Genomic DNA, 63,065 nt, shown 5'->3' with positions numbered 1-63,065 from the left:
TTCGATGATCAATTGATTTTGCATCGTTAAGTTTTTAACACTGAATAGAAGGAGCCATGGATAATTATGAATGCGAACAGCTCGACGTGGAATTGCATTGCCTTACTCACCGGCACACACAATAAATCACTATCTATCATCGATATTGGCGCACAATCATTGATGCGTCTCTGAGAACGATTCAAGAAAGTATTGGGCCTCATCAATATTGCGGTTACGGCCAGGCGACCGCCGTTCATTTTTAGGAAACGGACGAGCAACTCCCAAGTAGTCAGGCAATACGGCTTTGTAATAAAACTCTGCCGAGCTGGGCTTGTGATAACTAATTGAGATGATTTTTGCCCACACCCCTAAACCCATCACACACAATTGTAGCACGATATCCCGACCATGAAGCGCCCAGAAATCGAAGCAAATCATATCAAAACTTTGATCCAACTCGTAACAAGACAGATCCGAATTCAACAACAGTTATGTATGCAGAGTATTTGTCATTTATGATCTGTACATCATTATAATGATGCCCGCAAGACTGTCACCTCTAAATGAGTAGAATGAGTTTAAAACCAAAATATGTAACAGCGTGACGGAACTCAACAGGTTACACCCAAAAGGACTATTTGATTGATCCACACAGGTATAATGTCCAATCTGATAAATGTACTTTTCCATACATTATGTAAATCATAAGCTCTCGCGCTATTCTGCGTTATAAACATAGTACCTTGGACAAATAGCTCCAATTGATGCCTTAGTCAAGCCCAATTCTTATTGAAAGAGTTAAAGCAGTTGTCTATGGCTGATGCAAAACAAAAATAGAAGAAACGTAATGCGAATTATAGTTATGTATCTAATGTCCATTACTTACGCCTACGCTCTGTCACTGCAAATTGACTTTGACCGCTCTCCGGCTTTTACTGCCTAGTGAAAGCATTGCAAGCATGGTGAGACGCAGCGGCTCGTCAAGATCATTGGAGATGAGTCGTTAGGTGTTGCAGTTTCGGCAAGCTTATTACTTATTATGCTGATTTAAACATTTTAATATCCAAAAGAATAGATAGCCACTCCCAGATTGGTGATTTTTGCTCCATAGGTTTTTGCGCTTTGTCCCCAATTGGTTTCGTGCAGCCAGACCGAGAAGCGAAGAATTTTCTGTAGAAATCGGTTAGATGACTTCGTCTGTAGAATGCGCTGCACATTGATCTGCGTGTAGGCGCCCTCTGTTAGCGCAACGCTCGTAATTTCGCCTAACGCCACTTTTCCGAACATGCAGAATTTTTCAGCAGATCGGTAGATAAATCGTCTTTGTAGAAGAAATGACTTTTGCATTGAGCTCTGGTGTACCGCCCTACTTACTTGTCTTTGGCGCGAATCGTATTTCCCTAACGCCACTTTTCGAACATGTGGCAATTTTGTGATCATTTGCTTTATTTGTGAGTGTTTCCAGGAAAGTGATTTTTTCTGGCCGCGTCTTTATAAACAATAAGAGGTTATAGTTTTGTAATATTATTAAACTACTGATTGCTAAATCTGATTCTAAAGTTAAAAAATATATTGTATTATATTTATATTTAACGTTTTGAGGACCACGAAAGAAGCTACGTTGGATGATAAAAATAGGAAACTACAATGGCATTTGCTTCAGGCGAAGAATATTCACGTAAAATTAATTCCGCGCCTATATTATTAGTTATAAGTAAAGTAATAAATTATATATAAATTTAAGCTCATTTGTATTATTTATTAATAAATTTAATTCAAGTAATATAAACATGTTATATTACTGCATAATATTTTTGAGCGTATTTTATTGCATATCCGAACTACGCACTAGATCTAGCACAGATTTTCGCAAGAGCTGCACCGCATATTTTCTACACAGAAACGTCGAGTACAAATCTGCCAGCGCAGCCGAGGGAATATTTAATTTCCTTGGCAAGAATTATTATCGACGAGTCTGTAGATAATCAGTCCGCATATACGCAAACGAAGTAGAAAGTCTTTTCGCATCTTGTGTCTACACATGACGGACTGGAGAAAATTGTATATTGCTACGAGATAAAAACACAATCGGGTATCTCATATTTTTCTCCAAGCAAGAACAGTACGTTAATCTCTGCCCTTCTACATGTAAGCGTTTTATTTGCTCCGCCAGCAGTATCAAACAGATATTATCTTTTTCTTCTGTATTTCTGGCATTAAATTCAACGTCCTAAATTATCAGATGACATATACATTTTTGCAGTTCGTTGTGATATCCCTTTTTCTTGGATTTAAATTACCACTGCTTCCATCAGTATTTTGCCTTTTGTCCGTTCAGCCTGGCTCTTTTGATTTTTATCTCGTGCCATCCCGGTGATTTTCCGCTGAAAGGTTAATAAATTAATAAAGGTGAATATAAAACCTTTCGATTTTTTCTGCACTGCATGTTACATGTTGTACCATGCAGCAATGCACTTTACTAACATCGAAAACCAGTTAGGTTAAAGCGCTCCACAACATATACACCATAACATAGTAGTTGCTAGTATTTTAACGATTATATTTGAAAAATAAAATACTTAATGAAATAATAAATTATTGGAATTACTTTTGCATTCAAAAGCAGAGACTACATTGACAGAATCCTCCACTGTAACAAGTAGAAGAATGAGGAACATCAATCTCTAGATTTTATTGTCATTTTATCTTTAGGCTATACTAAGTGTAAATATCAAATGGTAAAATAATTCTGCTAGAGGATTTGTCTACGTCATTTACTCCACGTTGTAATCACATTTGTTATTCTGTCGTTGCGTGGTTTCTAGCCTCTTAGTACCTCACTATTACCCAAAGACGCCGCATTCATAACATTTTGACAGCTGTTATTAACAGCGATAAGTTCTCCATTTACAAATAGTTTCAAAGTTTAACAAATAGTATTTTCAGTAGCAGAAGCGTATACACCATTTTTTATACGCTTAATCCGTCAACATTTAAATTAATGTTTAAAGATATAATTTAATTTTAATAGAAATAAAAAAAGATTTAGATATTGGAGCGAAAAAAATCGATAGTTATTAGACAGCTAGTCCGTTTACTGACGAATATTTTAGTCTGTCGTCCAATGGGTAAACCTGTCTAACTAATGAATATATCGAGATTTTGAGTGCTTTCATTTACCGCCTAACCGCCTCTGTGTGCATACTAGTTTATCTTTGAAGTTACACGCTGAAACTAATTCAGCATGGACTCCGATATAATGGACTTTTTCGATTTTTAAAAGGAATTCCAGCGAGGAACCGCTTACAAGGTGTAAACTGGCGATCCCAAAATCTAGCCGTGGAGATAAAGACTCCAATACGATCAAACGCAAAATGTTGGCACGGATTATGTAGAAAGAAATCGTTCGAGAAAGAAAAAGAACTCAGAGAGTAAGAAAAAAGTCTATACACGATGTGTTGTATGTAGTTGTATGTTAAAATTGACGATGAGTGTGGGTAGACGAAAGCAGTAAATGAATGGGAATTGAACAGTCTTTCAAGAATATATGTTAATTTATATATGTATGTTGACTTTACAGATGGATGATGACAAAAACACTATTAGTGCGCAATAAAACACTTAATGATTTGGATAAGTGACGACGATGACGGCGAAATGGCAGAGCAGCCTCGCGTGCGCTCTGATGAAGTCCTACTATGAGAAAATATCACTTCGAGTTTAAATCGGACAAAGAATTGCCCATATATGCACATTGTGGAGAAAATATGCGCCGCCATTAAGTTAATCCGTGGTGTATATTAAAAGAGAGACGGGCTGTGTAAAACTACACAGGTATGCTTTTAATTTATATTATGGATTAAATCTATCAAGACCTCTGACTTTTACGAAAATATTCTGAATATCAATAAAGATCTTTTGTGGCGCAGATGAAGTGCGTGTATGCCGTATCATATGCTGTTGTAAGATTCCTCAAGTCGGCAGAGTTTGCTTATAAATCGCTAGGCAGTAAGCTCTTTCGTGTAGATTGGACCTCTCTTGGCTTCAATTGATGTTATTGGAGTCCATTGCTTTTGCTGTCTCAGGGGTTTTCCAAATTTCACAAGCACCAAGAAGATGCATTCGTCTTGTACGAATTGTAAAAGGTAAAAGCTTCTTTGAGTTTGTGCTACTCAAAGGGTGCGTGAATATACATGTCTTCTTGACAAAACAGACAAGCGATGTCCCAAGTTTGAGATGATGGAATAAATTATATGCATGCAATTCGTTGAGTTCTTTCATCCGTTAGCTCGCCTCAGCAGGCAACTCTCTTCCGTAAGACTGCAACACGCCAAGGTTGTCTCAATCAACTCGATGTGTTGGTCTCATCTGAGTACATGTGTTCTTGATTGTATTCTTTACAGCATCGATGAGAACAGCTTCAACTTGTCATTCGGACCTGTCCAAGACGTTGCAACTTGCATAAATCTGAATTAATTTCATTAATTTTATTTTAACATTTCTAGATATTTTTCACAACATACGATACTGTTAAGAGTCATCTTCGTTCTTATACAGAAATGTGTCGAACCGTATTAGCTATATATTTGATCATAGTTCATTTATGTAATATATGAGTTGCCGTGTTTTGTTTTATAATAATAGGTGGCGGGAAGTTTCAATTTGGTTTTTTTCCAACAAGGCGCACATACTATTGGATGAAGCTTCAAGAAGGCGAATTACTGTAAAATTGCTTGTAACACACCACGACGGATCGCTGCCATATCGATTGCAATCGTGTTTGTCAGGAACGGGCAATGGCAACCAGGAACGTGTGTGGATATCAAGTCTGGCCTACACCGTCCCGCTAATATGGAGGACACTCGCTTATTGTATTGTACCACAGGTTGTATGTTGAATAATCTCATTAATCAAAAGGACACTCACACACTACACTCACATTATCTGGATGAGGTACATGAGCGGATGAGGACATGGACTTTTTTGTTGATTGTTGTACGCCGACTGCTGCATGAATTCACGTCATGTCAAATCATGCCTGATGTCTGCCACTATTGATGCTAACGAGGTTCTGCAAGTATTTTGCTAGCACTTCGTGGATACCACCCGTGGTTACTGCTAGTCATGGCCCGCAAAATATCCGCTAGTTAAATCTCTATAGAGATCAAGTTCAAGAATATTCATTGCAAGGAATGAGCCCCAACAGCGGGAACCAGGTATATCACCAGATCGCTATGGCGATGCCATTAAAATACTTTTGGGTGATTGACAACATGGAACGCAAGGCGGTTGGGACATCCGACAAACCTATGAGGAGTCGAAGCGCACAGGAGCAGTGCTCATTTTTTTTGCCAGGCATCCATGAGATTGATACTATGGCCGAGCATATTAAACAAGTAAGGGAGAAAAGTAAATAAATTCAACTTAATATTTTATTATCCGTTAACTGATTCATTTCACATTTCACAGTCCCAGTACTGAAATACAATTGTGCGATGGCCATTCGTTGTTGTCGCCCGAGGCTCAAGCAGAAGTCTTTCAACACCTCCCGTTGGCCATCGCAAGGTGATACTGACTACAAATATTTCGGATCAGCTCTATAACCGTGCCAGATGTATCCTATGTCATTGACTTTTGCCTAACCAAAGTGCTACATACCAACTCTGCATCGAAATTTTAAAAGCCTTCGCTTGGAGTGGGCCTCCAAACTGAATTGTCGCCAACGAGCTGACGTGTTGGACGTTTACGAAGTGGTCGTGTTTATTCGTATGGTCACAAAGGACTTTATTTAAATGAAATGAAAGAGTTGGAGTCCCCGAGATTGCTTCGATCGCCACTTGAGAATTCGATACTAAAACCAAGGAACTTGACATGGGTAGCCCAACTGAAATTCTGGCCTAGCGATGCGCCACCAAATCTATTCGACATACACAACACGCGTCCTCTTGCTGAAGGAAGTTGCGAGCCCTTTTTACAACGGTTTGATGGAGTTTACGAGGATCTCGACGGCGATATCACCATTGGGGTCGCATATACACGTCTCCCCCTAGACGTGCGTTTGAGCCGCCTTTATTATAATTGTTACGTATTTAATTGCCTCGACGAGGCTATTATCATGGGTAAGTCACGAAAGTCACGACTTTTATTGAAGATTTGAGAAACAAGGTCGTGTCCGAATTTGTCATCATAGCTGCTGGCATGTCTGTTCGTGGATGTTTCTCACTGAAAGACGAGGACAAAATGAAGCTTTTTTGGATGCGCTACGCTTTCTCCGATGGTTCTGGGTCGGACATGATGCTGTATATCATATCGCATGTACAAAGTTAGTAAAGTCTCTTAATATACACGCAAAGTATTTTGACCTGTAAATTTATGAATTTGGATCTTTTTAGATGTATCTGACACTATGTCAGACAGAATGCAAAAGGATCGGAACACCAATGGGCTCGGCGGTTTTGTGTTTGTTTGCGTTCTCTTCGAGAGATGCATTTGATGGTACAAGACCTGCAGCAACGTTTGTACTTCTATGTATCTACAAAACATGCCATCTAGTGCTTGCAAGTCTTGGAATGATCGTCAAAAATCCATAGTTTTGAAAGTAATCATTGCCGGCGCATTTTATCCCAATTATTTTCATGCGCGCGCCGATAAAGCAAAACGAGGACTACGATAGCCAACATATACCGAGTATTAAATGGCAACGATCCTTGTCGCACTGTCTACTTTACTAAATTTGAGCCACGGTATATGGGTGAATATATACTCGACGGATTAAGAATTATTTTTAGAGGCAAAAATTCCGTCCAAAAAAATGGATGTTACATTTTTCGCATGAGTTCTGAAAAGATATTTGTAACATTTAAAGAGGTGACGATGAATATAATTACATGAATCCCATTCATGTGCCGGGACGCGTCGCGACCGAGGTTTACAAGGCTGTTAGAATGCGTCTAAATAATGCATATCGCCCTCTTCACGTTATAGAGTAGATACACAGTACAATCGCTTTAATTGATAATATTTTCTAAATGAAATGTCCATTTTTCATGAAAATGTTAGCTATATTTCTAAGGTTTTCGATTCTTTAATCATTAAATTTTTGATGATTTTTTTCAGAAAAACCAGTGCTCTTAAGTTATGTTGAACAACACGGATTGGAGTTGTCATTGACAGCCACCTGGGTGCCACCATGCAAGAAATGGAATGTTGAGCTACCATCTGTTTTTGACAAGATTGTGGCAGGCAAAATATCGCATGTAAGTGCAAAATCCCGATATATAAATAAACGACACAGTTTTTAACTAATAAATACGAATCATTTTTGTTTTTGTAGATTGTAAATTGTAGCAAGTTTTACTTTCAACCAAAGGAATTGTTGGATCGCATCGACAGCATGACTGAACTAATTTAATTCACCACAGCACCTTAGCTGTCATGTGAAGATCCAAGCATTATTACAACGGGCCTGGAGCTTCTGGCAATGCATAAGCAACACTTTCAGCGCGCAACTGTCATCAGGGTCGAACTCAAGCAAATGGGAATCCAAAGTTTAGTGTGCGCTTCATTGATTACGGTAATACAGCATTATTGGCTATAGATCAGCTGCGAGTGATGCCATATGAGCTGAAATATAAATTAGATCAACTGCCACCGCGTATGCTTGAATGCCGGCTGGCTTTGATACAGCCATCGTCATTGGTTAGCAACTATAACCGTTGGATAATGAGGCAGTCGAAATGTTGACTACAGTATCAAAGTGCGGAACTATTGAATTGGAGATATACTCATTGGTCAACAACGTCGCTGCTGGTATTACTGCATATGCCTGATGGACTACTCAATGACAAACTTGTGGAACGACATTGGGTCGTCGAGCAGATGAAGATTATATGTCGCGTAAGGGATCATGACTTTCGCATACGCAAGCAAGAGGGTTGAGTGCCATGTAAGCCATGAGGAAAAACATCACATCAACGAGGATTATTTACGTTCTGCTCAGAACCCAACTGACCAAAACTTGAAGCCACCGCCTCTGAATAAATGCAATCAAACTATAATGCTTAAAGGGCCATACAGTCCACTTGAAACATCTATGTGTTCAATGCTACGCGTCGGCTTATTTAAGACTGTGGTTATTGAGCGAGAATCAGTTAATGGTGTTCTTCTAGATTCCGACCCACAAGATCGTCATAATCAAATGGTGGTGGCAGCGTCTGTTAGTGAAACCGATGGTGATAAGTTGACTGCTCGAGGCACTACTTTTATGCCAAATATTCACGGCTTTTCTGCATTGATGACTATGCTCTTTTTGTCCCTCCATGCAAATCAAAAGCAATAAGGAACGTACGAAATACGTGTGTATTTTAGCTGGACTTGGCTTTAATCCAAAAACTATGCAATCTCATTTTGAAGAGCACGACATGGTCGTTAATTTGGATGTCGCAGTTCTGAGGACGATATTCGTATTGTAAATATTATTTTGCAATATAATTGATTTAATTTAAAATTTTGAAACTTATATTTTAGATCAATCAAATGCGTTACAATATCGACATGTTGTTCTTCCACAGCGACCCTAATCAACTGCCCCACCGCTAGAGATGAGGGTCGTGCTACTATTTTTTAATCAACTGCAATCTTTGCTTACACGGTCTTTATAAATAACTATCAATTGTTGCGATTCTTTTTAATTTCTTTATTTTGTAGGCTTCTGAACAAAGATCGGAGTTTTATTGAACGTAACCTGTCAAATTCTGATTATGTTTGGGAGGACATGTCTGATTTGGAACCTGCCGCCGAACCGTTGGCAAGCGAGCCATATTGCCCATACATTGCTATTACGAACTCGAAATCGAGAATATGAGTAACTTGTTGGCCTTACAAGCGAATTGCAAACAACTTTACGAGTGGCGCAACTTGTAAGTATTTATACGCCTTGAGTATTACCTTACAAATAATTAACATATTCAATTATTTTGTAGTCGAAGAGATATGTCAATGCTGCAATGCAAATTGTGTAACGTAATGTTAGAAAGCGTCACCCAATTGCGCTTGCACTTGCTTACCCAACTACATCGCGATCGGGAAAAGCAGATCGGATGGAAACCTCTGTAAAATGCAGTTTATTTAAATTTAATTTGAGGTTCATCCATTATGGACCTTTGTATAATTTAAATTACGATCTGATCTAAAAATGTGCCTTCTAGAATTAAAGCAGTTTTATTGCAAAATATGTGCTTTAATTATATAAGTTATCATTATTTTATTTGCATATGTAGCCTATGATAAGGTCATTTGAGTTTTACAAAAATTCTTTAGTGAGTAAAACAACTACAATTAATAAACACATTTTGAGTATGCAAGAAAAATCTGAATCTTAAACTTTCATTGGGACCCCAAGAGTTCTATAGTACTAGTACTAGCCAGCGTTGATTTAATATTCATATGTGTTAGTTAATGTTATTGTGTTTTTCTCAACTTCACCAAATTCTTAAAACTAACATTTAATGATATGTCTCCCGCTGCAAAAAAAATCAGCAATGGCTTAGCAATATATCTCCGCTGGCTAAAATTTTCGAGCGGAGTTATGTCGTTTTTTTGCGGAGATATGTCGTTTTTTTTGTTCGGCGGAGATATGTCGTTTTAAAAAGCGCCATAACTCCGCCGTGAGAGATATGACGTTTTGTAAACGACATATCTACGCGATGAGATATGACGTTTCAAGGCGACATATCTCAGCGCGGAGTTATGTATGTCTCTATGAAAAGTTACATCTCCGCCGATCTTCCACCTTTTAATAGAATAAATTTAATGTGTTTTTAAATTAATTTCATACTGAAAGTTGAATGGAAAATCTTAAATAACTTAACGATAATATAATCAATTCCTTAAAAACGCTGTTTCCCACAAGTCTTTTATTTAGTATATGGGTAATTCCATGACGGAATTTGTCCCGTGCGAGACTATTTACAGTGCACTGCAGTGAAAATATATATAGTTGAAATAATTTTAAAAATAAGTGAATGTTATTCTTAAAGTATTAGATAAGCACTATATTTAGAGCTAAGATTGATTTGAGGTACTTGTTCTGTCTTACGATAAAATATACAAATTCGTTATGCAATTATCAGAAAAGAAAACAAAAACAGAAAGAAAATTCAAAAACCATTCTTAGCTCTAATTAAAGTACTAATCTAGAGCTATAAGAGTAACCTTTTCTTATTTTTAAAATTGTTTCAGTTTATGTTATTTTCAATGTAAAGAGTCTCGCACGGACAATAATTTCGTCATGGAATTATGTATTATTATGTTATATATATTATGTATTATTATTTTTCTTAATTTTTATATAAATCAATTCAACTTATATTATATTATACATATGGACAATTCTCTGACAGAATTATTCTTACTAATCTAACGGTTCATGATATTTTCATCATTAAAAGCATCGCGCACATCCTCTGGAGTAATTGGTGATTTTGGAAGAAAGGGTTGTGTTTTTCTTTGTAGAGTGCGTTTCACCGTTTGTTTTTCTAAATTATTATAAAACGAAACAAAAAATATTAAATTGAAATATGTATATCAATTCCTGAATAAAACATACACACACACCCGTCATGTTTTTGAATAAATGTACATACATACATAAAAACATACCACATATATATGTACATATGAATACTAATTCTTGTATGTATGCGTACGTGTATGTGTACTTACCTCGCGAGAAACATCATCAAATATTTTTTTGGTGTCGTCGGAATTAGTTTTAACAATTTTATTTTTTATTTCCGACAGCACATCGATTTTTCCATTTCATGGCCTTGTGGTCCATGAATATGCTTTATTTTCTCAGGATTGGAAAAAAACGCGAGCCTTATCTGCACTTAAATAAACCCGTGCTTTACAATCCTTTAAACGGCACACATATGCAATATCATTCATTCATCATTTTAATTTGTTTATTTTTTTATCTAAATTTGTGGGTCACTTGGAGTAAATAACAATATTTTCTTTAAATTAATATATTTCTTAAAATGGGACGCGGAGAACAATTATCGAATATGAAAGAGGCCAAATCGAAGCCTCTCATGAAAGTGGTACTTCGTCCAATTTGTTGAGCGATTTTGCGAGCCATCGCAAATTGGACGAAGCCAAAATGTTGTGAGTAATTTTTTGAGAAACAAATTAGAATATGGGCAAAAACATGAAAGGCGGAGTCAAACACGCCTCTGCGGCAGACAGGAGGCATATTGTGCGAGCTGCGACCAACTCGCATCTCTTAGCACCCAAAATTAAAGCTAGTGTGTCAACAGTTAAAAGAATGATTTTGTCGGCTGATCATCTAAAACGAGTGAAACTTAAAAAAAAAACCACCGTTAAATGATGCACATAAAGCTTCACGACTGCTCTTTGCGCGTGAGCACATGAGCTAGACGAGCGAATGCAGAAAGTTTTTTTTTTCCGACGAAAAAAAAATTTAATTTGGACGGCACCGATGGATACAATTATTACTATCACGATCTTCGAAAGGGAAGAGCATTTCCTGAACCGTCGCCTTAGCTGTGAAGGAGGCGTAATGGTTTGGGGGTCGGTATCAGTCTTTAGCACTTGTGACCTGCAATTTGTTACTTCCAAAATGAGGGCAGAAACCTACAAATCTATAATACAGATAGCGTTTCCTTATTACTCCAATATTTTTCAAGTTATTTAATGGACTTACCAGCAAGATAACGCTCCTATTCATAAACTAAGGTGGTAAAAGAATGGATTAAGGATCAAAATGTGGACTTGCTCGAATGGCCCCCATATTCACCTGACCTTAATATTATATAATGGAAAACGTATGGGGGTTGCTATCGCGCAAGGTATATGAAGGAGGCAGGCAATTTGATAGCAAAACAACTTTAGTTGCGGCAATTCAAACGGCCTGGACAACAATTTCGCTGCAAATACTGCAAAATTTGTATAGATCGTTTATATGAAGTTATATCGAAAAACGGCGGTTTCACTCATTATTAAAACTTATTAAAAAATTACATTAGAAATGTACTTAAGCATAAAGCCAAGTGCCAAAAATATGAAAAATATAATTTGAATTTTTTCAGGTTGAACCCATTCAGATGAACGAAAATAAATCATTGATTTTGTTAAGCTTTAAAAAAAAAATAAATCATTGATTTTGTTAAGCTTTAAAAAAAAAATAAGGAATAAATAATATGTTTTTGAAAAAAACCTTTTTCAAATGATTTAAGAATTAAAGAAAAAAAAATTTATGTAAATCGGAAAACTGGATTAGGAATTATAGATACATTTCTACCACACACATGATGAACCTATTCAGTTCAGCGGCAATATATTTATAGAAATTTATTCAATGTACTAGAAATAACGGAATTGGCGTGTGCGAAAAATTTTCGCTGATCTTCACTTTGCAAATGCATATACACTAAGCAAAAAAAGTCTGCGTACAAACTTAACGCCCAACTTTGATGTTAAATAAAAATAGTTGTATTGAAGATATTGGCTTCATTTTTTTTTAAATTAACAACATATCTATTATGAAAAAATATAACCAGTCTCCAATTATTTCCATCAGCAACTTTTTTAATTAAAATCAAAAAACCAAAAATACACCTGTTTTCGAATCAGAAAAAGTCTGCGTACAAACTTAAATTAGTTTAAAAAAAAGCCATTTATTAATAAAACATTACAAAAATTAGTACGAGGTAGGATAAATAGGAAGGTTTATTGTGCCAATCAAGTGTTTTGGCATTTATTAAACCAATTTTTGGTGAATTCTGGTGGTATTTCGATCCACTCATCCAAAATTGCTCCCGAGGGAGGAAACCGTTCGTCAAACTGGACCAAAAAGGGAAATCTCAGCGGGAAATTGTCGAATTTGTTTTAAAACGCATTTCTATGATTAAAAAAGTCCAAAAAAAATTGGAATCAAACCGGCACAGTTCAATCAAAGCCACATTCTGGTAGGCCTCCAAAACTGACCGATCGAGAAGAGCGGGAGATTTTGATGTCGGTGAGGCGTAATCCTGGGTCAACTGCCGCAAAAATTGGTCAGGACATAAATGAGAACTATAAGAAGGATTTACATGATAAAACAATCCGAAAAATTTCCAAAAAGTAGGACTTTCATGCCTGTGTTGCTCACGCTGCCACCGCCGTACTTAACTGTTGGCGCAAGGTTACGCACATCAAGGGCTGTGCCAGGTTCGCGCCACTCAAATTTTCGCCCTTTTATGTCAAATTGCTCCAATAATTGAAAAGAACTTTGTTCCAAAAGGCTAAAGGCTCTTGGATGCATTTCAAAGCGCTTCGCTTTACTGACGGGTGATATGAGAATCTTCTTCAGCGCAACACAGGTGTATACAATAATTACTATAGTAGTTATGATTCCTGAAAATTTGGGTTACGATCAGATAAAAATTGTGGAAGTTATTAAAGAAATACTTTTGTATGGGCAAAAGCGCCTACTACTAGGGTCTGAGTTGCTTTGGCCGACAATCTGGTACACTGTGCCGTCTATGGTATATTTTGAATGGTGTACTATATCGATATACCAAATATACCATTTGGTATATTTTAGTATTTTTGCAATATATTCGGTATATTTTGAAAATGATATCGCAATATTTTGCCTTTATTAAAAATGGGTAGCGGGTATCTCACAGTCGAGCACACTCGACTGTAGCTTTCTTACTTGTTTTCATAATAGATATGTTGTTAATTTAAAAAAAAAATGAAGCCAATATCTTCAATACAACTATTTTTATTTTAACATCAAAGTTGCGCGTTGAGTTTGTACGCAGACTTTTTTTGCTTTGTGTATATGCATTGGCAAAGCGAATCAGCGAAAATTTTTCACACACGCCAATTCCGTTTTTTCTATTACATTGAAAAATTTTCTATAAATATACTGCCGCTCAACTGAATAGGTTCATCATCTCAGCGGTAGAAATTTATCTATAATTCCTACACCAGTTTTCCGATTTACATATTTTTTTTCTTTAATTCTTAAATCATATTAAAATTTAAATCTGAAAAAGTTTTTTCAAAAACATATTATTTATTCCTTACTTATTTTTTCTTCTGAAAGCTTAACAAAATCAATGATTTTTTTCGTTCATCTGAATAGGTTCAACCTAAAAAAATTCATATTATATAAGTAACTTATAAGCACTTGGCTTATACTTAAGTACATTTCTAATGTAATTTTTAATAAGTTTAATAATGAGTGAATCCGCCGTTTTTCGATATAACTTCATATAAACGATCGGGAAGCGAGCTATACAAATTTTGGAGTGTTTGCAGCGAAATTGTTGTCCAGTCCGTTTGAATTGCCGCAACTAAAGTTGTTTTGCTATCAAATTGGCTGCCTCTTTCATATACCTTGCGCGATAGCAACCCCCATACGTTTTTCATTATACGGTCAGGTGAATATGGGGGCCATTCGAGCAAGTCCACATTTTGATCCTTAATCCATTCGTGCGAGACTCTTTACATTGAAAATAACATAAACTGAAACAATTTTAAAAATAAGAAAAGGTTACTCTTATAGCTCTAGATTAGTACTTTAATTAGAGCTAAGAATGGTTTTTGAATTTTCTTTTCTGTTTTGTTTTCTTTTCTGATAATTGCATAACGAATTTATATATTTTATCGTAAGACAGAATAAGTACCTCAAATCAATCTTAGCTCTAAATATAGTGCTTATCTAATACTTTAAGAATAACATTCACTTATTTTTAAAATTGTTTCAACTTATGTTATTTTCACTGCAGTGCACTGTAAAGGAATTATCCATATACATACTAAATAAAGACTTGTGGGAAACTGCGTTTTTAAGGAATTGATTATATTATCGTTAAGTTATTAAGATTTTCCATTCAACTTTCAGTATGAAATTAATTTAAAACAAGTAAGAAAGTTACAGTCGAGTGTGCTCGACTGTGAGATACCCGCTACCCATTTTTAATAAAGGCAAAATATTGCGGTATCATTTTGAAAATATACCGAAAATACTTTAAAAAATACTAAAAATATACCGAATGGTATATTTGGTATATCAATATAGTACCGCATTCAAAATATACCATAGACGGCTCAATATACCAGATTGTCAGCCAAAGTAACTAAGACCCTTCTAAGTAGGCGTTTTTGCCCATACAAAGTATTTCTTTTTATAACTTCGACAAATTTTATCTGATCGCAACCAAATTCAAATCAAATCCAAATCAGGAATCATAACTACTATAGTTATTATTATATATACCAAAATTTGCAACTCTAGCTTTAAAATTACGCTTGTTATTCGATTTTTTTGATTTGCGGGGGCGGAAGTGGGCGTGGCAAAAATTTGAAACAAACTTGATCTGCGTGCAAACATAACAAATGCTGTCGAAAAAAAAATTATAGCTCTATCTCTCGTAGTCTCTGAGATCTAGGTGTTCATACGGACAGACGGACGGACATACAGACACACAGACGGACAGACGGACATGGCTAGATCGTCTCGGCTGTTGACGCTGATCATGAATATATATACTTTATAGGGTCGGAGATGCCTCCTTTTACCTGTTACATACATTTCCTGTCGGCACAAAGTTATAATACCCTTCTACCCTATGGGTAGCGGGTATAAACACATTAAATTTATTCTATTGGAAGGTGGAAGATCGGCGGAGATATAACTTTTCATAGAGACATACATAACTCCGCGCTGAGATATGTCGCCTTGAAACGTCATATCTCATCGCGTAGATATGTCGTTTACAAAAACGTCATATCTCACGGCGGAGTTATGGCGCTTTTAAAACGACATATCTCCGCCGAACAAAAAAAACAAAATATCTCCGCAAAAAAAAACGACATAACTCCGCTCGAAAATTTTTAGCCAGCGGAGATATATTGCTATGCCATTGCTGATCTTTTTGCAGCGGGAGACATATCATTAAATGTTAGTTTTAAGAATTTGGTGAAGTTGAGAAAACACAATAACATTAACTAACACATATGAATATTAAATCAACGCTGGCTAGTACTAGTACTATAGAACTCTTGGGGTCCAATGAAAGTTTAAGATTCAGATTTTCTTGCATACTCAAAATGTGTTTATTAATTGTAGTTGTTTTACATCACTAAAGAATTTTTGTAAAACTCAAATGACCTTATCATAGGCTACATATGCAAATAAAAATAATGATTATATAATTAAAGCACATATTTTGCAATATAAAACTGCTTTAATTCTAGAAGGCACATTTTTAGATCAGATCGTAATTTAAATTATACAAAGGTCCATAATGGATGAACCTCAAATTAAATTTAATAAACTGCATTTTTACAGAGGTTTCATCCGATCTGCTTTTCCCGATCGCGATGTAGTTGGGTAAGCAAGTGCAAGCGCAATTGGGTGACGCTTTCTAACATTACGTTACACAATTTGCATTGCAGCATTGACATATCTCTTCGACTACAAAATGATTGAATATGTTAATTATTTGTAAGGTAAATACTCAAGGCGTATAAATACTTACAAGTTGCGCCACTCGTAAAGTTGTTTGCAATTCGCTTGTAAGGCCAACAAGTTACTCATATTCTCGATTTCGAGTTCGTAATAGCAATGTATGGGCAATATGGCTCGCTTGCCAAACGGTTCGGCGGCAGGTTCCAAATCAGACATGTCCTCCCAAACATAATCAGAATTTGACAGGTTACGTTCAATAAAACTCCGATCTTTGTTCAGAAGCCTACAAAATAAAGAAATTAAAAAAGAATCGCAACAATTGATAGTTATTTATAAAGACCGTGTAAGCAAAGATTGCAGTTGATTAAAAATAGTAGCACGACCCTCATCTCTAGCGGTGGGCAGTTGATTAGGGTCGCTGTGGAAGAACAACATGTCGATATTGTAACGCATTTGATTGATCTAAAATATAAGTTTCAAAATTTTAAAATTAAATCAATTATATTGCAAAATAATATTTACAATACGAATATCGTCCTCAAGAACTGCGACATCCAAATTAACGACCATGTCGTGCTCTTCAAAATGAGATTGCATAGTTTTTGGATTAAAGCCAAGTCCAGCTAAAATACACACGTATTTCGTACGTTCCTTATTGCATTTGATTTGCATGGAGGGACAAAAGAGCATAGTCATCAATGCAGAAAAGCCGTGAATATTTGGCATAAGAGTAGTGCCTCGAGCAGTCAACTTATCACCATCGGTTTCACTAACAGACGCTGCCACCACCATTTGATTATGACGATCTTGTGGGTCGGAATCTAGAAGAACACCATTAACTGATTCTCGCTCAATAACCACAGTCTTAAATAAGCCGACGCGTAGCATTGAACACATAGATGTTTCAAGTGGACTGTATGGCCCTTTAAGCATTATAGTTTGATTGCATTTATTCAGAGGCGGTGGCTTCAAGTTTTGGTCAGTTGGGTTCTGAGCAGAACGTAAATAATCCTCGTTGATGTGATGTTTTTCCTCATGGCTTACATGGCACTCAACCTCTTGCTTGCGTATGCGAAAGTCATGATCCTTACGCGACATATAATCTTCATCTGCTCGACGAGCCAATTGTCGTTCCACAAGTTTGTCATTGAGTAGTCCATCAGGCATATGCAGTAATACAGCAGCGACGTTGTTGACCAATGAGTATATCTCCAATTCAATAGTTCCGCACTTTGATACTGTAGTCAACATTTTTCGACTGCCTCATTATCCCAACGGTTATAGTTGCTAACAATGACGATGGCTGTATCAAAGCCAGCCGGCATTCAAGCATATGCGGTGGCAGTTGATCTAATTTATATTTCAGCTCATATGGCATCACTCGCAGCTGATCTATAGCCAATAATGCTGTATTACCGTAATCAATGAAGCGCACACTAAAACTTTGGATTCCCATTTGCTTGAGTTTCGACCCTGATGACAGTTGCGCGCTGAAAGTGTTGCTTATGCATTGCAGAAGCTCCAGGCCCGTTGTAATAATGCTTGGATTCTTCACATGACAGCTAAGGTGCTGTGGTGAATTAATTAGTTCAGTCATGCTGTCGATGCGATCCAACAATTCATTTGGTTGAAAGTAAAACTTGCTACAATTTACAATCTACAAAAACAAAAATGATTCGTATTTATTAGTTAAAAACTGTGTCGTTTATTTATATATCGGGATTTTGCACTTACATGCGATATTTTGCCTGCCACAATCTTGTCAAAAACAGATGGTAGCTCAACATTCCATTTCTTGCATGGTGGCACCCAGGTGCTGTCAATGACAACTCCAATCCGTGTTGTTCAACATACTTAAGAGCACTGGTTTTTCTGAAAAAAAAATCATCAAAATTTAATGATTAAAGAATCGAAACCTTAGAAATATAGCTAACATTTTCATGAAAAATGGACATTTCATTTAGAAAATATTATCAATTAAAGCGAATTGTACTGTTATCTTACTCTATAAACGTGAAGAGGGCGATATGCATTATTTAGACGCATTCTAACAGCCTTGTAAACCTCGGTCGCGACGCGTCCCGGCACATGAATGGGATTCATGTAATTATATTCATCGTCATCCTCTTTAAATGTTACAAATATCTTTTCAGAACCATGCGAAAATGTAACATCCATTTTCTTGGCCGGAATTTTTGCCTCTAAAAATAATTCCTTAATCCGTCGAGTATATAATTCACCCATATACCGTGGCTCAAATTTAGTAAAGTAGACAGTGCGACAAGGATCGTTGCCATTAATAGCTCGGTATATGTTGCTATCGTAGTCCTCGTTTGCTTTATCGGCGCGCATGAAATAATTGGGATAAAATGCGCCGGCAATGATTACTTTCAAAACTATGGATTTTTGACGATCATTCCAAGACTTGCAAGCACTAGATGGCATGTTTTGTAGATACATAGAAGTACAGCGTTGCTGCAGGTCTTGTACCATCAAATGCATCTCTCGAAGAGAACGCAAACAAACACAAAACCGCCGAGCCCATTGGTGTTCCGAATCCTTTTGCATTCTGTCCTGACATATGTTCAGATACATCTAAAAAGATCCCAAATTCATAAATTTTACAGTCAAATACTTTGCGTGTATATTAAGAGACTTTACTAACTTTGTACATGCGATATACAGCAATCATGTCCGACCCAGAACCATCGGAGAAAGCGTAGCGCATCCAAAAAGCTTCATTTTGTCCTCGTCTTTCAGTGAGAAACAATCCACGAACAGACATGCCAGCAGCTATGAGACAAATTCGGACACGACCTTGTTTCTCTCAATCTTCAATAAAATGTCGTGACCTTTCGTGACTTACCCATGATAATAGCCTCGTCGAGGCAATTAAATACGTAACCAATTATAATAAGGCGGCTCAAACGCACGTCTAGGGGGAGACGTGTCATAATGCGACCCCATGGGTGATATCGCGCGTCGAGATCCTCGTAAACTCCATCAACCGTTGTAAAAAGGGCTCCAACTTCCTTCAGCAAGAGGACCGTGTTGTGTATGTCGAATAGATTTGGTGGCGACATCGCTAGGGCCAGAATTTCAGTTGGGCTACCCATGTCAAGTTCCTTGGCTTTTAGTATCGAATTCTCAAGTGGCGATCGAAGCATCTCGGGGACTCCAAACTCTTTCATTTCATTTAAATAAAAGTCCTTTGTGACCATACGATAAACACGACCACTTCGTAACGTCCAACACGTCCAGCTCGTTGGCGACAATTCACTTTGGAGGCCCACTCCAAGCGAAGGCTTTTAAAATTCGATGCAGAGTTGGTATGTAGCACTTTGGTTAAGCAAAAGTCAATGACATAGGATACATCTGGCACGGTTATAGAGCTCTCCGAAATATTTGTAGTCAGTATCACCTTGCGATGGCCAACGGGAGGTGGTTGAAAGACTTCTGCTTGAGCCTCGGGCGACAACAACGAATGGCATCGCACAATTGTAATTTCAGTACTGGGACTGTGAATGTGAAATCAATCAGTTAACGGATAATAAAATATTAAGTTAATTTATTTACTTTTCTCCCATTACTTGTTTAATATGCTCGGCCATAGTATCAATCTCATGGATGCCTGGCAAAAAAATGAGCACTGCTCCTGTGCGCTTCGACTCCTCATAGGTTTGTCGGGATGTCCCAACCGCCTTGCGTTCCATGTTGTCAATCACCAAAAGTATTTTAATGGCATCGCCATAGCGATCTGGTGATATACCTGGTTCCCGCTGTTGGGGCTCATCCTTGCAATGAATATTCTTGAACTGATCTCTATAGAATTTAACTAGCGGATATTTGCGGCCATGACTAGCAGTAACCACGGGTGGTATCCACGAAGTGCTAGCAAAATACTTGCAGAACTCGTTAGCATCAATAGTGGCAGACATCAGGATGACTTTGACATGACGTGAATTCAGTGCCAGCAGTCGGCGTACAACAATCAACAAAAAGTCCATGTCCTCATCCCGCTCATGTACCTCATCCAAGATAATGTGAGTGTAGTGTGTGAGTGTCTTTTGATTAATGAGATTATTCAACAATACACCTGTGGTACAATACAATAAGCGAGTGTCCTCCATATTAGCGGGACGGTGTAGGCCAACTTGATATCCACACACAGTTCCTGGTTGCCATTGCCGTTCCTGACAAACACGATTGGCAATCGATATGGCAGCGATACGTCGTGGCTGTGTTACAACAATTTTACAGAATTCGCGCCTCTTGAAAGCTTCATCCAATATGTACTGCGGCACCTGTTGGAAAAAAAAAACAAATTAAACTCCCGACACCTATTATTAATAAAAGCAAAACACTGCAATATATATACATAAATGACTATGATCAAATATATACTTAATACGGTTACACACATTTTCTGTATAAACGAAGATACTCTACAGTATGTAATGGTTAAAAAAATCTTAGAAATTTAAAATAAAAATTCATGAAATTAATGTCAGTTGTTGCAAGTTGCAACGTCTTGGACGGTACCAATGACAAGTTGAAGCTGTTCTCATCATGCTGTAAAGAAATACAATCAAAACACATGTACTCAGTGCAGACCAACCACATCGAGATGATTGAGACAACATTGGCGGTGTTGCATCTTACGGAAGAGAGTTGCCTGCTGATGGCGAGCTAACGGTGAAGGAAACTCAACGAATTGCATGCATATAATTTATTCCATTCATCTCAAACTTGGGACCCGCTTGTCTGTTTTGTCAAGAAACTATGTATATCACGCACCCTTTGAGTAGCACAACTCCCAAAGAAGCTTTTACTTTTAGCAATTCGTACAAGAGAATGCATTTCTTGGTGCTTGTGAAATTTTGGAAAACCCTGAAGACAGCAAAAAGCAATGGACTCCAATAACATCAATTGAAGCCAAAGAGAGTCAATCTCAACGAAGAGCTTAACTGCCAAGCGATTTATAAGCAACTCTGCCGACTTGAGGAATCTTACAACACGCATATGATACGGCATACGCACTTCATCTGCGCCCACAAAGATCTTTATTGATATTCAGAATATTTTCGTTAAAATCAGAGGTCTGCATAGAATATTTAATCCATATATAAATTAAAAAGCATACCTGTGTAGTTTTACCACAGCCCGTCTCTCCTTTAATATAACCACCGGATTATCATTAATGGCGGCCATAATTTCTCCACAATGTGCATATATGGGCAAATTCTTGTCCCGATTTAAATCGAAGTGATATTTCTCATAGTAGGCTTCATCAGAGCGCACGCGAGGCTGCTCTTCCATTTCGCCGTCATCGTCGTCACTATCCAAATCATTAAGTGTTTTATTGCGCACTGAATAGTTGTTCTTGTCATCATCCATCTGTAAAGTCAACATACATATATATACATGTACATATATTCTTGAAAGATGTCTCAAATTCCCATTCATTTACTTCGCCGTACCCACACTCATTCAATTTTAACATACATACATACACACATCGTGTATAAACTTTTTTTCTTACTTTCTTCATGAGTTCTTTTCTTTCTCAACGATTTCATTCACATAATCCGTGCCAACCATTTTGCGTTTAATCGGATTGGAGTCTTTAGTCTCCACGGCTAGAATTTTGGGATCGCCAGTTATACACCCTTGTAAAGCGGTTCCTCGCTTGAATTCCTTTGAAAAATCGGAGTCCATGCTGACATTAAGTTTCAGCGTTCACTTCAAATAAAACTAGTATGCAACAGAGCGGTTAACCGGTAAATGAAAAAAGCACCTCAAAATATCGATATATTCATTAGTTAGACAGCGTTTACCAACACAGACTAAAATATTCGCAGTAAACGGACTAGCTGTCTATAAACTATCGATTTTTTTCGCTCCAATATCTAAATATTTTTAATTCTATTAAAATTAAATTATATCTTTAAAATTAATTTAAATGTTGACGATATATTTAAAAAATGTGTAACGCTTCTGCTACTGAAAATACTATTTTTATAATTTGAAACTATTTTGTAAATGGAAACTTATCGCTGTTAATAACAGCTGTCAAAATGTTAATTCGTTGGATGGCAAACACAGCATAACATACAAATTCATTGAACGTGACAGTACTCAATTCAGAATTATTTTTCCATTTGATGTTAACAAATAAATAAAAAATACAAATCTAAAATTGATGTTCTCATTCATTCTATTGTTGTACAGTGAGGATTCTGTCAATGTAGTTTTGCTTTTGGAATCAAAGTAAATATTCCCAATATTTATATAATTTCATTAGTATTTTATATTTTTCAATATAAATCGGTTAAAAATACTAGCAACTACTAGTTATGTGTATATGTATGTGGTGCGCTTCTAACCTATACCCTCGTTTCGATGTTAGTAAATGCATTGCTGCATGTACACATGTACACATGCGTGCATATAAAAATCGAAAGTTTATTTCAACCTTTATTAATTTATTACTTTCAGGCGGAATCAACGTGACCTGGCACGAGATAAAAATCAAAAGAAGCAGGCTGAACAGACAAAAGGCAAAATAACTGATGGAATGGCAGTGGAACAATTTAAATCCAAGAAAAAGGGATATCACAAGAACTGCAAAAAATGTATAATGTCATCTGATAATTTAGGGACGTTGAATTATGCCAGAAAAACAGAAGAAAAAGGATAAATAGTCTGTTGATACTGCTGGACGGAGCAAATAAAAACGCTTACATGTAGAGAGGGCAGAGATTAACGTACTGTCTTGCTTGGAGAGAAAACATATGAGATCAAGCGCAAAACTTGGAGCAAAAATCACAATCTGGAGTGGTATCTATTCTTCTGGATATTAAATTTTTAATCACAAATAAGTAGCTAATAAGCTGCCAAATAGCAACATCTAAACACTCATCTCACAAGAATCTTGACAGAGCCGCTCGTCTTCACCATGCTTGGCATGCTTTCCTAGGACAGTAAAAGCCGGAGAGCGGTCCCAAAGTCAAATTTGCAGCAAGCGTAGGCGTAAGTAATAACATGGAACAAACTATAATCCATTACGTTTCTTCTTTTTTGTTTTGCATCAGCCATAGGAACATGCCTTTACTCTTTCAATAAGAATTGGCTTGACCTCGGACATTGGCTTTTGTCCAAGTACTGTATACGCAGAAACGCAGAGACATGGATTTTAAATAATGTAATGGAAAATACATTATCAGATTGGAAATTAACGTATGTTCAATAAAAATAGTCCTTTTTGGGTGTACACCTGGTTCGAGTTCCGGTCAACGCGTTCACATCATTTGGTTTTCACTCTTTCTACTCATAAAGGTGACAGCTTGCACATTATATAGATGTAACAATAAATACATACTCTGCATAATAACTGTTGGTTGAATTCGGATGTTCTTGTACAAGTTGGACTCAAAGTTTGATATGAATTTGCATTCGATTCTGGGCGTTCATGGTCGGGGATTTATGGTTAATTCATTCAATCGTTAATCTCGGCAAGTTTATTACAAAACCGGATTGCCTGACTACTGGATTGCTCGTCCGTTCCTAAAATGAACGGCGGTCGCCTGGCCAGTAACCAGCATATTGATGAGGCCCCCATACTTTCTTGAATCGTTCTCAGACGCATCATGATGTGCGCCAATATCGATGATAGATAGTGATTATGTGTTCCGGTGAGTAAGCAATGCAATTCCACGTGAGCTGTTCGCTTCATAATCTATCCATGGCTCCTTCTACTTCAGTGTTAAACTAAACGAGCAAAATCAATTGATCATCGAATGCACTAAACAAAGACTCAAAACTTTGTTCGACAAAATTCAAATTTAAGGACTTTTAGTAAGCCCCTAAATCGCATGCCCTACTACGCGTTATGTGAGTTGGAAATGAGAATGTTGAACTAGTTGAACTACGACAATGGTTGTAGATAACTTATCTAACATATGTATGTAGGTGTAAATAAAAAATAATATACGTTAACCAAATACAATAACAAAAAAGTAAAATTAACTTGAAAATTTAGTTCTGAATACATGTAGTTTACCGGTCAACCTCCAACACAACATAACCCAAAGAAGAGGCTATCTATCTATAAATTAAAGTTTCATTAAATTTGAATATTAAAATAAATATATACATATATATATTTTCATTTTGTCAGCAAAGTTTCCATTGATGGTCATGTTGAGGAAGACCATGAAACGCCTTTCCAGCAGTTTTTGTGTTTGGTATTTCAATGGCTTGATATTTGTAACTGCGTCAAAGTCGGCATGTAGTGGATGTAGATGAGATGCTGACCCCTCATTTTTGCCTTTGGTTGTTGAAGTAATTTGTTAGTAATAAACTCACATATGGGCATATACAGGATCGCATGTGTGATATTCAAACATCTTTAAACGAACAAAATTGTGTCAAAAATATACATTCTGCAAAATGTTTTTTACGTGTGTACATTGCAAAAATTTTTGAAAATAAGACTAGCCTCCAATAGTTGTCGTTTTCGAATTATTAATAAAAACACAAGACATTTGACTTTGTCTTGAAAAATGTGTAAGTCGGCGAAATGAAGTAATGTATCCGATAGCAAAAATATTATAAATCAACATTTTAACCTTAAACAAACAAGAAAAAGACCAAATCTAATTAGAAACGCTGCCGTGCATTGTTTTTAGCAACTATTTCCTGGAAATGACGATATATAATGCTCTTTGTTCTGCCTGGTGACTAGCTTAAAAAGGAGCCCCGAGAAAGTTATTTCTTTCAAACTAAATTTTAAAAAAATGCATAAGTGCACAATTAGAAGCGGTCTTTTCAGTTCAGTTTATTAACACTTCCATTTTCCAATATGCATGTTTGCTTTTGTTTTGCAGACTTCAAACATCAATTAACTTGCGTTGCACTCGTTGAAATGAGAGTTCTACGTTAATATTGCTTCGGGGTAGCAACATATGTATCTCCGCGCGACATATTTCCGCCAAACAAAAAAACGACATAACTCCGCGCGGAGATATGTCGTTTTTTGTTCGGTGGAGATTTGTCGTTTTAAAAGCGCCATAACTCCGCGAGGAGCTATGACGTTACGAAAACGACATTTCTTCGCCGATTTATTAGAGACTCATCTTACACTTGAATGAATAATGTATTATGTATAATAGATAATATATATGTACATATACATATGTTATTAACATATGTTAGTAAATGTATATGTACATACGTATGAACATACACAATGTGTATATTTTTGTTCAAATTAACAGCGCGCTATAACCATTTGGCTAGTTTCCACGCTCGATTACCGATATACGTTCTGATTTCGCCTCTTGTTAATGAGTTTAGCCTATATCCACTGCGACTCAGTTCTTTTACGTTCGAACCGACATTTGTTTCTTATGAGAAACGAAAAAACCGAGGTTTTTTAGTGCAGTGGAAATAGGCTATTACTCTATTATTGCTTACTCTGGTCACATCTGGTGGCAGCACTGATGAGTACATATGAGTGGGAACGCCCAAAATTGCAAAATTCTTGGTATCCCATTATTCGCTAGTATGTGAGGTACACTTTTAAAAAATTTGGGGAATATACATATGGGCACGGGACATTCGTACGCGTTCAAAGTAAAAACACGGTAAAAAGGAAACATTTTTTTTTTCAAATGAAAAGCTTAATGTATTGTAGTATGTGCATATATCGAGGGTACACTGTACCAATAGCTAAGCAGCAACACTTAGTCGTATTGCATAAATAAACAAACTCAAGTGGACGCGAAATACGATCACCCACTTCTGCTGCACTCTAAGACAGCATTCAAGCTATGTCAGCATTCCCATGCTGACCACTTACAATATATATATGTATATGCCCATAAAACTCTCTCTCCATAACATAGTATATAAGATATATATATATATGCAGCTGCTCTTCTACGCAGTGGCATTCTACCATTATGTACTTAGGCTAAGCCAACCGAATTATTTGAATAAAAGAACATTCACAGTTTGACAACAGATCAGCACTGACGTGCTGCAACTATTTTCCTTGACTACGAACTTAAAACATTTTTATCACATGGCGACCGTGACAAAAGAGCTAAGGCTCTTCGGATAGTTTTATTTTAAAACAAAAACAACCCAAAAAATAATGGCGATATAATCAAAAGACAAATAATGATATAAACGTTTATCAATTCAACAATTATCTGGCTGCAGTGAAATGATGAAACACACAAAACAAAAATCATAAGTTAAAAAAAAAATGAAACAAATAAAAGTCGGGCAGTCCATAAAAACGAAATAACGTAGTCGAGTCAAGTAAAAAAAAAAGTTAACAAAACTATGGTGTGCACGTCCGCACACTATAGCAGCGAAAGAGTAGCAGATGAGCTACAATAGCGAATGACCACCAGGCCGACGTTTCAACACCCTGCTCCTGTCGAGCAAAGGACCCTGCCAAGACTTAAAGAGGCAATAGAGGCAGATCCGGCCGCGGGACCAAAGCCCTTGACCATAGAAGAAAACAAGGCAAGGACACCTAAGAAGAAGCGAGGTGGCCGCCGGGTAAAATTGCTCAACTTAAGAAGACTGAACAACGAGATGCTGAAGACGGCAACCAACGGGGAAGACCGACAGCGACCGAGCGCCTTGCAGCCATCAACATTCAACTTCGCGGTGCGAAGTAAAGCGGCGAGCTGCTTTTAAAAGCCATAGCCCCAACCGCCCCAATATTATTAATGTTGCCGATGCGATTTCCGCTGCAACAACAAAAACAACAATTACTAACGTAATTGACGCCCATATTCACAACTAACACATTATACTCAGTCTTAAACTTAATATAAGTAGAGAAACATCGTAAACTTGCTTATTTGCAATTTATGTAAACTGAGTATAATGAATTCATTCATTAATTAGGGAAACGGTATAGAGTTTTAATGTGAACTAAACAAAGGAAGATAATAATTGTCAATTATTCAAGATATATATATGTTTTTATCTAATCTAGATCTATCTATATCGTTAACTAAAATTTTGCTCACAATGGGGGGCACCAAGTCAAAAGCGGACGGTAACACCGTAAATGTTGTAAATACAGTAGAAGTCGTGGATACAACTCCACACTTAGACGGACTGTACGTGCTACTTTTGATTTTAGTAATAATATCAGCCTTTAACCTAGTACTGAAGATATATCTTCTTCATAAGAGATCGTTGAGAAAGACTTACATGGGTCGAGCCAACGATTTAGACAAAATATAAAAAAAAAATACTATCGTACGTGACCATCACGTACCTCCTAGTACAGACCATCATAGTACAGATCATACCACAGGGGTACAGGTGCGATTACATCGCTAAAATGTACATACATGGAATGGCTAAACCTAGTAAAAGCTATAAACAATATTAGAGATGCTTTTGATAAATCATATAAATGCATCAACAAAAGCGCTCCGATAAAACTCAAACGCTTATTTATCACATAAAGGTATTGATAACGCAATACAACGCGCTACAAAATCTTATATTAAAGAACAGAGAAAAACTCACTGAAGAACATAAAGCTCAATGCTTAAAAGTTCTCAGTTCATTCGGTAAAGGACTACATAATACTAGTGTTAGACACAGTATTATAATAGAAGTACCAACCGAAATATCGAAAATAGCGGAATTTGACGAAAGCCAGCTAAAAGAACGGAACGAGTCACAAACCCAAGAGGATTGGGATATCGAAAGCGATATCGAGTCCATAGAAGAGAAAAAGACAAATATAAACATGGCCAATACAGTGGAAGCTCAGAGAGCATACCTGAAACAGGTATCCGCCACAATACCTGAATTCGATGGTAAGAAACTCCATCTAAATAGGTTTGTGACAGCATTAAAGTTGACGGATCTCACTAAAGGAGATCAAGAAGCTTTAGCAGTAGAGGTCATAAAGACAAAAATTATTGGACCATTGACATATAAAGTCGAACATGCGACATCTATACAGGCAATAATTAACATATTGCAGGCAAACGTAAAAGGCGAATCGCCTGACGTTATAAAAGCCCAAGTTGATGAATGCCCAACAAAAAGGCAAAACCGCGTCCCAGTACGCTACCGACGTAGACAACATGCGTAAGCAGCTTGAAGCAGCTTACATAGACGGCGGATTAGACGCCGATAATGCCGACAAATTCGCGACAAAAGAGTCGATATCGGCAATGATCAAAAATTGTGCCAATGAGTCACTAAAAATGATCTTAACAGCAGGTACATTCAGTACATTCAACGATGCAATGGAAAAATATATACATTGCAGTACAGAAATGACCGGCAATGCCAACACCGTCTTATTCTACAATGGGAATAATAGATGAGGTAATTATAATGCCAACTACCGCGGTAGAGGCAGAAATAATTACAACCAGAATGGTAACAACAATAATAACAGAAGTCGCGGAAGCGGCCGTGGCAATAACAGAGGCGGAGGTAACCGAAGGGGTAACCAAAGCCAAAATAATAATCAACATCAAAATGATAATAACAACCGAAATGTGCGTAACGTACAATCGGAAAACAGTCAAACCCCCTTAAGCAATCAGCAGTAAAGGTGTTTAAATTGAACCTAAATCTGAGTATCTTCATTAAAGCAAAAAACTACAAAACAAACACAGTTCTTACATTATTAATAGACACAGGTGCAGACATTTCATTGCTAAAAGACAAAGCAAATGAATATAGCAACTTAAATTTCAGCAATATATCAAATATTACAGGTATTGGACAAGGAACCATACAGTCTATAGGAGCAATCGATCTTGACCTACGCATTCAGGATGTTCTAATACCACATAAATTTCATGTAGTACCTGAGAATTTTCCGGTACCATGCGATGGCATAATCGGTTTAGATTTCATTAAAAAATACAATTGCATATTAGAATTTCAAAGCAATCAAGACTGGTTCATAATAAGAACCAATAACTTCAATAGACATATAAACATTCCAATTTTACACAACTTAGATTCTAACACATTATTATTGCCAGCTAGATGCGAAGTAATTAGACAAGTCAAATTACTCACTAGCGAAAAAACGGTTGTAATACCAAATCAGGAGCTACAACCGGGCATAATAATAGCAAGCACAATTGTCGATAGCGAAAACGCATTGATTCGCATTATAAATACAAATAATAAAGACGCCATAATAGAAGGCGCAAAGATCAAATGCGAATCATTGGAAGACTATGACATTTGTACAACACCATTAGAAAATGATAATAGAACCAAAGAAATCTTTAAACAGTTGAGATTTCCTAAACAGTTTAATACAGTACTAACTAATTTATGCACCGAATTTAGCGATATATTTGGCTTAGAAACAGAATCAATATCAGCTAACAATTTTTACAAACAAAAACTCAGATTAGGAGATAAAACACCGGTCTATATAAAAAACTATCGTATGGCAGATAGTCAAAAACCAGAAATCGCTAGACAAGTTAAGAAATTAATAGATGATGGAATTGTTGAACCATCAATGTCCGAATATAATAGTCCATTACTTTTGGTTCCAAAGAAACCACTTCCGAATTCAACAGAAAAAAGATGGCGATTAGCAGTAGACTATCGTCAAATAAATAAGAAACTATTGTCAGACAAATTTCCACTTCCAAGAATAGAAGACATTCTTGATCAATTAGGAAGAGCAAAATATTTTTCATGTCTCGACCTAATGTCTGGATTCCACCAGATAGAACTAGAAAAAAAGTATAGAGATATAACATCATTTTCAACAGCCAACGGCTCATATCGCTTCACGCGACTACCATACGGACTGAAAGTAGCACCAAACTCTTTCCAACGTATGATGACACTTGCATTCTCTGGTCTTGAACCATCACAAGCATTTCTATATATGGATGATTTAGTAGTAATAGGTTGTTCAGAAAAACATATGCTCAAAAATTTAACAAATGTATTCGAGCTATGTAGGCAACATAATCTGAAACTACATCCTGGGAAATGTTCTTTCTTCATGAAAGAAGTCACATATTTGGGACACAAATGTACCGATAAAGGTATACTCCCAGATGACACCAAATATGAAGTTATAGAAAAATATCCTATACCAACAGATGCTGACAGTGCTAGACGTTTCGTAGCCTTCTGTAACTGTTACAGACGTTTCATTAAAAATTTTTCTGATCACTCACGCCACTTAACGAGGCTTTGTAAAAAGAATGTCCAATTCGAATGGACAGCAGAATGCAATAGTGCATTCGAATATTTAAAAAAGGAATTAATGAAACCAACAATATTGCAGTACCCAGATTTCAGCAAAGAATTTTGCATAACAACCGATGCTAGTAAACACGCATGCGGAGCGGTACTTACACAAGACCACAATGGTCAACAACTTCCAGTGGCATACGCTTCAAGAATGTTCACTCAAGGTGAAAGTAATAAGTCCACTACAGAACAAGAATTAGAGGCCATTCATTGGGCCATAAATCATTTTCGACCATACATATATGGCAAGCATTTCATGGTAAAAAGCGATCATAGACCATTGTCATACCTATTCTCTATGAAAAATCCGAGTTCCAAACTCACTCGCATGAGGCTGGACTTAGAAGAGTATGACTTTACAATAGAATATCTTAAGGGGAAAGATAACCATATTGCGGACGCCTTGTCACGCATAACAATAAAAGAATTGAAAACAATTAATAGAGAAATACTAAAAGTAACGACTATATCAAAAGCTGCACAGGAAAATTCTTGCAAAGAAGACAAGAAGGTCAAAACAAAAAATAAAAATGAGCAAATAATAGAAAAGCCTATGAAGTTGTCAACAATAATGACACAAAGAAACATGTTCTAATCAAAATAGATAAACACAAGTGTTTATTAAAACGAGGAAAAACAATTGTTTCACGCTTTGATGTTAATGACTTGTATTCTAATGAAACATTTGATCTAAATCAATTCTTTCAAAGGCTTATTTCAAAAGCCGGAATGCATAAAATAACAAAAATGCGAATATCACCAAGTGAACAAATATTCGAATTTGTATCACTAAATGAATTTAAAACAAAGGGCAATCGAATACTCGAAAAAGTAGAACTAGCTATTCTACAAAAGGGTGATAATCATAGAAAAAAACGACGAAGCTCAAATTAAAGAAATTTTGACAAAATTCCATGATGATCCTATAGAAGGAGGCCACACGGGTATCGCGCGAATCCTGTCAAAAATCAAAAGATTTTATTATTGGCCACAAATGACTAAGACAATATCAAAGTATGTAAAGACTTGTTTGAAATGCCAGCAAGCCAAAACAACAACACATACCAAAACACCATTAACATTGACACCAACGCCAGCAACAGCATTTGATACCGTTTTAATTGATACCATTGGTCCATTACCGAAATCGGAAGACGGAAATGAGTATGCAGTTACAATCATATGCGATTTAACTAAGTTTTTAGTCACTATTCCAACTCCGAATAAAAGTGCTCAAACAGTTGCAAAGGCTATATTCGAATCATTTGTATTGAAGTACGGTCCAATGAAGACGTTCATTACGGATCAAGGTACAGAATACAAAAATTCACTTATAAACGAATTATGCAAATATATGCATATAGAAAATCTAACATCTAGCGCTCACCATCATCAAACTCTAGGAACAATAGAAAGAAGCCACCGAACTTTCAATGAATATATTCGTTCATATATATCAGTTGACAAAAGTGATTGGGACATTTGGTTACCATATTTCACTTATTGTTTCAACACAACACCCTCAATAGTTCATGACTATTGCCCATATGAACTAGTATTTGGCAGATTACCCAGACAATTTAAAGATTTCAGTAAAATAAACAAGATAGACCCAATATACAACATAGAAGACTATTCCAAAGAACTAAAATGCAGACTAGAAATGTCATACAATAGAGCTAGAAGAATGTTAGAAAAAGCAAAAGCAGATAGAAAATTAAGATACGATAAGAATATAAATAATTTTGATTTAAAAATAGGAGATAAAGTATTGCTTAAAAACGAAACAGGTCATAAGTTAGATAATAGATACGAAGGTCCTTACGACGTATTAGATATAGGAGTAAATGACAACATAACTATTAAAATACAAAATAAGAAACAACAGGTAGTACATAAAGATAGGCTAAAAAAGCAAATATAGAACAAAAAAAAAAAGGTCTGATCAGCCAAAAAAAAAAATATATATATAAAGACATAAATATGTTTGAATTTTAATAATTTAAAAAAAAAATTTTATTTCTTTTTGTTCATTTAAAACTCAATATCAGAAATCATTTTAATTCATTAATATTATATTCACTAATATGTTCCAATTATGATATAATTTATAGAAAATAACTTCACTTCACGCTTTTTCAAAAGGAGGGAGGTGTAGTATGTGCATATATCGAGGGTACACTGTACCAATAGCTAAGCAGCAACACTTAGTCGTATTGCATAAATAAACAAACTCAAGTGGACGCGAAATACGATCACCCACTTCTGCTGCACTCTAAGACAGCATTTAAGATATGTCAGCATTCCCATGCTGACCACTTACAATATATATATGTATATGCCCATAAAACTCTCTCTCCATAACATAGTATATAAGATATATATAGTAATATATCCACCACCAGAATAATTTCTCGTACATGACAAACACTCACAATTATTCCCCTTCCAAATTCTTTCCCACAAATCATATCATAAACATAAACATTTGTCGCGACGGCACCAACTGTTACAAACAAAAAAGATCCTATTACATTGGCGATCGTGCCACTTCCAAAAAATCCAAAGTCCATTAAAATTTTCCATTTACAACTTGAGGACTCAGCATTACTGCACTAACACAAACACAAAACATCACACGTATGTTAGCCCTAAGTCGTAATAAGAACTTTCATGTTAGAGCTCAGCATATTGTGAGTTCAGTTTTTTAAGAGACACTTTCTCACTTAAGACGCGTAGCCCGCGAGCTTATAAATAAAAATAAAGTAGTCTATTAAGTAAACAAAAATAAATCCTTGTGTTTTATTTTTTTTACTGTTCGTGCACCGCGAACATCTAATTGCGCAGCCGGTAGCGATACGTCGTACTAGTTACTGAATCAACGAAGCAGTCGTGAACCGCTAGAAGGACTCTAACATTGTCCTGGGTAAACGCGTCCTAGTTGTGAACTATACAAAACGTATCCGCAAAAAGAACATCTACGTGTGTGAGTGAATTATCAAAACGGCAATACAAAAAACATTGTAAAAACCCGTCATAATAAAAAACTCAAAAACCCGAACCACGTGTGTAAATCAATAACAAATCAAAAATGGCAACCGAACTAACAGAAGGACACTTAAACCAGTGTATAAATCAAATCAAACACGTGCCAGCGTTTGATAACGGAGCAGAAAATTTGTCGGCATTTATAAAGAGAATAGATTTTATTCTGTCTCTATACCCAACAACTGATGTACGCCAAAGTAGCGTAATCTTCGGTGCTATTGAACGACAACTGGATGGAGAAGCCTTGCGTACATCCCAGATTACGCAATCCAACAATTGGATGTCGCTGAGATCGTCCCTAATCGAGGAATTCAGGACACAGACACCTTATGAAGAGTTACTAAAGAAGACTATACAACACCAACTGGAATGGAAGTCTACGTAAGTTCGTCGAAGAGCTCGAGAGAAAAATCCTATATTGTTAGCAATAAGTTAGCACTAGACACTGACAGTAGCACAGCAATAATATACAGAAATGCACTAAAAATTACTACAAAAAAATGTAATAACCAGAAAATTACCAGACAGGATATACATGACCTTAGCAAGGCATGATATAACTTCAATAAGCAAGCTAAAAGCAGTTGCTCAAACAGAAGGCATTTATGAGTCTTATGAGACTCAGAATAACCATAAAAGCGAAAACAACAGTCGCAGAAATCAAAATAAATCTTACGCGAACTATTCAAACAATTTTCATTCAGATGATTCGTCCAATTCGAGACCACAAAACAATTACTCAAATTCAAATCAGAATAATCAAAACCTTCACCAAGAATTCAATAAAAAACTTAATGAAGCTCAAACCCAAAACCCTTATAACTATTCGAGGGATACCTCAACAAGCCGTGGGCCTAACCCACCGATGAAAAGACAAAGGGAAAGCAAAGTGGCCAGTTCAAAAATGGAGCAAGTTGAAAATTTTCATCAAAATGCCTCGGAACAAAATGCAGAACAAACACACCATACATAAAAATCAAAATGAATGAAGTAAACCTAAAATGTATCATTGATACAGGTTCTTCAATAAACCTTTTAAAACAAAATAATTTCAGTTTTCGACTTATAAAAATCCAATCAATGTCCAAACAATTAATGGCACTACTGAATTATCAGAAAGTATACTTTTTGGTCCTAGTAGACTTTGCCCAATAAAACAAAAATTTTACATTCATAATTTTTCTGAAAATTATGACATGCTATTAGGAAGAGAATACTTAAAAGCCAGTAAATCCCAAATTGATTATGAAGATGGCACAGTTACATTAGGAGAATATAAATTTAAATTTCAAAATGAAGAAGAAAATTCTGAAGAAACTAACACAGAAAACTACGCAAACCCACCTTTGACCGAAGATAGGCCCTTCAATTTCGCAATTGAAGATGAATTAAAGGAGTGTAATGAGTTCAGATTAGAACATCTTAACACTGAAGAGGTAGAAGAATTAAAAAAGATTTTATATGAATTTCGCGATATTCAGTACCGGGAAGGTGAAAATTTGACTTTCACCAGTACGATTAAGCACTTAATTCAAACGAAACACGAAGACCCAATATATAAAAGACCCTACAAGTATCCACAGGCTTACGATCAAGAGGTCAATAAACAAATTAACGAAATGATAGAGCAGGGCATAATTAAAAAATCAAAATCCCCTTATTGTTCGCCCATCTGGATTGTTCCAAAGAAAATGGACGCTTCAGGAAAGCAAAAATTCCGGTTAGTCATTGACTACCGAAACCTCAATGAAATAACTATTGACGACAAATTCCTCATACCAAATATGGATGAGATCCTAGATAAGTTAGGCAAATGCCAATACTTCACTACGATCGATCTTGCAAAGGGTTTCCATCAAATCCAAATGGATCCCGATTCAATTGCAAAAAACTGCCTTTTCAACCAAGCATGGTCACTACGAATTTACTCGTATGCCCTTTGGGCTTAAAAATGCTCCAGCGACTTTCCAGCGCTGTATGAATAACCTACTTGAAGATCTGATTTTCAAGGATTGTCTAGTTTACTTAGATGATATCATTATCTACTCCACTTCATTGGAAGAGCATATATCATCCATTTCGAAAGTCTTCTCAAAACTTCGGGAAGCAAATTTGAAATTACAATTAGACAAAATGCGAATTCATGAAAAAGGAAACTGATTTCCTCGGGCATGTAATCACCACGCAAGGTATAAAACCAAATCCAAACAAAATTAAGGCAATTGTTGAATTCCCAATACCAAAGACACCAAAAGAAATCAAATCATTCCTAGGTTTATGCGGATTTTATCGCAAATTTATACCCAATTTCGCAAATATTGCAAAACCCATGACAACAAAGTTGAAGAAAAACGCCACCATAAACATAAAAGATCCCACTTATGTGTCAGCATTTGAAAAATTCAAAGTTTTAATAACGTCCGATCCGATACTAGTTTATCCAAATTTCGAGAAACCATTCTCATTGACTACAGATGCTAGCAACTTCGCTATAGGCGCCGTTCTATCACAGGAACACAAACCCATTTGCTATGCAAGTCGAACTTTAAACGAACACGAATCAAACTATTCAGCTATAGAGAAAGAACTATTAGCTATCGTGTGGGCAACCAAATATTTCCGTTTTTACCTATTCGGTAGAAAATTCCAGATCTTAAGCGATCACAAACCACTAGTTTGGCTCAGTAACATTAAAGAACCAAACATGAAATTACAAAGATGGAAAATCCGATTAAACGAATACGATTATCAAATCAAGTATTTACCAGGAAAAGAAAATAACGTAGCAGACGCACTTTCACGTATAAAAATAGAAGAGAATTTCTTAGGAGAAGATGCAATTAGCACAGGAGCAACTATACATAGTGCTCAAGAGGACAGTCAATATCACATACCAATAACTGAAAGACCTTTAAATTACTTAAACACGATCAAATAGATCACATTAATCACGAAAAGTTGATGAATATTAAAACTTCTGCTTGGTTCAGTACACTTACAAATGAAATTTTCATCATGTCCCATATTCCATTGAGTAATCTTGAAACCAAAACTTTCCAAGTAATCCCTTACCCAGATAAGAATGGACAAATCATCAATGAAAGTGTTGAAGGAAAATTTTATTTACACAATAACTTTTGTTTCGAATTCAATCTCTAAAAGATCATAAATGACCAATGCATAACTAATATAATAAAACATGAAACTCCAGTTTGCACCTTTAATAAATATCGTAAACAAGAATTTATACAAATAGTAGAACCAAAACATCATAATAACCTGGAACTTAACCAGAACCAAACTAAATCAAAATTGTAATGATTTAGAAATATACATCGAAAAGATAAAATAATAAAAATATTTAATTGTACCATTGAATTAAAAAAATGTTAAAATTTCAAATAGAGCGCAACAATTTACAACTATTATGTTTACAGAATACAATGTAACTAAAATAGAACCACTATCACACATTGAAATAAAAGAAATGATTATGTATAACAATAGAGAAAACAATAATTATAAATATCCAATAATTATGATTGTATTAATTTTAATCCTCATTGTTATATACAACTTAGTGAATAAGAAAATTAAAACACTATTCAACATATAACACAAAAAAATTTGTAAGAACACATGACACAGACATAAGTGCTAATGCTGAAATCGATAATATTGAAATTCCAGTCCCACTTATGTACCCCGAACTAAACGCTTGAGGACAAGCTAACCTCTATAGGTTGGGGAGTAATATATCCACCACCAGAATAATTTCTCGTACATGACAAACACTCACAATTATTCCCCTTCCAAATTCTTTCCCACAAATCATATCATAAACATAAACATTTGTCGCGACGGCACCAACTGTCACAAACAAAAAGATCCTATTACATTGGCGATCGTGCCACTTCCAAAAAATCCAAAGTCCATTAAAATTTTCCATTTACAACTTGAGGACTCAGCATTACTGCACTAACACAAACACAAAACATCACACGTATGTTAGCCCTAAGTCGTAATAAGAACTTTCATGTTAGAGCTCAGCATATTGTGAGTTCAGTTTTTAAAGACACTTTCCTCACTTAAGACGCGTAGCCCGCGAGCTTATAAATAAAAATAAAGTAGTCTATTAAGTAAACAAAAATAAATCCTTGTGTTTTATTTTTTTTACTGTTCGTGCACCGCGAACATCTAATTATATATATGCAGCTGCTCTTCTACGCAGTGACATTCTACCATTATGTACTTAGGCTAAGCCAACCGAATTATTTGAATAAAAGAACATTCACAGTTTGACAACAGATCAGCACTGACGTGCTGCAACTATTTTCCTTGACTACGAACTTAAAACATTTTTATCACAGTATAGCATTTTATTAGCTCTTTCATTGGTGCAAAGATTGATGTGGGGTATTTTTTCATTTAGAAGATAATTGCAGAAGTCAAGCGATTCGCACGGGACACAAAACGGAAGTGGTTTAAGATGTCAACCAATTCAAACGCAAATTTCAGCGAATCCAGAGGCAATATTTTAATGCAACTAATTTTAAACTTTTGTGCATTGATGCCTCTTTAAGAAGGTTATAATTTTTTTCAAAAACGACTTGTATTTTTTTTTTTAAATTAAATTTGAAGTAAATTCGCACGGGACATCGCGCACGGGACATTTTTTACCGCCACTATTTTTATGTTCTTGTCATTGCTGTTGTTGAGAAATATTTGAAAAATACATTGAAAAAACATTTTTAAATTAACAAAAATAGTGAATTTATTTATTTTTACAAAAGAAGAAACTTAAGAAATACTTTAATAAACTGTTGTGTTTTTTTAAATCGAAAAAGTTTAACTTCAATGGTATTTACATTAAATTAATTGTAATATAGATTGTTGTATTAATTTATTATTTATGTTATTTTAATATTATAAATTTATTTAATACAAAGAATAGTATCTTGCAAGGAATAAGCAGTCCTCGCTGCTTTTACCTCGTTATAAGACGACGAAAAAAAGTGGAACTTAGATATACCAGGTATATTTCTTACCTCTTTCCATTTTTCGTCTAAGTTGTATTTCAAAATATCTTTGTTAATTTCATCTGTTGACAAAAAAATTAGTTGTACACCTTTAACATATTGGAGTGCACACTGATAAAAAGAGAATGCATCAGGTAAAACCATACTTTTTGATTTTGTCATTTGCCAAACTTTTCGTTTTACTACTGCTCCAACACCATCAACAGCTCCTTTCCCATGAGAGCTAGCAAAAAAATTCCTCTCCAATGTTGAACATTCCATTAATGCTGCTATATCAGATAGGCTTGACAATATGAATTTATTTTTAAACTGCGAACAGCAGCCATCAGAAAAAATTAATATTTTTGAAAAACTTCCATATGATGTCTTAATATTTTTCAAAATCTCCACCAAAAAAACAAAAACATCGAGCTTATTGTGCGTTAACTTGTCACTGATAACAGCAAACGACTTTTTAACGCCTCGCAGCCAAGCTACACAAGTAAAAATGGTTACCTGCCGATAATTAAAATGAGCACTTTGTATCTCATTTTGACTTGTGAGCCTATAATTTTCGGCAAAATCAATTTGAATCACCAATTCAGTTGAAGTTGATGTGTTTTCTTTTGCTTCATCAAAATATTTTTGCTGGGCTCTTTTTGTCAAAAAAAATGCGTTTTAAAAGAGGGCAATGCCATTTCCAACTCAACAATAAGATCCGATAGAGTTGCATCGGTTGTTGAAAGGGCCATGGTGTTATTAATTTTGCACCAAAGCTGCCAACTTACTTCATCATTCATATTGTGTAAATATGAGAGAGGAATAAGTTGGTATCTTAAATCGTTTAAGCACTTCTTACAATTGCTTGTCATGCAATTTTCACTAAGCATATTGCAGCAAACAGTTTTAAGAAAGCTTTCGAAATTGCTGGGGAAAAATGGCATAATTTTTGCACAGCTTTTCAGCAAATAACCGAAGTTAGCATGGTACATGCAAACACACATATTGTGCGGCGTTTTATTTATTATTTGCACATGACGTGGCCGCATCTTAAAAAATAGGACTTACAAATTTTTACGGTGAGATTGTCTTTTTTGAAGAGCTCATATGCTTCACGCACTGTCGTCATCATGAAGCGTTTGGCAACTACCTCGCCTGCTGTCAAAATTGTGTCCCTTTTTCCTGAGGCCTGGGACACTAATATTGTCATTAGTATAAAACTCTTTAATTGAGCTAACTAAGCTCTCTGGTAGGGTCTTTTCGAATTCAGTTTTCGTAATCTTTTTTTGGGGAATTTCTTTAAATTTGTTTAACAAAATTTCAAGTACTCTTACTTTTTTTTCTATGTCTCTTGGCAGAGCATTCTCAACCTTTTTTACTGCTTTCCCCAAGGTTTGCTTGCATTTGTAGGGATTTTTCTTTTTTGCAGCATCGTTTTCTGCTTCTATTTTTCTGCATCTCTCTTTTCTGCTAGCCTTTGCCGATATTGGCTCTTTCGCATTCGCTCAATCTGTCTCCTGTTGTCCACTACTTCATTAATTCCATTTGTCGCCGTTTTGTAGTTTAGCCTAGTGTTCCGCATTCTTTCCTTGTTCTTTAATTTATAATTTTCCCATTTTATTGGGTCAACTTTTCTCTCCACCGTTTACAAGTTTCTCTTCTTTTTTGGCAACTCGTTACACTCATCTACATTTAAATAATTTAAAATTTTATATAGTTTACAAAAAATATACAAAAATTATTTATATAATTATGTTGTGTACTTACGGTCGCGCACGGGACAAACTTTAAACGATCACCAAAAATCCAAATATTTTTTTTTCTCCAAATTTTTTTATATATTCACTGCACGCACAAACTCTGTTTGCAAAAAAAATTTGATGCAATTCGAGCAAGTGATTTGGATCTTCTGATAAGAAATGTTGTTTTTCGGTCGCGCACGGGACATTAAAATAAGTGATAAAGCAAATCAAAATTTTTACCGTTATTGGTGATCGCATGTTACTTTTTGCGTTCTCTTTCGTTTCTTGCAATCTCCAAATGATTTTACAAAGCAAAAGACAAAGCATAATTCATTTATTTTAGAAGTTGTTATCAAAACAAAATATGCCCTACAAACATCATAATCACAAGAGGTGCGTTTGCGCGACTTTGCATTCGCATATTTTGAAATCTATAAATGATAAATACAAAATTCTTTCAAGTTTATTAAACTTGAATATTTCTTTATGTAACCATGTTAAAAAAAAAACATTTTCAAGAACTTTTAGTTTTTTGGACGCGGTGGACCTTTCTGTGGAAATGCCCATATATATATATATATAAATATATATATATGAGTTGCCATATATATATATATACTACGCCACATGCGCGTGGCATGTTGATTGAATTTCACAACTCGACTGACTCTTTAATTCATGTCGATCCCTTTTCAATTCCTTCTCACCCTCCAATACACACGCACCGTGTGGTGAGTTATGACGAACACTATCTGTCTCACTCATGCCCACGGCCAGACTACGTTGACAGAATTATGTATCTGCCTCGCACGAAAGAAAGGGGAACCACAAAGAAATAAAACAAATGTGTACCAACAAATAATCGTTATAATTTGAATGTTTAAATTATTCTGCGACACGGCCTTCCTGACCTATCTCACGTCCTCGTGAGTTTACAATATAAAGGTTTTACAAAATATTCTCTTATTATTATTATTATTATTATTTTCCTTTTAATACAAATTCAAATTCAAGCAGGTTTCGCAAAAATACATTTTTCTTCTTGAATCAAAATTGAACAAATTATTTCTTACTCTTATACAACGTTTGCCATGAGATTCAGATTACCACCAACTTAAATTCAAACAATTAAAATTATTCAGCCTTTTCTTTCATAAGGCGATCATATTCTTCATTTCATTTACAAAAATCATGCCAACAACTAGCACACAGTCATTAACAAAATAAACTGGCCAGCCAATAAACAAGTTAATTTAGCCCACAGCTTATATCCAGACAAACCGGCCATCACAAATAGCTCACAGTTTAGTTTATAAGCCGGCCAAATAACTGACGTCCGATCATTACCAAAATTTCAATATTAATGCAGCAAATTGAGAACCACATAACTCGGGCGCTCACCTCTACAGAAAGTCATGAAATATGGAACCGATCCGGGCATTTACAATGTCTTTATTCTATTTCAAGATCACAGCCCTCGCCGGCTTGATCTGTGGCATCTTCATCACTGACTTCATCATTCAGTTCTGTGATTTCTTCATCATCACACTCATCATCCAACTCTGTGGTAATCCCCTTCTCAGGCATACGCCTCAAAAATTCGTGAGAATATTTATATGTTCTATTGTTAGTTAGTGCCTTAAGTTTATACCGATCTCCTTCCAATATTTCGGTTACTAAAAACGGTCCTCTAAACTTAGGGTCTAATTTTGTCTGATGTCGCTCTTCGTTCTTAAGCAAAACGTGATCACCAACTTTATGTCTTACAATAGTAGCCTTATCTTTATCAAACCTAGCCTTATCATAATTGGCATTCTTTTCCTTGTTTTGCTTAGCCATTTCTCTAACTTTATCAATATCAACATCGTTCTTATTTTCAACAACAGGTACGAGACCAAACGGCCTTGCTTCTTTGCCAATAAGTAGTTCTAAAGGGCTAACCTTAGTCACTCTATTGGGCGTACAATTAAGAGCCAGTTGAATTTCGCATAAAGCATCTTGCCATGACCCCTGACCTGTCTCAACCGCTGTTAGCATGGACTTTAGAGTACTCATAACTCGCTCTACTTGGCCATTGGCCCGACTAGCACCCGTGGCGATCAGATGCAAATCTATCTTTTGAACCGAACAGAAATCACGGAATGCTGTGCTTGAAAAACTACGTCCCTGATCTGCGATCAGACGAGAAGGTACGCCGAACAATGATATTTGTGATCTTAATGCCTTAATACAGCTCTCGGTGTCTAGCCTCGATGTATGAGATAAAAAGACAAACTTCGTGAAGGCGTCTATTGACACGATTATGTATTCCTTCTGTTCATTTTTACCACTAAGCTTCCCTGTGATGTCGATGTGGACTGTATGCCACGGGATGTTAACCTTTGGTATGGGATGCAATTCCGCTTGTACCTTACCAGATGGGGGCTTTGACAATCTGCATGTAATACAGTTGTCGACAAATTTGCGAACGTATTTGGACATCTTGTCAAACCAATAGTATTCGTACATTTTCTCAAGGGTTTTTTTCCCACCCAAGGTGCATAATTGACTCGTGCACATTGTTTACAGCTGACCACCTAAATGGCTTTGGGATGATAGGGAGACAACGAGTCTTTCTTTGAATTTTCCTATACAGCGTTCCTGCCCTTAACTCGTACGTTTTGGCCAAATCCTCAGAAAGATCATCGTTACGCAATTTAGAAACAATAGACGACGTTTCTTCGTCTCGTTGCTGCTCAGCTAACAACCAATTGTCAGTAATCTCTGTCAAATTTATATGTGTTTTTCCACTGTACCTTTTGACTGGATCCGATCTTTTGATATGGGATTTCGAGACAGAAAATCTACGTGAGCCATTCGTTCGCCTGGCCTATACTGAATGTCAAACTCAAAAGATTGCATGTACGACCACCACCTATGGACTCTTGGAGTCAGTTCCGCTTTTGTGCGAGATGCCTTGAGAGAATTGCAATCGGTAAAAACGATAAAATGTCGACCATGCAAGTAATGGCGAAAATGCTTAATAGAATTGAAAACTGCAAGTGTTTCCAACTCATACGAGTGATAACGCGATTCCGCTGACGAAGTCCGTTTACTAAAGTATTCGATAACTCGTGGCTTGTTTTCGATTTTGTGCAACAAAATTGCGCCATAGCCATCGGCACTCGCATCTGTATGAAGCTCAATAGGAAATTGTGGATCGAAAATAGTAAGAACAGGTTCACTAGTCAGGATTGAAATTACCTTCTGTCGTATTTGCTCGTGCTCTAATTCCCATAAAAATGACATGCTTTTTGAAGTTAGAGCATAGAGTGGTTTCAGTAACTGTGAAAACTTGGGTACAAACTGACGAAAATACGAGACCAGTCCAATAAATTGTCTCAGTTGAGTCACAGATTGCGGAGGCGGTAAATCTGTAAGAGCTCGTATTTTTCTAGGATTCGGTCGAATTTCACCTGCTCTAACTTCAAAACCCAAATATTCTACACAAGATTTAAGAAAGGAGCATTTTTTGATGTTGAAAGAAAATCCTGCTTCGACGAGTGCTTGTAGAGTTATTTTTAGCCTGTCGAAAGCTTCCTCCTTTGTGCGTGCAACTATCATTACATCGTCCATGTAAACGATGGCATATGTATGAGTCAGATCGCCTAGGGCACGATTAATGGCCCTCTGGAATACAGAAGGCGCATTTTTAAGCCCAAAAGGCATAGCCAAGTATTCATACTGCCCTTCTGGGGTTACAAACGCTGTCCGTTCAATAGAGCTTGGATGTATTGGGATCTGATGGAAGCCACTCGCCATGTCAATGCACGTGAAAAACCTAGCACCACTCAACCTAGCTATCTGGTCAGATATAAGTGGCAATGGGTACTTGTCGGAAACAGTATTGGCATTAAGCTCACGATAATCAACACACAGACGGTCTGTACCATTTTTCTTGCGGACAAGTAACATCGGACTCGCGAAAGGAGAGGAACTGTGTCTTATTATGTTTGCTTCCAACAGCTCTTGAATGGAATGTCTAACCTTTTCTTTTTCTTCCACACTCAATCGGTAAGGGCGTCTCTGAACCGTCTTATTCTGATCAATCAAGCGAATCTCTAACTGTCCCGTAGTCACGCGGCTCTGTGGTATACCGTTTATAAAAGAATTTGAATACCCCTGTAATATTGAGAGCAGTTTGTCTTTATCCTGTCCATGTAAATCGGTATCGACACCAGCCAGGTCAGGAGTGCATTCGGAGACTACGACAGGTAATACAGACTTTTCGTTAAACATAATAAGCGCGCTTGATGTAATTGTCACGCCGATGCCCTGGCTCAAAATTTCCCGACTAATCAGAGCGTCGTATTTGATATGATTGTCTAAAACTACGTGAAACAAGATTTCGAAAGAACGCTCACAAATTAAAACATTCGCCAATATCTGTAAAGTGCTGCAAACAGAGTTGCCACCTATACCCCTCAATGTCACTACGTTGTTTATTCTAGTGCCGGATAATCTTAGTGATGCAGTCTCTTTGATGAGGGAACATTCGGCTCCGGAGTCGAAGTAAAATTGGAACGACTCACCAAACTGCAGCAACGTTCCTAAGGGCTCAAGTACTGTGCATATGTTTACGTCTTTGATGGTATTGCTCTTCATCGGCGGACGCTCCTGACGATCTGGGCACACAGTAGATACATGTCCAGCTTTTCCACATTTATAGCAGATCACGGATGATCGATCTTTTGCTCCAAATTGTTGATTACGGGGCTGCTGACGCTGAGTTGCCTCTTTATTAAAGCGACATTCCGCCTTCTTGTGTCCGGGTTTGCCACAATTATGACACGTGATGTGAGACATAGTCCTGACTCTTTTTCCTTGGGGTGCTGATAAGTTGTCACTCGAATGCTGGTTCTGTCTAGTGTCGAACGAAAAGGCTTTGAGTTCCTGATGCAGCTCGTTTCTGGTTTTGATATCCGTCGTAAAAACCAAACGGCGCAATCGTTTGTCTATCCCAGCTGCATGTGCCAACGTAACGGATACTGCAATCTGCTCGACGCTAAGTGACTTCCAGCGGGCCATAAGTGATGTGACCATTCTGCTTCCATACAGCGACAAGCACTCTCCTTCGTTTGGGCGTGCATTTAGCAAATTCATAACGGTTGCGGCCAAAGTCTCCGTTCCAGAAAAATATTGCAAAAATAATTCTCGAACTGCGTCCACGTAATGCCGGGAAAACATGTCTGCGAGAGCCAGTGAGATGCGGTGCCTTCCAGTGATTTGCTGAGGGACATTACAAGAGCGCTGCCCACTAGCTGGTTTTCGGACAAGATGTAGTCGACCGTTGAACACCAGGAGAGAGCGTCTGATCCTGCACGATCAGGGTTGAACTTTGGCAGAACAATGTTTTTGGCATCTTTTGGTTCATTTTGAGAGCACTGCACTTGTTTTATTAGCTCAGCGAAATTACGATTTTGCATCTCCAAAATTGACAAAAGATTTGCATCATCGGCTGGAGGCGGAGGTAATCCCACTTCTGATGACGAGGATTCATTATCCGAGTCTTTGACCGGACTTTCGGCGAAACGTTTTCTGGCGCGTGGCATGTTGATTGAATTTCACAACTCGACTGACTCTTTAATTCATGTCGATCCCTTTTCAATTCCTTCTCACCCTCCAATACACACGCACCGTGTGGTGAGTTATGACGAACACTATCTGTCTCACTCATGCCCACGGCCAGACTACGTTGACAGAATTATGTATCTGCCTCGCACGAAAGAAAGGGGAACCACAAAGAAATAAAACAAATGTGTACCAACAAATAATCGTTATAATTTGAATGTTTAAATTATTCTGCGACATATATATATATGCATTTGCAAAGTGAAGATCAGCGAAAATTTTTCGCAAACGCCAATTCCGTTATTTCTATTACATTGAAAAAATTTATATAAATATATTGCCGCTGAACTGAATAGGTTCATCATGTGAGTGGTATCTATAATGTATCTATAATTCCTAATCAACTTTTCCGATTTACATAATTTTTTTTCTTTAATTCTTAAATCATATCAAAATTAAAATTTGAAAAAGGTTTTTTCAAAAACATATTATTTATTCCTTATTTATTTTTTTTTTAAAGCTTAACAAAATCAATGATTTATTTTCGTTCATCTGAATAGGTTCAACCTGAAAAAATTCAAATTATATTTTCATATTTTTGGCACTTGGCTTATGCTTAAGTACATTTCTAATGTAATTTTTAATAAGTTTAATAATGAGTGAAACCGCCGTTTTTCGATATAACTTCATATAAACGATCGGGAAGCGAGCTATACAAATTTTGCAGTATTTGCAGCGAAATTGTTGTCCAGGCCGTTTGAATTGCCGCAACTAAAGTTGTTTTGCTATCAAATTGCCTGCCTCCTTCATATACCTTGCGCGATAGCAACCCCCATACGTTTTCCATTATATAATATTAAGGTCAGGTGAATATGGGGGCCATTCGAGCAAGTCCACATTTTGATCCTTAATCCATTCTTTTACCACCCTAACTGTATGAATAGGAGCGTTATCTTGCTGGTAAGTCCATTTAATAACGTGAAAAATATTGGAGTAATAAGGAAACGCTGTCTGTATTATAGATTTGTAGGTTTCTCCCCTCATTTTGGAAGTAACAAATTGCAGGTCACAAGTGCCAAGGACTGATACCGACCCCCAAACCATTACGCCTCCTTCACAGCTATGGCGACGGTTCAGGAAATGCTCTTCCTTTCGACGATCGTGATAGTAATAATTGTATCCAAATGTCCAAATTACATTTTTTTTCGTCGGATTCTGATTTTTTGATTTGTTTCTCAAAAAATTACTCACAACATTTTGGCTTCGTCAAATTTTTCGAGAGATTTTGCATTGACTAAGACCACTTTCACGATAGGCTTCAATTTAGCCTCTTTCATACTCCGATAATTGTTCTCCGCGTCCCATTTTTCAAATAATTTAAAGAAAATATTGTTATTTTCTCCAAGTGACCAACAAATTTACATAAAAAATAAACAATTAAAATCGAATGATATTGCATATGTGTGCCGTTTAAAGGATTGTAAAGCACGGGTTTATTTAAGTGCAGATAAGGCTCGCGTTTTTTTCCAATCCTGAGAAAATAAAGCATATTCATGGACCACAAGTGTGTGTATTATTCAGAAATTTATATATGTATGTACATATTTCAATTTAATATTTTTTGTTTCGTTTTATATTTGCTTCTGACAAGGTCATCACTTTGATGCAAGGCAATATTGAGGAGCAGAATAGGCAATTTTTAATAGATGCCACATTTAAAGTTTGCCCTTTCGGGGACTTTAAGCAACTGCTTAATATTTACATATGTTAAACTCATGCAAAAGGTGATTATTTATTGTTTGTTTAATTTTATATTTTATTTGACATTATTATTTATTTTTTAGATAACACCTTTCCTATTTGTTTTGATGACACGTAAAACGGAGCTCTGTTACCAACACCTGTTTACGTATGTTGACTCAAACATTTGCTGTCTTAATGGTACATCATTTATGTATATCCGATTTTGAGAAGGCGATGCGCAACGCTTTGAAAAATTTGCATCCAAATATGAATTTTTTATGCTTGCTGTTTCCATTTTACACAAGCATGTAAAAGAAATGCAATCAAAACTATTGGTTTGGATAAAATACTTTCGTGCAGTAAACATGCGTATATGCTGTTTATGAAATTTACCTCTTTTACCGGAATGCAAGCATTTAGTCTTCTTGAAGCTCAAGCCACAGCCTCAGATAAGATGTTTTCGCCCTTTTTAAAATATTTTAAGAAGCAGTGGCTTAAGAAGGTATCTATTTCATCATTTTAAATGTATTCTCTCATTCATTTATCTTTTAATTTTAATAGGAAGGACCTAAAAATATATCGGTATACAAACGATCCACAAGAACCACGGGCTCAGTTGAAGCATATACTTTATATCTGGGCAATAAAATTCGAGCAAAGGGACACTTTTTCAAATTTGTGGAATGTATTGCGGAGTATGAAAAAAGTCGAGAATTCGCTCTTCTCTTTCAAAATGGTGGGATAGGTAATTCAACACAACCAAAACCTATATGTGTAAGTATAAAGGAAATTTAATTAAATCCATTAAAATATAATAAGAGTTTAATTTGTTTGACAAGGGAGAAATTGACATACAGGGTTTTTGACACCCACTGTTTCGCTAACATTTTTTTTTCATTTTATTAAGTGAAGAATCTGTACAGCAAATTTAAAGTACTTTAACATCACAGGAGTATCAAATATAAAAATAAACCAAACCTCAACACAAATATGAGGATTACATACATATGTATCAGAGTTATTGGCACCTAATTGTTTTGGCAAAGCCTTGCCGTTTAAGACGCCTCAATGGTCTCGCTGGAAGTAACTTCCTGGCTAGTAGGCTGCGATGTCTTCTAAGTTTATCGCTATAGCGGCTTGTGTGTCTCCCAATCTGCTCTTCCACAGTATGTAGCTTCAAGTCTCTATGAAGCGTTGTGCCACGCACGAACCAGGGACACTCTGTTATGTTTCATAGTATCCGATTCTGCAACACCTGAATCCGTTTGAAATTGGATTTGACTGCGATCTTCCAGATCTGAATACCATAAAGCCAAATTGGCTGGATGCAATGCGCATACACTGCCCTTTTGTATCTTAGCGGCAAAGTGCTTCGTATAAGCGAACGTAGTTGCTGGATCCTTAGGTTACATTTCTTAACTGTTGCTTTGAAATGTGGCCCATATGTAAGGCGCTTGTCCAATGTTATTCCAAGATTCTTGGCTTGGGATGGCTGCTCCAGAGTAACTCCTTCTAGTTGGATTTCAGGGGTATTCATTATAAGCCTCTTCAGTGTGAAACAGGGGTTCGTTGTTTTAAGCGGAGATATTTTCAAGTTCCACCGTTTACACCAAGCAGCAAGAGCTTTGAGATATTCTTGTATTCCATTAGCTGCTTCTCTACGGCAACTGGAGTTATAGTCCCTGCAGTTCTGAGCGCTAGTTCGTTGCTGGTGAAATAAGCGCTTACCAGGAGCCAGTCACTACTTACAAAGTGGCGTCTAGCCATGCGTTTTTTAATTTCCGTTTTTGTATGAAATGTCCGCAAATAGGGTCAATCGCCACCGCCTCGATTACCACGAACTAGTGAAATAGTGCAACATATTAGGCTCAGTAAAATAAGTGCTTACATTAGACCCCATGGAACGGCCGGTAAAATAAGTGCTTACATGGGACCCCATGGAACGGCCGGTAAAATAAGTGCTTACATGGGACCCCATAGAGGAGTCGGCCATTATAAATTAAAAAAAAAATTTACAATTACAATTACAGTTTTTGTTTAATTTTATTTTTTCATTATTTTAATAATAATACTTTTATTACTTTAAGGCACCTTGAGTTTTAAAATATCGTTTTTTTTTTTTTTTTGGAGCTGCAAGGCCTTTCTCAACTGGTACTCAGTTATTGAATCTGGAAATAAAAAGGATTCAAAAAGTTTTAATAGATTGAAGTGGATAATGATTATTATATAATTATCTTTTAAAATACTCACCGATCATAACACCAAAGAAATTGTCTTCTTTTTTTAGGGCTGCAAACGCCTGTCATTATTTCCATAACGTAGATTTTCTGTCATAATTTCCAATTCCACTTCTTTAGGCACATTGTAGTTTTCCACTGTAAAACTATACATTATTCTAACTGCTTGTCGTACTTTTATTATCTGTTTATTTAATATTTTACACATTAAACATATAATACATGCATTTACATATAATTTTTAAGTAACTCACCTAATATTTGATCGATTGATCCGCTTTGCACTTCTCTACTCAAATGCTTGCAAAATTTCGTCAGCCAGCAAACACAGCTGCATTTGAGCAAAAGAGTAGCACAAAATAAAACAAAGACGCGTAAACAAACAGCGATGTAAAGCGTAATCGAAGTTTTGTCTTTAATCTTGTGTATGCTTTTTCCACAAAATAACAAAAACAAAAGCAATGCTTGCCGTTATTTTGTACTTATGCTTTAATGCGCATATATTTATTAAGTAGGTGGTTCGACGTTCGATTACTATAGGGTTAATCTAGTAAGTACCCATGTAGTGATCGACGAGGTAAGCATTTATCCAGGGCCAATCGCAAACTCGAGTCGACTCGGTGGTTTGACGTTCGATTACTATAGGGTCACTTTAGTAAGTACCCATGTAGTGATCGGCGAGGTAAGCACCCATGGCCAATCGACACCTCCAGTTCTGCAGGGAGATGACTGCAATGTCATCTGCATAGGTCGCAGTAAGTGCTTTGGAAGGAGCTTGGTATATCAGCAGTGTACAATGAATAAAGCAGCGGTCCAAGCACACTACCCTGTGGTACTCCTGCACTCATACGATAGTTATTAGAGTATGTATCCTTAACTTTGACCTTAAACTCACGTCCATCTAGATATGACCTTAAAATTCCATAGTAGGGAGCAGGTAGGAGATTTTTAATTTTAAACAATAAGCCATCATGCCACACCTTATCGAAAGCTTGCTCCATATCTATAAAGACTGCGTTGGAATACTCCAGGTCGTCAAAGGCCTGTAATATATGCTTTACCAGTCTGTGGACTTGTTCTACAGTGCCGTGTCCTCCTCGAAAGCCAAATTGATGGTCTGGCAAGATATTGCTTTCAGTCAAAATCACTATAATTCTGTTGGCGATGAGTCTCTCCCACAACTTAGACAGGGAGGATAAGAGGCTTATTGGACGGTATGACTCAGGATGAGCCTCTGGTTTACCGGGCTTGAGGATCATGAGAATTGCAGCTAAATTCCATGGCCTTGGGAACGCTTGGCTCCTAATATTAGCATTAAAAATTAATGCTATATATAGAATCGCTCTTGTAGGCAAAGCCTTGAACGTTGCGTTGCAAATCCTACCAATACCTCGGATATTTCCTCAATCCTTATAGGCTTAATGGGCAATGACATCTGCAGTGGAGTATCGAAACTTTGATGGGTCTCTCTACTTCGTTCTATTGAAGCAAAGTTATGGGGAGTGAAGCGATCCTCTAGATGTTTGCCGAAAGCATTGGCCTGCTCCACTTCATTTTTTGCAGGTTCACCACCAGGACATCGAATAGAAATCTGTCTAAGAGGTTGTCGTTCAAGTGATTTTGTGCACTTCCAAAGTGAATAATTTGCGTCAACTGTGTAGTCCATGGAGGACAATTTTTGCTCGAGAAAATCGCTTCGGAGCCCCATCAAAAGGGTTCGTAGTTATTTCGTTGCCCTGTTCCACAAAAGACGGTTCTCAGGATCTTGAGAACGAATAGCTCTTCTTCGAAGACGTCTTTTCCTTTTTATTAGCTCTCTTGCTTTCCTTGTGAGAGCAATACCGTAGCTTATGGGCGAAAATCAGGATCAGGTGGCGTTGAAGCAGAAGCAGCTTCTATGTATATTATCTGTTAGAATTTCGACTGCATTCTCAATGTCTTCTTTAGTGTCCAGAATTGAATTTAGTTGGAAAGAGTTATTAAGAAATTGTTTAAAGTTGATCAGTACGACTTGTGATTAACCGATGACTTGGTCTGACATTAGTACCATTTGTTAGCAGATTAACAATAAGGGCTAAGTGATCGGACTCCAGGTCCCAGCTTTGACATATGTATATTTATTTGAGAATCCAGTATTCCATGGTATAATGCGAAATGCTCACGCCCTCTCGGTGAATTATATGTATCGCCCCACATCCAATGTCGAGCATTCCAGTCACCTCTAACCAGAAACCTCTGGCCACAAGAAGCAAATATTTCAGTAAAATGTATTTCTTCAATTTTGTGCCTTGGAGGACAGTATATTGCGCTTACTTCCATATATCCCAAGTCAGTCGCAACTTTAATGGAAGATATTTGAATGGTTTGTGTTTCAATAACACGTTGTGGGAAATGACTGAGAGAGCTCCTCACCAATACCGCAGCTCCTCCATTACCGTGATTATGCCATGATGGTTTATACGCTTCGCCTTGATTGAGTCTTATTTCACTTAAAAGTAGGATATCGACACCATTGTTGTGCGCAAAGAATTCAACTTCTCTGGCTTTTCCTGAAATGCCATTGACATTCCAGATGACGATCTTTAGTGTGTTAATTTTAAGGCGGAAACATTGTTGTGGACCTGGAGAACTAATTTATCCCCAGCCAATTGCTTGATAGAGTTGGCCGTTTCAAAAACCATATTTTCGAGCCGTTTAAATCGTAGACTGTTCTGCTTGTTTTGCGTTTGTTGTTCCTGCTGCTGTTGCTGTAGCCACAAAAAGAATTGCTGCTGCTGCTGTTGCAGGAGTTGTTGCTGCCATTTCAAAAATTGCTGTTGCTGTTGCTCCAATATTGACTGAACATCAAGAGCATTTTGTTGTTGGCGTTGTGCAGTAATTTCCTTCGAGATATGTACGGCGCTGAGCCTGTCCATTTCCATTTTTTGCAATTGAGGCATAAGATAAGCCTATACTATTGCAGACAGAAGGGTTAGGCATTTGCTGAATTGGTTGCTGTCGAGCTGACTGTTCTTGCTGTTGTTGTTGTTGTGGTTGTAGTCGCGTTGGTTGCTTCTTCGAACCCATAGATCGTCTTAGGTAATCTTGATACCACTGGCAACCCTTGTAACTTGCCGTATGTTTCCCTCCACAGTGCATACATGTAAGCGGTTGATGTTGTGGACGTGCAGACTGCTTTGTAAAGTGATCTTCACCACAACGAGCACAATTGGGATGACGACGGCAGTATTTCGCTGTGTGGCCAAATTCTAGGCATCATATACATTGAGCGATTTCCGATGTTTTCCGCATCCTTTCTATCCTTACTCGTTGTCGTTGCTATAAGTAGGTAGGATATGGGAGTTCCAGGCCACTTTTTCTGCTCTAAATGATGATTCATCAAAAAATCATGGGGCTTCCGGAGCACATTTTGAGCTCAAAATCATGACTCATCAAAAAAAAAAATCAGCCCTCGAAACCGTGACTAATCTGTTATCAGTTCAAGTTTACTACGCGTTCAAGGTTACTACGCGTTCAAGGTTACTACGCCGGTCATGAGCATGAGTAATGTTATCAGTTCAAGGTTACTACGCCGGTTACTACGGCTTTACTACGTCGGTCATTTCGCCGGTCAAAAGATTGTGAGTAATAGTATAGTAATAGTATAGTAATACTACATTTAAATGAGTAATACTATAGTAATAGTAGTTTTAATCAGTTGATTTTGTAGCAATCGCAACGTCATTACGCCGGGCAAGATCATGAGTAATACTATAGTAATATTACATTTAAATGTGTAATACTACTTTTAATCAGTTCATTTTTTCTTTGTGTGTGTTGAACCCCGCAAAGTCGTGAGTGGCGCGTGTGCGCGTGTTTGTGTGCTGGCGGCGGGGGGCTGTTGTGGAGGGTTGGGCGTAGGTCTGGATCTGGATCTGAGCGGAGGTCTGGGTGGAGAACACACAAAAACTTAAGTTGAGGTATATAAATTTGTTTATTTATTTAATCGTATGATATATCAATTATATTACATTTATAAATCTTAAGACCTTCTTTGGTTGCAATAAATTGAAATTTAGCATCTGGTTCCTCTATTTCAATACCTAAATAGTAAACTGGAACCATTTGTTTAGGTGTAAATACATTGCACGATATTGTGAATGTTCCAATATTGTATGTCCAATCAATTACAGTATTATTGAATACTCCATATTTTTTTACCAACAGATACTCAACTTCATCGCTGAGTATAAGCTTTAGTGTATTTAGCTTCTTAGGTTGAAACATTTCTTCCCAGCAGGAAACAGGATTTGTTTCGATATTAGGGATTATTCCATTCATACGTTCTATGAACCAAACCAAGGATACCATCTTTCTAATATTAACGTCTAAGAGTATTTTAAATAAAATGAAAAATAATATTTTTGTTTGTATGTTATATATGTTGTTTTATTATAGAAAAATTTATCCGCATTGTTATTGTTTTTCTGTGTTATTGTTCATTCTTGTATTTAAATTGCGATAATGTTGCATTGTATTTAGTGTTGCTCTTATGACACTCTCAATGCGATGACAAATGTTGCGAGGGTTGAAACAATTGCTTTGAATACATTGCTCCAATGAATTCCGCGGTGTTTCCATTGTTATTGTTGTTGTTGTTAGAGCTATTGAAACGTGTTCTAACAAATATAGTAATTTTAGCGTAGCATTTATGCTCTTTAAATCCTTTTCAGAAATTACATCCTTAAACTCCTCACAAAATTTATGTATTTGTGTGATTAACATGTCTAGCTGATCAGCGGTTGTACGTGTTGACATGTTTGCTTCCAATTTTACTACTGAACTGTATTGCATATATAAATAAAACAAAATAAGAAATGTTTTTTTTTTTTTTTTTTTTATTTTTATTACATATATATTATATATAGATTATAACTTTTACAGATTTTGTACTTGCGAGGGCTTTGTCCCATAATAAATTTTAAATATATGTGTGTATAGTATAACAATATTTTAAATATATATATATGTGTATGTATAAAACAATTATAAAAAGTAGACTCATTGAGAAATGTTTTCGTCATTGTGATTTGGCTTCCAAACCCTAAGAGCTTCTTAGGTTTGGGAAACGAAAGCACAATGACGAAAGCACTAATCAATGAAACTACCTAGTATAATTGTGTCATACACACATATATATATATATATATTTAAAATATGTGTGTGTGTGTGTGTGTATAGTATAACAATATTTTAAATATATATATATATATATATATATATATATATATGTGTATGCATAAAACAATTATAAAAAGTTGACTCATTGAGTAGACTCATTGAGAAATGCTTTCGTCAGTGTGTTTTCGCTTCCAAACCCCAAGAGCTTCCAAACCCCAAGAGCTTCTTAGGTTTAGGGAACGAAGGCACATTGATGAAAGAATTTCGCAATGAGTCTACTTAATAAGTCTACTTTCTATAATTGTTTTATGCATACATATATATATATATATATTTAAAATACCTAAATATTATATATCATGTGCAGTATAAAAATATTGTGTGTGTGTATAGTATAACAATATTTTAAATATATATATATATGTGTATGTATAAAACAATTATAAAAAGTAGTCTCATTGAGAAATACTTTCGTCAGTGTGTGTTCGCTTCCAAACCCCAAGAGCTTCTTGGGTTTGGGAAACGAAGGCACATGGACGAACGCATTTATCAATGAGTCTACTTTCTATATTTGGGTTATGCTCACACATATATATTTAAAATATCTAAATATTATATGTCGTGTGCAGTATAAAAAATATTGTGTGTGTGTGTGTGTGTGTGTGTGTGGGTAGTATTATATATGTATGTATAGTATAGTATTACAATATTGTATATGTGTGTGTGTGTGTGTATACCATAAGGGACCCCCGATGATGTCACAGCTCCGGGTGATCTGGAAGACGCACTAACCAAGAGAAGAAAAAAATTGTTAAGTTTCTTCATATTTTTTTTTTTTTTTTGTTAAGGGTTCTATTGTTGTTTTTGGGTATTTTTCTCTTATGTCCCTTATCTTTAAATTTATTATGGTTTCATAATAATCACCTCTACACTTTCTACATACTAGATAATCATATTGGTAATTATATTTATTTGCAAACAATGGAAGGCAGAATTCATTTCTATCTAGAGGTAAAATCCACCCCTCTCTTTTAATTTTTTTTTTACAACTATTACAAAAAAAATGGTTACCATTTTGTTGTTGTGGTGCTAATGGTTGTTGTAATATTAGCGGTTGATCATTCTCATGTGGTGTTGGTGGTTGCTGTTGATGTTGTTCTTCATTCACACGTGACGTTGTTGGTGGTTGTTGTTGTTGTTGTTGTGGTTGTTGTTGTTGTGCTGATGGTGGTAGTGCTGGTGGCAGTTGTTCACTCCCATTTTGAGGTTGTTGTGGTGGTGGTGGTTGTTCGTTAGAACAACCATTTTGAGATGCGTCAGCATTCATTTCTACATCATCATCATCATCATCATCATCAAGAACAACGTATTGCGAGTTTTGATAAAAATAGTAGTCATCCATTATATATTCACTTTTACTTTTTCAACTGTCAACTTTCAACTGTTTGACTAAATTTTTCAACTGTCAACTGTTTGACTAAATTTTTTTTTTTTGTTCTGGCTTCTACAACTGAATGTAGTATAGTACTTATAAGCCGCAAGCAAGCAGTATTATGGGGACAACTGTTTGACAAAACTTTTTGCACTGGCTTCTGCAGCTGAATGTGAGGCAGTATTTATAAGCCGCAAAGCATTAGTATGGAGTTTTATCACTCTAACAGAACGCTAGCCTCTGTTCGGGATCGTTGTCATCGTGTGCAAAAGTGTGATGTCAGCAATCCACGCGAAAAAAAATCATACATACATACATAGGCCTTTGTTCTCATAGTTTTTCCGTATACAAAAGTATGATAACAGCAACCCACGCGAAAAAAAAACCCTCATACATAGGTCTTTGTTCTCATAAGGTTTTTTAAAGTATGTCAGCAGAAAAATCAGAACGGAAAAAAACAACAACCCACGCGAAAAAAAAAAAAAAATTAAACGTCTTCGTTGTTCGATAAGAGAGGGAAAACAATCCCATGATCGTTATATATATATATATATAACCCCCCGGAAATTAAGTGCATCCTCACGCTCATTATATATATATATATAAATAAAAGTATGTCAGCAGAAAAATCAGAATGGAAAAAACATCAACCCACGCGAAAAAATCAAACGTCTTCGTTGTTTGATAAGAGAGGGAAAAAACGGGAAACAATCCCATGATCGTTATATAAGCCCCCCGGAAATTAAGTGCATCCTCACGCTCATTATATATATATATAAATATATAATCACTTTCGTCAACTGCGAACAAAGAGCATTATATACAAGAATTTTGCTATAAAAGATGAGGGAAAAACTCATTAAAAGCTCACTAACAAGTAAGATTCCCGTATACTTACATTAAATTTTTTTAAAAAGAAAACAACAACAATAATGGCAAATATTTTGGACGAACTCAACGCTGTGATGCTTTCTTACCCAAGAACCATTTTGAGCGTTCGGGACATACCCTATGATGTGGATGTCGTTATCAACACCGCTGAGTTGAAGAGGACTGTTTATGGACTTCGCCTCATGTTAACTTGTGACACAAACATCGTTTTCCTGCCAGAACGCTATAGTCGTTTGACTAGTTCAACTGTCACGGAGCTTCAAACTGGACGATATAGTTTTCGTAAAATAAAAATCGGACCACAGTATTCATTTCATTTTTCATTGACTCCACAAGAAAGTTAAATAAAAAACTAAACAAAAAACTAAACAAAAAAAAAACTATAAAAATGGACTTATTTATTTGTGAATATTGTGGGGAAAGTTTTCAGCTCAACCCATCTTTAAGACGGCATATAAGAATGAAACATAATACAGTCAACACAACATCTGGCGAAACACGATACTGTGATGTATGTGACCAAAATGTTGCGAATGTTAACTGGTCACATCATTTACGGACAAACTTACATAAACAATTATCTAGCGTGCAAATAAATGCTAACTTAAAATGTGTGAAAAGTGTATTTAATAGTCGAATTGAAACATATATAATTCAAAATATGAACAAAAGTAGTTTAAACATTACATTATTTTTCCAATCAATCGATGAACAGGTGAAACAATTATTAAAAGATGCATTGCAAAAACATGTTAATATAAAATTTAATTTTGAACTATTTTGCAACTACGTTTTAATTAAAGAAAGTGAAGACGATTGCAAAATTGAACTTAAATCACACCAAACTAAAATGAATACATTGCATTCAACAATGGGTGATAACGATGAGACTTTAAATGAAATGATTAATAATTTATATAATTATATAAAAAATGAAATGAGTGAATTTCAAGAACGAGACAGCGGTTGGTCATTAACTGAAATCATGCATTTAGAAGTGAACATAAATAAATACCAACCTCTAAGAGGTACAAATTACATTTGTTTACCTCAGCAAATATTAAAGAGAAATGCATGTGTCAATGTGAAAAATAATGATGTATATTGTTTTAAGTGGGCATTAATATCAGCCTTATTTGACATCAATAACGATCACAAAGAAAGAGTTTCTCTATATCAAAAAAAAGGAATTCACAACATTCAACAAGATACATTTATTATAAATAACACAACATTAAATTTTAGTGGATTGGAATTTCCCACATCGGTTAATAGCATTAAAATATTTGAAGACAATAATCCTGAAATAAGTATAACTGTTTTCGGATTGGATACAGATGACACCACAATAATCGGACCATATTATTTTACCAAGAATAAAACCACTAATGTATTATACAACATATATTTGTTGCTGCTCGAAAAGGAAGATAAATGTCACTATGTTTGGATTAAAAATATTTCAAGGTATCTATATATATAATATTGAATCACATTAAGAAAATACCTAAAATTCTATTGTTTATTCTCGTTTAATTGACTCTAGAATGCTGAAAAAACAATTGACGAAACATAATGGAAAAATGTATTTATGCCGCACATGTTTACAACATTTCCATGATGCCAACAAACTGGAGCAACATAGCCTGGAGTGTAATAAAATTGTAACTGAGATGCCTCAAGCTGGTAATGAAGATTCGATATTAAAATTTAAAAATTACAAAAACAATTAGACGTTCCTTTTGTAGTATATGCTGATTTCGAATGTATATTAGAAGAGATAAATATTAAAAAATCAGATAATATTAATCTAATTCAAAAGCATATACCATATGCATATAGCTATTACATAAAATGTTCATACAATAATAACTTGAATATATATCGAATATATCATGGTGAAGACTGCACATCACAATTTATAGATAGCATTTATAATGATTGTTTGATGTTATATGAAAATCATTTAAAAGAAATTAGGCCACTTGAACTAACAATTGAGCAATTAAATTCCTTTAATTTAGAACAAAATTGTCATATATGTGGAAATTTACTCAGTGAAAATGATAAAGTTGTAGATCATTGCCATTTAACAGGAGAATATAGAGGTGCTGCACATAATGAATGTAATATAAATTTTAAATTACCAAAATTTTTCCCAATATTTTTTCATAATCTCTCAGCGTACGATTGCCATTTATTTGTTAAAGAATTATCAAATATTGAAGGTGAAATTAATATAATACCGTTAAACAAAGAATTTTATATTTCTATATCTAAGAAAATTGTTATAGGGAAAAATGAAATTATAGAACTTCGATTTTTGGATTCATTTAGATTTATGCCATCAAGTCTAGATAACTTAGCAAGTTATTTAACAGATTCAAATTTATGCACTATTAAATCATTTTTCCAAATAACTGAAGAATTTAATTTAATAAAACGTAAGGGTGTATTTCCATATAGCTATTTAAATTCAATTGAACGATTGAAAGATACACAATTACCATCACGTGAAAGCTTTTATAATCAATTAACAGATAAGAACTGTTCACTCGAAAATTATGAGTACGCCCAAAATGTATGGAATGTCTTTAAATGTGACAATTTATTAGATTATTTATTGTTGTATTTAAAGGTAGACGTACTTTTGTTATGTGACGTTTTTGAGAATTTTAGAAGAGTATGTAAAAAAATTTACAATTTAGACCCATGTCAATATATATATACAACACCAGGCCTATCATGGGATGCAATGTTAAAAATAACTAAAATAGAATTAGAATTACTAACCGACATTGATATGTATAATTTTGTAATGAAAGGGATTAGAGGTGGTCTTGTTCAATGTAGTAAACGTCATTCAGTTGCAAATAATAAATATTTAAAAGACTATGATAGTAACAAAGAATCAAATTATATCATATATTTAGATGTTAATAATTTATATGGATATGCTATGTCACAAGCTCTTCCATATAAAAACTTTAAATGGTTAGAAGAAAAATTTAGAAACATTTGATTTGAACACATACACAGACGATTCTGCAATTGGTTGTATCTTAGAAGTGGACTTAGAATATAGCGAAGGTTTACACAACATTCATAATGATTTACCATTTTGTCCACAAAACAAAAGAAATGAAAATATCCAAAATACAAAATTGGTTGCTGATTTAACGCACAAGTATAAATATGTAATTCACTATAGGAATTTACAGCAATGTATTAAACATGGAATGATTTTAAAGAAAATTCACCGAATATTACAATTTGAACAATCTGATTGGCTTAAAAAATATATCGAATGCAATAATCATCATAGAACATTGGCTGTTAATGAATTTGAAAAAAATTTTTTTAAACTACTAAACAACGCTGTGTATGGTAAAACTATGGAAAATGTTGATAAGAGGAAAACAATTAAATTGGTATGTGACTGGGAGAGTAAAGGTAAAAGATTAGGGGCTAGAGCACTAATATCAAAATTTAATTTTAAAAACTCATTACAATTTACTGATAATATGATTGCAATACAAATGAAAAAAAGCCCACGTTGTCTATAATAAACCAGTTTACATTGGTTTCACAGTCCTAGAATTATCAAAATATAAAATGTATAGTTTTCACTATGATTATATGATACCTAAATATCACGAAAACATCAATTTAATGTATATGGATACTGATTCCTTTATCTATGATATTAAAACTATAGATTTTTATAATGATATTCGTAGTGATATTAACCAACATTATGATACATCAGAATATGATGAAGATAATATTTTTAATTTACCATTGTTGAACAAAAAAAAACTGGGAATGATGAAAGATGAATGCAAAGGCAATATAATTAAAGAATTTATTGGGCTTAGATCAAAAATGTACTCAATAAGAATAAATAATATAAATAATGATGTGACTACGGAAATTAAAAAAATAAAAGGTGTAAAGATGAGTGTAACTTCAAAATTAACTATTGATGATTTTCGCAAATGTTTATACCGAAAACAAAAACAATTTGGAACAATGTACTTATTTAAATCAAATTTACACACAAATTTATACCCAAGAGTACACAAAAGTAACATTAAACTATTTAGATGATAAGCGCTATATAACAGATAATAATAAAGACACCCTTGCATGGGGTCATAAAGATATACCTTAAACTATAAATAATTGTAAAAAAAAAAGAAAAAAAATAAATAAAATAACAAAAGTGTATGAATAATTATATATATTTTTTATTTTTTCTCAATAAAAATTTTAAACATAAATGACCACAGTTATATGTGTTAAATTTTTGCTCATTTCTATAGTTATATTCAATAGGTGTTTTTAAATAGTTGACAATTTCAATCGGCGGTTGCAAATCCCCAAAACTATCAAAATATTCTTTATAATTTCCATTTTTAAAATATGCTACCCAATGCGTACCGCAGCCGCTATCATTATCTAAATTTATTATGCCACATTCATTGATCCATGGTTTCTTTGGCAAACGATCACGCATAAAAACACCACGAAAGTGTCTAAACTCTTGTTGTTTAGCAAAGTCAATTAAATCAATATCGGTAAGCGCTCGTTTGGGTAGCAAATCTAAAGGTTTTTTGGATATGGTGAATAATATAACCCATATCCGCGTTTATATGGTTTCAAGAAAAGACCCTTTCCCATAGCAATTGATTCCATATATCGATTGTGTCGTGTCGCTTCAGCTAATTGTTCCTTTCCATTTTTAACATCATTTATAGCCTTGGCAATAGCTGTCCCACCACTTGCAAGACCACCAAGTGCTGAAAGTGCTGCCATAATTGGTACCAACGGTAGGAATCCACCAATTTTCGGTATTGGTATCACTCTCGGAATGATTGATCTCCCGTTTGACTTCTTTTTCTGATGGCGAAAACTTTCTGGAATTGATTGCTGTGTTATTTGAATTGCTTCTTTCAAATCTACTGGATTTTTTCGTTTCAAAATTCGTGTTGCTTGTCTCACAATGTTTACAAATGATTTTCTATTAGAGAGTGCTGCTTTTGTTGAACGGGGGGCACGACGACGACGACGACGGCGTCGTCGCCGTTGTTGTTGTTGCTGTTTTCGATTAATTGGCCTTCTTTTACCTCGTTGATGGGATTTTTTTTTGTTGTTCCTCATTCCTAATCCGAATTTAACTTTTGTTTTCATAGCATTGGTCACAAACCAAGCTGCAGCACGCTCTTTGATACCACTGTCTTTTGCTTTAACACGTCCCCAGGCTTTTGTAGCTAATATATCATCAGCACGATGACGATCTTTTAAATCTTTGAATTGTGAATATGCAATATCGTGTTCTCTACACGCTGCATCTAATGGATTAATACCTTTATCACCACGTTCCAAACGTTCAGCAAGTTTTGTGCCTGGCCCACA

General features: G+C 35.7%; 3 protein-coding genes, 2 long non-coding RNA genes and 1 pseudogene across 7 annotated transcripts; 3 read left to right on the top strand and 3 right to left on the bottom strand.

The window, feature by feature from the left end:
* Window positions 1–8,601: 8,601 nt before the first annotated feature.
* On the top strand, window positions 8,602–9,098 carry LOC117577315 (uncharacterized). Its single transcript, XR_004573120.2, has 3 exons — window positions 8,602–8,632; window positions 8,689–8,900; window positions 8,964–9,098. It is a non-coding gene; the product is annotated as an uncharacterized LOC117577315 (long non-coding RNA).
* Window positions 9,099–16,353: 7,255 nt separating this feature from the next.
* On the bottom strand, window positions 16,354–22,415 carry LOC117577241 (probable ATP-dependent RNA helicase spindle-E; annotated as a pseudogene).
* A 561-nt stretch (window positions 22,416–22,976) lies between these two features.
* Window positions 22,977–24,662, top strand: LOC117577293 (uncharacterized). 3 transcript variants are annotated; one of them, XR_007955534.1, is made up of 4 exons: window positions 22,977–23,500; window positions 23,563–23,707; window positions 23,807–24,162; window positions 24,232–24,465. It is a non-coding gene; the product is annotated as an uncharacterized LOC117577293 (long non-coding RNA). The 3 variants fall into 3 exon arrangements; XR_007955533.1 differs by lacking the exon at window positions 24,232–24,465 and adding an exon at window positions 24,648–24,662 and having other exon boundaries at window positions 23,563–24,162; XR_007955532.1 differs by having other exon boundaries at window positions 23,563–24,162; window positions 24,232–24,455.
* A 21,050-nt stretch (window positions 24,663–45,712) lies between these two features.
* Window positions 45,713–46,428, bottom strand: LOC127566286 (uncharacterized). The gene has a single exon (XM_052008304.1). The coding sequence runs from the start codon at window positions 46,163–46,165 to the stop codon at window positions 45,713–45,715; it is 453 nt and encodes a 150-aa protein (XP_051864264.1). The 5' UTR covers window positions 46,166–46,428.
* Window positions 46,429–55,977: 9,549 nt separating this feature from the next.
* On the bottom strand, window positions 55,978–57,299 carry LOC117577323 (nuclear transcription factor Y subunit beta-like). Its single transcript, XM_034262286.2, has 2 exons — window positions 56,396–57,299; window positions 55,978–56,111 (listed from the first exon to the last, which is right to left on the bottom strand). Exons 1-2 carry the CDS (start codon window positions 56,724–56,726, stop codon window positions 56,083–56,085), a joined length of 360 nt encoding a protein of 119 aa, XP_034118177.2. The 5' UTR covers window positions 56,727–57,299; the 3' UTR covers window positions 55,978–56,082.
* Window positions 57,300–58,127: 828 nt separating this feature from the next.
* On the top strand, window positions 58,128–59,483 carry LOC127566284 (uncharacterized). Its single transcript, XM_052008302.1, has 2 exons — window positions 58,128–59,114; window positions 59,194–59,483. Exons 1-2 carry the CDS (start codon window positions 58,309–58,311, stop codon window positions 59,378–59,380), a joined length of 993 nt encoding a protein of 330 aa, XP_051864262.1. The 5' UTR covers window positions 58,128–58,308; the 3' UTR covers window positions 59,381–59,483.
* The last annotated feature ends 3,582 nt before the right edge of the window (window positions 59,484–63,065 follow it).

The sequence above is a fragment of the Drosophila albomicans genome, unplaced genomic scaffold, assembly GCF_009650485.2.
Source record: "Drosophila albomicans strain 15112-1751.03 unplaced genomic scaffold, ASM965048v2 utg000142l_pilon, whole genome shotgun sequence".
Lineage (NCBI taxonomy): Eukaryota > Metazoa > Arthropoda > Insecta > Diptera > Drosophilidae > Drosophila > Drosophila albomicans.
The sequence above is the reverse complement of the archived record's forward strand: the minus strand, read 5'-3'. Positions and strand labels throughout refer to the sequence as shown.

What these genes read in the sequence shown, in the direction of transcription:
- LOC127566286 (XM_052008304.1), bottom strand. Translation starts at nt 46,165, where the DNA reads ATGCCACGCGCCAGAAAACGTTTCGCCGAAAGTCCGGTCAAAGACTCG.
- LOC117577323 (XM_034262286.2), bottom strand. Translation starts at nt 56,726, where the DNA reads ATGGATGACTACTATTTTTATCAAAACTCGCAATACGTTGTTCTTGAT. An exon ending in AGCACCACAACAACAAAATG is followed by an intron (nt 56,112 to 56,395) that starts GTAACCATTTTT and finishes TCTCTTGGTTAG; the next exon opens with TGCGTCTTCCAGATCACCCG.
- LOC127566284 (XM_052008302.1), top strand. Translation starts at nt 58,309, where the DNA reads ATGAACAAAAGTAGTTTAAACATTACATTATTTTTCCAATCAATCGAT. An exon ending in TGGATTAAAAATATTTCAAG is followed by an intron (nt 59,115 to 59,193) that starts GTATCTATATAT and finishes AATTGACTCTAG; the next exon opens with AATGCTGAAAAAACAATTGA.